Source organism: Melospiza melodia, chromosome Z (assembly GCF_035770615.1).
Source record: "Melospiza melodia melodia isolate bMelMel2 chromosome Z, bMelMel2.pri, whole genome shotgun sequence".
Lineage (NCBI taxonomy): Eukaryota > Metazoa > Chordata > Aves > Passeriformes > Passerellidae > Melospiza > Melospiza melodia.
Genome location: NC_086226.1, coordinates 71,043,628 through 71,104,575, shown reverse-complemented (window position 1 = coordinate 71,104,575; position 60,948 = coordinate 71,043,628). Strand labels below are relative to the sequence as shown.

Genomic DNA, 60,948 nt, shown 5'->3' with positions numbered 1-60,948 from the left:
AGGCAAGCTGCCTGCAGCAGTTCAGGGTCACTGCAAGCAGGGTGGGTCTGGAGCCCTGCTCTTCTCTGCTCTTTGCTCCTCTCTGCTCCCTTTGCCACAGTGAGGTGGCCAGAGCCACCTAAGCTCCTTGAGGAGAGCCACAAGCACTATGAGCAAGGGCGAAGAGTTTCAGCTGTGGGAGGCTTTTGGCATTCCTCTGCCAGTGCTGATTCATTGAAATTCTGTCTACAGTATTTATAACCTTTTTTAATTTTTTCCCCGCAGTGTAAATGTACTTTTTTTCCTGTGATATTTAAAATGGTGGATAAAAGAAAACATGTCTGTAGCATACAGTCTATAAATTACACTAATAGGAGGATTATGCAAAGAAAACAAGGAAAAGAAAATGGAATATGTCTAAGAGAAATAGGGGTAGATGAGGCCCGTCCTGAAATCTCATGCAGACAAACGTTTAGAAAAGGAAAAAACAGGCTTGGACCAAACCTCAGCAACCCAGAGACCCCTGTTCTTGGGCTCCTGACCTGTTGCACTGTTGTTGCTAGTGATTTCTTCCATGTCTACAAAATCATTCCTTCTGTGTGATTCCAGAAGGTACCAGTTGCTTTTCTGGTGAGAGGTCCATACTTGCAGGTAGTATCCTACTGTGTAGTCCTCAGCCAATCTTTTACAGTTGAAGTCCTCTGGTCATTTACACTTCAATGTTATTCTTTTTCAATAGCTAGTTCAGAAAAAAGTGTCCCCACAAGTGTTACTGTCTGCTCATATTGCTGCATAGATCCTTCAAGAATGACACAGACAGCTATCTTGAATACTAAGAGCCTGCAAATAAAAATTACTGTCTCAGTTCAATGCTGAGGTGTGATTCTGGTCATTATTCACCACTGCCCATCTGCTTGCCACACTTACCAGGACGCTTAGTGTGCTGACCTGCTGGCTGACTACTGCTGCAACTCCAGCCAAATGAAGCTGCTGTTACTTGTCTGAGGCTGTACTCACTGCAGACTGCAGCTCTGCTCTACCTCTCCCAGGCAGCTGCCTTCATGCTACGTGCAGAGGTTCCTGAGCACTGCAGCAGAATGCAGCACTCAAAAGGGTATGCAGGGATACTCTGGCAAAGGGTGGAAATTTGTATCCTTCTAAGAGAGAAGTCTAAGAAACGAGCATTTCATTCAGCTGTGACCTGATCCTGCTCTTGCAGTCATTGATGCTAGAGCTGGAAAAGCAAGCTAAGCAATCCCTGCGTTTGGAATGGTAAAAGAAAAGGAGTTTCAGGGTTTGACTACAAATCAAATATATGCAATTATGTCTAAAGCTGAATAACTGCTCTGCAGAAAAAGCTGAAGAAAACCGTTGCCATGACTATTGCATTTGCAAAGGAGACTCTTTCCCACATCTCAGAGTACTCTACAACCAGCAGCCCCTGTATTGTCTCCTCTCTCCGGAGGCTCCAAATTCTACCTTGATAACGCCTGTGCCCTTTGTGTCTTGTTGGGAGTGAACAAGGGTCAGAGATGGGGAGAGACCTTGGGGATGCTGAGTGGACTTGAGTGAAAGGATACTGGCCTGGGTGGCACAGGCAAGGCATGGGGCCCACCTGGTTTAACACCAGTGTTTGAAGCAGGTGCTTTATTAATGGCTGTAAATCCAAAGTGCCCAAACAGATGAGGAAAGGTAGTGGTGAGGCCAAAAAGGCTGGGCAAGCAACATCACACACTGGAAAAATGCCCTCTGGCATCAGCCTCAGCCCCCTCTCCCCAGCAGCTTAGGTGTTCAGAAATGTCTCCCTGCTTTGCCATGCTCAGCTTTTAAATTAAGACAATGATCTTTGTGTCATAGAAGGCTACACATATTTTGTTTAAAAGTCTTGTAGGCATTCTACAACGTAAAGCAGAGCTAACACACTCCATATGCATAAAGGTTTATTTGGCTTTCTTTGCAGATGAACATTTGTGATTTTAAATTTTTCTTTGTTCTGCCTGAAGGCCTATACAGATTTCTGCAAAAGCGCTGAGACATATCAATAGAATAAACCATTTTCTGGGATTTTTTTTCTCTTAAAAAAAGTACAATCCTATCGCAAAATTTCTGGCATTCATTTTACATGTTTCTCTATCAACCTGATGTGTGGAAAATGGGAAGCCTTGCAGCTGTCACCTTGCCCCACGTTGTATTTATTCCTTAGAGAAAGGGCAAGGTAAAAGCAGCCACTCTTCCATCTCAGAAAACCATCAATCTAATTTGGTGTAACCAATAAATGGGAGCAAAAAAAGCAAAACCCAAAGGAGAGATAAGGCAGCTTCTCTTCAGATTTCAGTGCTGGGGATGGTCTGCCTGCACTCCCTGGCTGACAGCCAGAGTTCAGAGGTACCCAAGGTACCAAGGACAATATCTGGGTACCCAAGGCACTAGTGGCATATATTCCAGAGTTTTACTATTCTTAAATAAGCTAAGGCAATCTGTGGAGAACAACTTTAATGAGGTCAGCACAGTTAGCATTAAAAGCTAAGCAAACTTCCCTACTCTGCTCTGACTGAATCTTGTGAAGCATGCTTGCAAGAAGCTCCAGTAAAATGCACCCAGCTTGCAGAAGAAAATGGAACAGATGCTTATACCCTGCAACAGTGGAACTGGCAGCCTAGATAAGGAAGGAATTGGTTACGTGAGTGTCTCTTGTAGGCTAACGCAGAAATGTGAAACCCATTGTCAAAGGCAAGTGCTAAGAGTTTGTGGACTTTCCTGAAGCAGGCTGGTTGTCTGGACAGGAGGATGTGGGACAAGGCCAAGGGGATAGCTGGGATCAACAGCAGCTCCACAAAGAGAAGAGCTACTGCTGAAATGAGACTAGTCTTATTAGAAAATCACCAGACAGGCAGAGAGACACCTCTGCACAAGGGAACTGAGAAACTCAGTAGCTGAAACCTATGTCATTAAAAAAAAACACCAACCTCCTGCCTCCTAATGTAGACTTAAGCCAGATTTGGAAATAGTTTTTCTGTTGGTCCATGCCCTGTCTTTCTTCAGGGTCAAGCTAGAGCCATCAACCAGAGACAGACAAACGAAAGAGTCCCTAGTCATGATTTAGTAGGAAGCTGCCTCCAGAGAACTCTTCACTAAAAGGCCACACGCTCGACTCTGACCAGCTGCTTATGGAAATGGTTAGAAGGCAGAAAATGAGAGCAGAACTTTCCAAAGCATGTAAGCATGTGACAGTGTGCATGCATGCTCACAGACATACCCATGTGCCCAGAAACCACTGGGAATGGGATTCTTTCTGAAAGACAGAATGGTTTCAGGATATATATGGCAGTGTAAAAGGTCATGGCTAGCCTGAACAGCTCGATGCCTCTGCAGAGTTCCAGTGACAGTTACAGCTGCAGCTGAGTGGAATGTAGGGATGCTTACAGCACTTGCATCTGAAGCCAAGGACTGAAATACTACCCGCCTGCTCCCAGCCACTCAGCAGCTTCTGTGAGAGCTGCAGCATGCGGCGCGCTGCAGTCCAGACCGTTGCCTAGCACTCATACTCTGTTTTGTTTGCCCTCTCTGATTGTGCTAGCTGGAGCTTAAGATAAATGGAGTATTCATCCAATTACCCCTGGGCACCCCTTTCTACTGCCATCTATTTGAGGAAAAGTAGCTTTACCACATGGATGTTTACTTCCAACTTTTTTGAACTCCCTGGAGCCTTTAGAACATTCTGTTCACCCAGAGTGCTCACTAGCTGATCAGCTCTGTTGTTTTTCTCTGCAATTAATTAGCAGATTAATGTGCAAATGCCTGGGAGTTGAATATGCATACTCCCAAGTATCATGATTAGCCTAGTAGGTTTCATTGTAGGTGAAATATCTGTTCTATACTTAGAAAGCAGAGGATGTAATGTATTTTTTATTCCACCCACTGTGGAAATCTTATGAATTCAATAGCTAAAATTCTGTTTATCAACACTGTTGGGCCCATCTTTTCCTTGGTCTGGGAAACAAAACTAACAGTGGAATAATTTGTGTGGTTTTAAAAAAGGCCAGCAAGGGAGATTGTGAGCAGCCTGTTCTGAAAGCTTCATATCTATAATACACCAGAATGGGTGTAGACTGAGGGATGCCGGAGGCTTCTGGTGTCAGAAGGGCATTACCTGAAGTTTAACAGAGCATAAGTATTAGTCAAACCAATCAACTGCAATCTAAATCACAGTACATTCCCAACAGGTCTCTGATAGATCACACCATGGCAGAGAATTGTTCAATCCCAGCATGACTAGCAAAATGAACATACCTGGCTTTACCAAATAATGGCACAGTTAAAGCACCATGAGCTAAACCAGCTAATTTGTAAAGCTAAGCTATTGTTTTGTGCCTTTTTAAAAATCTCTATCTTAGACAATTGTCAGCTTTAAACCACTGTTCTTGTGAATCTGAGACTATCTTGTATGTTGCAAATGTTGCTTTGGTAGTGAAATTTACTCTGGTAGTTGATTTTGCTACATTTAAATCCTACCTTGAAAATTTACAAGTCTTACTGCTCCAGATCTGCTACGGAGGCTAGGACAGTTTCTACCAGAATGCCATACTGAAGTGGCAATGTATGGTTATACACTGGCTAGCAGGAATGTCTTCGGGTATCTGAATTCAGATGTGCTGGGAATGCATGCCAGGGATTGCCAGGAGAGGGAGAATATTTTGTTTTCTGGAAGAGAAATTCAGCTTCACAAGCTTGGCAAATACTGTCTTAAAAGCTAGGTGCACCACTGCTGCTGATTTTAAAAATATAAATGTTGAACATCTGAAAATTGCGACCTCTGTCAATGTACGTTCAACCTCTTGAAATAACACCAGGGCAACGGAGAGAGGAAAGGAAATTTGCAACTTGTACATCAAATACCAAAATAATGTGGAAAGCTGCAGGTTAATTAGAATGTATGAAACCTCTGAATTCCTTTAAAATTGACTTATTTATGCCTATTAGAATCCTTGTATCATGTAGAATAGCATCTGTGTCCTGTAGCATATTTCCATTACTAAACTACTGCATGTATTTGAGGGAAATTAATCTATAAATTGTTTCTATTATATGAAAAAATATGCATACAGCTACACAAATGTATAATTTAATAGCTATAAAATTAATATTATCTGTAAAACTTTAATAATCATTAATATTATCTGTAAACAAACTTAGATCATTATCTTCTTATTTCCCTGTTTTCATAATACAGAAAAAATTAGCCAAATATTAGTATGGAGAGTTGGGACAAAACCCTGGAAACAGAATGTCATCCTTGCACCCCAGGTTGAATAGGCAGAAATGCTTATTTCCTCATAAGAAAAGAAGAACCTCCTGAGACCAGATTTGTCTGTCTCAGCCTGTGTGCACAGGCAGACTGCAGACAGTTTCTGCTGTGAGTTAAACACCAAGGGACAAGGAAAGCTCACAGCTTGCAGGGGTCAGCAAACAAGCCAAAACTTTTCAGATCCTGCTGACTCACATCTCCAGCCATCTCATAATTTCTCATGATTTTAACACAATGTGCACAAGTCTGTTTGCTTATATAACAACTAATGATTCAGCTCCCAGAATATTATTGTGAGGATGATAGAAAGAAGAATTTCCAGTTAAAGGAAGAAACTTTGTCATCTGGCTTGTCCAGAGCGCACTTCCATATGAAGGGCTGGGGTTTTAGACCAGAAGCTGAACATCAAGGTCATTGATGTCACCTGATGTGAGCAAACACAGTTTAGGAGACTAAGCCTATATATGCAACTACCTCATGTGTACAATCTCCCCAACCTCAGGGTGTGTCTAAGGCACATGGTGCTTGCTCTCCTGAGGGAGGGAGGGGTATTTTCTGATGCAGCATACACAGACTCTGCTCAGGCTTAGCCAAGGTGAGAAGGTTCCTTAAGCCTTCATCCTGGCCCAGGGGGGCAGGTTTGCATCCCCATCCAGCCAATGCAGGAGTCTCCTCCCAGTGTCTGAGCCCCTGGCAACAGACATTTCCAGCACAGGTGTCTCTGCCCTTGCAAAGCTCTTCTGCTTCATATGAAAATACATAAATATTCATGGTCAAGAGTAAGTTTAAGTGATTGCATGTAGCATCAGTGGTGGTATCTGTGATACCACTGGGGCTGCCAGAGATGTGGGCAAGTACTGGCAACCAGGAAGGAGCTTTTCTAAGGTAAGCTTGGCAGCAGTTGACAGCAGTTTGCCATACCTCCCTTGTTGCCCAGTAGTCAATGTACCTCAGGGAAAACCTAGGATTCAGGCTATGCTTGAACAGGTGTTTCAATTTATTGCATAATTTAGCCTTAGCTCACATGCAGGCAGTTGCATAAATGCTTTACTCATCTGTCTGCTCAGCTTGCCATTTTCTCTACCTCCCCTTTTTGGAAGCCTACTTGATATAATATCCTATACTGCCTTCCTGACCTGACACTCAGCCAGGTCTGTGTAGGCAATGGTGCCAGTTTAGGGAAGACACAGATTGCAGACGTAACACAGAGCAGCTGGAGTGCTTGTCCACCTTGCAAAATGTAACACAGATTTTTCTGAGTTAGCTTGGGTCTTGACAGAAGTATCGTTATGCCAGGGATACCAAATCTTGTATGAACAAAAGTGAGATAAAGAATTTGAAGAGATCACTGTATTAATGCATACATATGTCTTCTAGTGCCAAAGCTAACAACTGAGATGTGGATTAGATTAGATTTCTCTTTGCTGTGTTGCTGAGCATAGTCTGCCTTGAAGATGAAGAAACCTCTGCACCTTGTGTCACAGGGATAAGGAAGTGAAGGGCTGAAACTGAATACAGCACTTTACAAGCGCATCTCTTGCTGAAGTCAGAATCTGACTTCCAAAATATTATCAATGGCAATCTTGAAAACCCATCAGCTAGTTCATACCAAGCACTGTCAAGAACTATCTAGTGACCTCTGAGCTTTTCCTTATGGTATTACCATTTGTACACAAAATTAATATAAATTCTTCAATCTAGAATGAGTGATGTGAATGCAACAGTAAAGCACGGGTGTATGAGACAGTGCTACAGAGCTGTGACCCAGACACTGAGGGGACAACTGCTCCACACAAAACCAGAGGTGTCTGCAAGGTGGGTAGCACCTTAGTCCCTTGTGTATGTGACAAATCCCTGCTGCTGTCTACTGTGAACAGCTGTGAGGACAAGAACACCCTGAGGTGAGAACTAAGTAATTGCAACACTATTATTTCACTTAACACCATTCTCCACTCACAGCTTTCAAAACCAGAGTGTTTTGAGGAGGGAAACTGCAAAACTGAACAAGCATCAAGACTGACTTACTCTTTTCAGTGATTATCATTGTGTTTGTGGCACCATCAAAGATCCCAGCCTGAGATTGTGACCCCTCTTCCCCATGGGCATGGGGCCACTTTTCCTACAACTGGCATGGGGCCAAAGAGAGGAGGAGGTAAGACAAATTAAATGGTTGCTGGCAGTGTGCCCATGACAGATTGACTAGGTATGAATGATTGAAGCTGAAACCTTAAAGTATGGATAAAGTATTTTAAGATACTTAAAATAAGTATCTTATTTTTCATAGTGCTTCTGGTGCACTGGTTCAAAATATTTGCTTTTTACCTCTGGGAAGTTTGGCTTAGGTTCATTCTGGGAGCCAGACAATAACTGCAGTAGGGAAGAGCAGGCTGGGGCCATGCCATGCTGGCTGTCAGTGCCCCCAGAGCCAGTACTGCCCAGCAAGTGCTTTCTCCACAAGGCAGTATGAAAGTGTGATGTTCATACAACAGCAGTCAGCAGGCAGCCACATAGTCAGACCTCCTTAAGTCCATTACATCATGAGAATGGCCTTCTTAAAATAGAAATAATTCTTGAAGATATATGTATAATGAGATAGGAAAGAGAAAAGTGGCATCAGGGCACTTAGAGAAGTATAATTCCTGTAAAACTTTCTTCAATAATTAATTTCTCTGCTTAATTCACAGATGACTACCCCTAGTTACTCTAAGGTAGATTTTGGAAATATCAAGGCAGACTTATTATTTGCCACAGGAGTAAGATATTTTTATATAAAGAAGCCTGGTGGTCTGACAGGCAGTGTCTAAAATCTCCATCAATGTGCCTTGTGGTTGCATGCAAGGGTTTATCTTCTGCCATGGTCCAGGCATTACATCTCTGCAGAAGCCACTCCTGTTCCCTTCTGGCGTACTTGACCAATATTCCCCCCCTGGACCCTGTCCCAGGACCTTGGCCTAATACAGAGCTGGGAGGGGGGTGAGAACAGGCTGTGTTTGACACCCACAGAGGTATTAGTGCACCCCCTGCCCTGTAGTTTGCCATCCCGTCAGTGCTGAGTGCCATGCCTGCCCTGGAACTCCAGCGACTGAAGGGGGAAGGTCAGTCTGGTTATCATCTCCGTGTGCCCTCCAGCACAGAACTGTTCCCTATAACACCTTATTTACATGTGCTGTGATTTACACAGCCCACCATGATTATCAATTAGCTCCCACAACTTTCAAATTATTTTTCTGGCTTGGCAGAGCCTCCCCCACCAGCATATTACTTTTGATGCTAAGGACGCCCTTTCATCTGTTAATTTTGTTTTCAATTGCTGTTGACTACACCTGGCAACTCTCTTCAAATAAATCCTCCATTCCACTGAAATTTCTTGAAAATGTTCTCTTTTCTTCTTTCCCCCACTTCCTTTTAATTGAGCATTTTCACACAGTTAGGTCTTTTAATGCATCTCCACAAATTAATACCACCACTTTCTCTAAAATGTTGATGTCTTTATTCTAATTTCCCATCAGTTTCTTATGGTCTTTCTTCTTCTGATTCTTGCGGACCAAACATGGAGCAGCCTGTGCATCATATTGCCCGCACTAGGTACAAAGGGACAAAGGCCCACCCAGACTCTGTTACATTCCAATTACAAATTGAACTGTTATCTCTCTCCCTCTCTCCCTCCTTTTCTTTTCCTTTTTTTTTTTTTTTTTTTTGAAGTGCTTACAAGCCTTCTCTGATTTTTTTTTTCTGCATGTGGCTCCTGTCTGAGGCTTCCAGGTAACATACTCAGGTGTGACAGAATTTAGGAGTTTTTTAGGAGTTTTCTCTCTATTATCATAGGAACACAATAAATGCCACATTCTAAGCCTGTAGCAATCTCAATCGAGAAAGGCAAATTTTGCACCAGACAGCAACATCGTCCAGAACTAGATCCTCGTCTGTGCTGCAAAAATTGGACTTTTAATCCAATTTTTTTAAATTCATGAAGCACATATGCACAGAATCACAGAATCATAAAATAGGTACGGAAGTGATCTCTGGAGACCACAGACTTCAATCCCTCCACCAAAGCAGGGTCAGCTCCAGCAGGTTACACAGGGATGCATCCAGGTGGGTTTGGAATGCCTCCAGAGCAGGAGACTCCACAATCCCCCTGAGCAGCCTGTTCCAGTGCCCTGCCACCCTCAGTGCAAAGTTCTTCCTCAGGCTGAGGTGGAATTTCTTGTGTTGTAGTTTAAGTCTATTACTCCTCGTACTACTGCTAGGCACTACTGAAAAGAATCTGGCAGCATCCTTTTGGCACCCGACTTTGAGATATTTGTACGCATTAATGAGACCCCCTCTCAGCCTCCTCCGAACTACACTAGCCCAGGTCCCGCAGTGCCTCCTCGTACGGGAGATGCTCCTGATCCCAGAGGATCCATGTGCGCTCTGCCCCCCGCTCCCGCAACTCCTGGTCTTCCTTGCGCTGCGGAGCACAGGACGGGACCCAGCAGTGCCGGTACAGCACAGATGTGTCCGTACAAAGCCCACGGCGTGTCTCTGAAGAGCATTCCCGAAGTACCTCTGTGGGATCCTGTGGGATCCTGTGGGATCCTGTGGGACCCTCGCGCCCCCCGCACACCCGGGCCCCGCGCTTCTCCTCCCGGCGCCCCCTAGCGGCCGCCTGTGCCCGCACCGCGCCCTCCAGCGGCGGCGTAGTCCCGCCCCCGGGCGCGCGGGGCGTGGCTCTGATTGGCCGCGGCGGGGCCGCCCCGCCCCCTGCGCAGGGCCGGCCCTGGCGGCGGGGCCCGGCTGTCATGGAGGCGCCGGACGGAGCGCGGGCAGCGGCGGCGGGCGCGTCCCTCTGAGGGCGGCGGCGGCGGCGGGAGACGGCCCGGACCGCCCCGGGAAGGTAGCGCGCGGCCTGGCGGGCCTTGTCGGCCGGCTCCGAGCACGGCGGCCACGGGGGTTGGGTGCCGTGCGGGAAAGGAGGGAGGGGGATGGGGCTGCGGGGCTCTGGGCGCAGCGGGTCCCGCGGTGAGGCGAGCGGAGGGCTTGGGCTCTCCCCGGCGTCCGGGGCTTGGCCGGAATGCGGCCGTCGCCTTCCCCGCCCGGCTGCCTTGGAGGTGCGTGTCTGCGGGTGTTCCGGCGGGAACCGGGGGCTCTGTACTCGGGATACGCCCCGAAAGGAGTCGGGGGTGCAGCTGACGGAGGCGCTCGGGAGAAGAGGATCGTTCTGTGTCCGGCGTGGATAACGCGCTGGTGGGATCAGCCCCCTCCTCCCCGTAGCTTTCCTCAGGGGCCACCGCGCGGCCCGGGAGAGCCCCAAGGAATGCAGCTGGACACCGGCGCGCCACAGCAGCGACTTGTTTGGGTGTAGCTGTGGGAAAATACAATGCGGTTGCTTGTTTGCGAAGTAGGAGGTGAAAACATCGAGAATTCTCCTTTTTCAGATTTGTGATAAGCACAGCCTGCGCTTCGTCAGGACCCTGTTTGGAGTCTCCATGTTGTCCTATCTGGATGAAACTGATCTGAGAAGAAGGTGGGGACATTCTGTTTGGGCTAAGCACTTCCAGTAAACTCTTGGCTGAAAAATTCAGGTGTGTATCCATCGGGAAGCAAGAGAGGTAAAGGCTAAATGGATCTAAAGACAGCAGTCTTCAACGCTGCTCGTGATGGCAAGCTGCGGCTCCTTTCCAAGCTACTGGCAAGCAAAACAAGGGAAGAGGTGGCCCAACTGATGTCAGAAAAAACCAATGGTGCCACGCCGCTTCTCATGGCAGCCCGCTACGGTCACCTCGACATGGTGGAATACTTGTTGGACCATTGCTCTGCCTCGATAGAGGTTGGTGGCTCGGTGAATTTTGATGGTGAGACCATCGAGGGAGCTCCGCCGCTGTGGGCAGCATCGGCCGCCGGCCACCTGAAGGTTGTCCAGTGTCTGTTGGATCATGGTGCGTCTGTCAACAACACAACGCTGACAAATTCAACGCCTCTTAGAGCTGCCTGTTTTGATGGTCACCTGGAAATAGTCAAGTACCTTGTGGAGCACAAAGCAGACCTGGAAGTATCAAACCGTCACGGGCATACGTGCTTGATGATCTCATGTTACAAAGGCCACAAAGAAATAGCTCAGTATTTACTTGAAAAAGGAGCGGATGTGAACAGAAAAAGTGTTAAAGGTAAGTTAGTTTTTTCACTTTCATTGTGGTAAATAGAGGTAAAGTTACTAATTTACTTCATAAAGAGCCTGACATAAAAAAAAATTCTTCTGTTCTCATAAAGCATAATATATTAAGCGTTTATAACTATGTTTTTACTTTTTAATTCACTGGTTTTTAATCTTAAATCCCTAATTCTTAAAAGACTTAGTCGTATGAAGTGTCACATTTATGCATGTGTTAAAAGCTAATAAAGTTGCTGAAAACCACTCTTTGTAGTAGGTTGGTCTAGCAGCATACTCAAAAACTTGAGCATGTGTTCTTGGTTTTCGTAGTAATTCTTAAGAAACCAAGTGTGCTGCATATAAAACTGATCCATGCCAGTAAGGCTGATCTAAGGAAATACGCATAAAGGAGAAGAATTACTTTCTGCATTCAAAAATTAATAACCACTTTCCTCTTCACTCACTCTCTCCAAATTACTGAGTAATTTTATACCTTTTTCAGTGTTAGTAAGCAAAAATATACATTAGGATTGAAGAAATGAAGATGCAGGTGACTGTGATCTCAGCAGAAGGGCTTCCAGTGGCTCACAGATCTCAAACCCTTTTGCCCCTGTTTACAATTGCTCTGGTGTTACCACACAAATTAAAGATTTCTGGCCTTTTTTCCTGTGATCATCATTAGTTGAACATACAAATTTTCTGTCACATATCAGACTTGTATTTAGTTGTGATATTAGCCTGGAAAGCACACCAGTTGCCTCAATTTACAGCTGATTTTTTATCTCACTGAGCCAGGATTATGTTTCATCAGATTTTGGTTTTTTTAATATATATAAATACATATAAAAAACTAATCTGCTAGCAGTTGTTTTGTAGCATAATACTTCTGCTGCCTTTTTCAGGTTAATTACATTTGTAACTGTATACTGTACCTTTCAGTTATTGGTGTTAAAATATCCTTTGTGTTTAAATTGTTGTATGATACTGGTAAATACCAAATGTGAGAGTAATCTTTAGAAAAGCTGCTAATATGCCTTAAATATGGTTAAATATGCCTTTTCTCAGCAAATCATGCAAATATGTGGGTTTAGCGTAAAGAAAGCTAAACTACAGATTTGTCATGGAGGTGGGCAGAGCAAAATAAATCTTCCTTTGTAAGGGTTTGAGGTTGCTCATGAATCATCATGGACTTGTGGTAGGATAAAAATGTCATTTTTCTAAATAACGTTCTGGGAATAGCAAGCTAAATATAAAGTGTGTAAGCAACGGAAAACTTGGGGTTTAGTTTTAAAGCTATCCATTTATATGATAGGTGTGAACCAAGCAATGCTCTTAAATACTTGATTTAATTGGGAAAAAGATGTAATTCTGCAGCTCTTTTTCTCCCTCATTTTGTGTTGGTGGAGTAGGCTTTACCTTACTCATCCTTTTTATTCACTTTATTAGTGAATTAGCATTATTTGTGTTTGTTTAAATGACTGGGGATTTTCTCAGTGGTGTCAATTATCTTAATTCCTTTCTATTTCCTTTAGTTTCTGTGTGACTTGCATCTAGGCAGACAAGCAAAGGTTCTTAAAGTAGATAAATTATCCTTAATTTAAAAAGTTGGATTGGATATGGTTCAGTTCATTAAAACTCATTTTACACTTGAAACTGTCATGTGTACAACTGGATGTGTGTACGTAATAGCTGTCTGTTGGTAATGTGTGGAAGTCCCCTCTGGTAAGACAGGAGCATATTTTTGGTATCTTTAAGAAGTTTTATCTCTGAAGTTACTGAATAAGCAGTGGTGAGGTAAAGCAAGCAAGCAGGAAAGTACTGTAAACCCTGAACGTCATTTGCAGAAAGGCAGAAGAACTGAGGACGATTGGTAGCTGTAAGTATTGTAACAGTGGCTGAGATTCAGCAGGTAACCTCCTCAGTTTTGTTTTGCAAAAATGCTGTTGATTTTAAAATTAGTCAGACAGTCTTCATTCTGCATTGTCACCCTCCCCCTCAAAGAATCTTGTGTATTACTTTCAGTTTCTACTCCTCCCTGCTGTGTCCTAAATAGCTGACAGATTGTCCTGTGCTTGTAGCAGGAAGATAACAGAGCGTCTGAGTGTTCTGCTCCCCAGTAGTGTAAGAGTTGCTGCCCTTTTATGTGAGCTCTGTTTAGACAGGCGCCTTCCTGGGCCTTGTATAGTGAAGCCTGTTCTTTCCTGAAAAATGTAAAAAAAATAAAATTGTTGCATTTAAAATTGCATACTCCTTAAAAGAGCAGAACTATTCAGTTGAGTTGCTGTTGTGGGAGATTTCTGTAGATCCTTTTTCACATCCTTAGAGCTTGTGTGAGCGTGAGGGGCAGAATGACTTGACCTATGTCTTGTGGTTTTCCACTGGATTTTCATATTGCAAAATATCACGTAATACGTATATTAAACTTCCTGAATATATAGATATGAAAATGTTTCAGAGTGTTGACAGTTCCAGGGAGAAATCTGAATACTTTGATAGGAAAAAATAGGTACATTCACATGCATCTAAATGTATGAAAGAGTAGGTGAAAACATGTGGTGAAATCTTGCTTCTAAAATGCAGAATCCCACAGCTGTGTTTTGGACTATGGAAATTCAGAGGTCAGAGGTTCTTGAGAAAGTTGTGAAAGTATGGAAGTACAGCCAGGAAATTAAGATGTTCATAAAGGTTTCAGAGTGTGTCAGGTAAGGTGCTGCACTGAGGTGAATGAGGTGAAGTGTAAGTCTGGAAGTGTCACCTGGTGGGTGGTGCTGAAGAGGGATGTTTGGGTAAATGAATCCTCAACTGTGAAAGATGGCCAGTGGTTCTGAATTTAAAGTACGAGCCTTTGATGGTATTTGTTTCCACTGTTTTGCAGATCTGAACTTTCTCACAGTTTCCCTGAGCTTCTATGTAGGATTTAGGCAGCAGAACTGTAAACAAAGGATATTTTAAAAAGTATTTTAGTTTACATGAACAGTGTAAGTGATGGGGACAAACTGGTGGGTGGGTTTTATTATTTTGTAATGGTGGAAAACAGCAAAGATATCTACAGATAGGAAGCAGCCTAAGCAATACTTCACAAAGTGAATTAATTTACCACTGTCTCTGATTCATAGCTTTCACCAGTGTTCTGCTGTCATGGTTTAATGCCAGCCAGCAGCCAAGCCCCAGACAGCTGCTTGCTCACTTCCCCACCAGTGAGACCAGGAACAGAGCACTCGTGGCTTGAGATAAGGACAGCTTAATAAGGAAAACAAAAGCAGAGCACACAAGCAAAGCAAAATGAGGAATTCACCACTTCCCATGGGTAGTCCTGCTCCACAAGAGCAGGTCTCCATCGTGTGTAACACTTAGCTCAGAAGACAAACACCATCACTCCAAATGGTCCACCTTTTCTCTTTCTTCCCCTCAGCTTTATGTCCCGAGCATGATGTCACAGGGTCTGCAAATCCCTTTGGTCAGTTTGGGTCACCTGTCCCAGCTGTGTCTCCTCCCAGCCTCTCATGAACCCCCAACTTCTCACCAGTGGCAGCACAAACAGCAGAAAAGGCCTTGGCTCTGTGTAAGCCCTGCTGAGCAACAACAAAAACATCTCTGTGTTATCAACCCTGTGCTCAGCACAAATCCAAAACACAGCCCCATGCCAGCCACTGTGAAGAAAATGAATTCTACCCCAGCTGAAACCAGCGGAACAACTCCTCATTTAAGAAGCTGCAAATTAAAAATAAAGTTTAACGAGTTTCACTTGTAGTTAATGATCTCTCAGATGGCAAGTTTTTATGCTGTTCCTAAAAGTAGGAAGAGTGTGGGTAATGTTAGAGTAGCAGAAACACAACTTTTTTCAGAAGGTGGAATCCTAGAAGTAAAACCTCAAATGCAGCACAGTTTTGTCTCTGTGCCAGATGAGGAGCGTGTTCTGTGTCAGCTGCATGCCGTTTTCTGTTTGCTGCACTATGAAGCCTGCCGGTGATTTGTTGTCAGGGTGGTGCCACCTCACTATTACCTTCAGAACAGACCACTGCATTCTCAAAGACAGTGTTTCAGACCACTGCATTCTCAAAGACAGTGTTTCAGACCACTGCATTCTCAAAGACAGTGTTTCAGACCACTGCATTCTCAAAGACAGTGTTTCGCTGGTGTGCACGGTGTTCATTTGGTGATGTGTAGGCAGGGAAATGTTTACTCTCTTAGTACAAGTGTCAGTCATTTTAAGGATTCCAGATTCCAGATTTGGGCTCTTTGAGGCTATCTTTTTGATTTTTTTTTTTTTTTATTAAAGGTACAATATTTCATGTAAGTTCCCCATTGAAATATTTTTCATTCAGACTGATTGTAAAGAAATCTTATACTTCTGCTTCAGTTCCAGACAGGACAGTTAAGATCTTGCATTTTGAAAATTTGCAGTTTAATAGAATACTTTATTCTCCTCTGCCAAATTTGCAGAAAGGAAGGGAAAAAAAATCCATTATTGCAGCAATTAGTGAGTTAGATCATGGATAAAATATGCATGTGCTGGTAGCCAGGATGGGTCAAATGCAAGGGAATTGTTACCTTTTTTCAAAATACATGCTTAAGAGGCAGCTGTTTTACCTGAAGACAGCTGGTAAGTCTTTCCATTGCTCAGTGGCCTGGTCTGCGCTCTCTCTCTTCAAAGTGCTTTCTGTGGTTTTGTTAGTGGTTTTCACCAACTCTGCCTGCCTTTTGTAGTTAAAAGACTCATCAGCTAGCCTTAAGACTGGTTTTTCTCGTCCAGAGTATTAGAAGATCAGAATTTTGTTTCTAAGAACTGCTGGCCAAGGCATTCTCTTACTTTTCTCTTGAGATATGCACAGGAGTGTTTATTTGCATTAAAAAAAAAAAGAATACTGTGATTCTTCAAATCTACTGTCTCAGTATTTAATATTTTTGTAAAATAATATGGTAAACAAGGTTTGTTGACTTTACACTTTGTTTCCTCATTTTGGGAAGTATAGAAGAATGCAAACTTCTGTCTCTGTGGGTATTGTATCAAGGGCTAGATCAAGGGCTAGTGCTAGTTCAGTATTGTTGTTAGTAAGGGGTACTGAAAGATGTGACCTCAAACCTGCTCGTAAGGGAAAAAATATTTTACAGACATAGCAGACCCAGAAGTAGGGGAATTATGGAGAATCATGCTATTTCCTTTATGACAAGTGTGGTCTAGTATGTGTTAAAAATAATTAATTTTATTGTGCTATAAACATTAAGGAGTCTTGACAGGTTTGTTTTCTTCTGAAGGTGTTTGTCTTCTCTGCTTGGCAAGGTTCATAGTATCACTGAGGGAGCAGAGAAGGGATAAAAAAATCCCCAAGCAAAGGTCTTTGGGTATTTTTTCTGCTTGTTGTTGTTGCTTTTTTGCTTATTTTTTAAAATTCTCCCAATGAATAAACACTTGCTCTAAAAGTGTGCTGTGTCTTTTTTTTTGGGGGGGGGTGGGGGGGTGGTTTGCTTTTTTCCCTTTTTTGGTAGGTATTACATGGTACCAGGGCTCTGAAACTCATAGATGTTTTGTTTGTGACTGTGTGTGGAAACTGAGCTTCAGGAGGAATGTCGAAGTTAAATAAGGAAGATAAAGATACAATTTAAGTTTAATTCTAACTTAAAAGTTTTTGTTTAAATTGCATCATAATGTAATGTTCATAATACAAGTTCTCTTGAAGTATTTCAGTGAGCAAGACAGCAATTACTCCCTTACATCGTATGGAAATTCCATTAAAATAAATTGTTGAGATTAGCAGTTCTTTGCATTTGTTACTTAGTTTCTTGAAGGAAAGACATTTCGTTTTTATTCACTATGCACACTGAGAGTTAGGATGTGTAACAGTTTTCTTATGCATTTGGATCTATCTGGCAATACTTTTAAATCAGTAAAGAGTCTTGGAAGACTGAATTACTTCAAGTGTTGTGGTAGAAAAAGAAATGAATGTTACATGAAAAATTTCACTTTATAAGTGATCACTTCATTTGTAAGGCTGCAAAAGTGTATACAGGTGGTTAATGTACACACTAGTCAGTCATTTAAATTAAATACTTTTATTTCTTTTGTTTTTAATGATCTTGGATAGAAATTCAGATTGGTGATAAGTTTTAATGTAAGTTTTACAATGTGTAAATTTGATAAAGCATTTTGGAAGTATTAGGAAGTGGATGCACTTAATTGGTTGCAAATCAAGTCAAATCACTTTCTGTGTCATGGCTTCATTTTCTTCCATTCCCTTGTCACAAGCTATCAGTCTATTTTGGGAATTACTTGCTTTTGACATAGAAAAGCCTGCCCTCCTTATGAATTTGAATACCCACCCCCACTCCAGTAAGCTTTTGGAAGCACTGGGTAGTTAGTTTTGTGATACATGAAATGTTTCTGAAATGTTCATAACTCCTTTTAAAGGAATCCTGTTAACAAAAGAGTAAAGTGTGAAGATACAATGCCAACTAGCCATACTTTTCTGTACTTTGTATCTGCAAGATTTAGAAGGACTGGAGTTGGGGTTATGGAGAAGTTACTAGGTAATATGAATGGTTAAATTTTATCCCGATAAAAGCTATTTGTAAGCACTATTGTAGCAATACAATAGAGTGGCACTTAATATTTAGCAGAGAAGTATTGAACTACCGGAATCATCTGCAGTCCAGTCTTTTCTCCATGCAAGGAGGAGCCTTTTATGTTATGGTGACAAGAGCTATCTGTGATGTGTGATTGAATTCCTGCTGATCATTTTACAATTGACTTTTAAAAATAGATTAAACCTACTTTACAATAATCATTCCCATCTTAAAAAAATTAATTTGACCAAACCCATCATATATGTCTCTTTGAAAATTACTTGTCAAAGGAAATGACTTTCAAATTACTTTTGCTTTTTTTTGGCATTTTTCCTTCTTAATACAGCAATGGATATAACATTGTCTTCTAGTTTGTTACTGAATAGATAATGTTACAAAAATTGAATTAATTTCTGAATTGTTTTCAGCCACTGTTTATCACTATAGATGATATGGTCACTATAGACACTATAGACAGTGTAATGTTTTGAAATGGATGAGTTAATTCACAGAATAGTGGTTGATCTGCTGTGTTTATTTGAACTGTTCAGTTCCTGGTCAGTTTGTGGTGAATGTATAGCCTTTGATTTGCGCACTAAGGCCCCTCTCATGTTTTGTTTCAAATTCTTAAGGCTGGGATTTATGTTTGGGTTTTTTTTAAAGTTGACAACTCTCAACTCTCTTTTTACTCCTAGGCACTTTTCAATGGAAACTTGTGTTTCTTACAAAGTATTCTTCCCACTGCTGTATCTGTACCATCCAATCAAACTTCAGTGAGGTGCAGCCGCTGCATAAAAATTAGTAGTGATGGCCTCACATTATTAGTTGATACATGACATAATTTAAGCTGTGGTTATTTTCACTCTGAGGGCTACTGCAGTATAAACAACTGGAAAATTACACTACTTCTGATAAGCTGTTAAACTGAAATCAGTATTTGTAATACCAATAAAAAAACCTAAATTGTTTTAAATTTAAATCATCCAGTTGGAAAGAGCAGTGAAATTCCATGGAGTCTTAAGCATATTTCCACGTGTTCTACATAGCTGCATTGTAAATTAATGGCATACAGACTGCTGGATTTAGTTTACATGGACAATGGCCAAGCTGATTTTGTGTGGATTTTTATTAGTCACAGTGTGTATGCCTGCTGATTGATAAAATAGTGTCAAAAGCAGCATTACGTGGTGATGGATCTGCAGTATGTAATATGCATAGCTGGCACTGTTGTGGTTGTCAGAAGTAGCAAAATATATATTAATAGCTGTGAAACAATAGTAAGAATTTGGATGTTACTGATATCTTTTGGCTTATTTGTCTTTAATATGCTTTTGTGTTACTATTTTTTAAATATATTAAAAATGTTCATTTGAAGATAGAGACAGCTGCCAGTTGCAGAGCTCTGCCATGAAGGATAGTGTATGGAGTTGAGTACACCCTGAAACATTAACTGTGTTAACTGCTGGCTCAGCCAAAGCCCATGTGCATCTGGTTTTGCCTTTATCAATAGATACAGAACTGAAGATGGTCTGAGGGACCAGCCATTCTTTAGTTTTGAATTAACTGCTGTAGTTTCATTTTAACTAGACTTCCAGCAGCATAGCAAGAAGAATAAGTGTGTGTGTATTGGTAAGTTTGTGTATAGGTCTGCGTTTGACATCTTCCACTCTTAGGAATATCAGGGTCTTGTCCTTTCTCAGATGGCACATTGACATTTTTCTAAAGACGGAGAGAATTTTAGCTGGTAAGCTATGTATGCCAAATTCACCAACTTTCAATCCACCTCTGCTCCTGCAACTGAAAATTTGTTAGTCTAGGTAGAGATTGTAGTGTGGCCAAACCTGTAACTTACTTAGTGCTATTAATGTTAAAAATTGCATGAGGTATTAGAAAGGTGGAAAATCACTTCCCTTTTTATGAACTGGGTTTAACTTTATGAATCTTGATCTAGCAGGTAGTTTCATGTGCCACTTTGTGTTGAGATGTCGTCCTCAGTTTACTTGTTAGTAAATGATTGTAAAATCACTGGCCATTATTCAGAAATGTTTCAGGAAAAGACAATTTTGAAAGTTAAGTTCACTGTCAATAAATGAAGCAATCTGGTATTTTTAATGGTTTTTTTCCTGAAAATGTTTGAATTTTGCTCTTAAAATATGATTCAGGGGACAAACTATTTTCGTACCTCTGGTATAATTGCAAAAACCTGAGTCATAAGCTTTAGAAAGTAACTTTTTACTCATGTTTTATATGAATTTGATTAGCGTGTCAGCTAAATTTGATAGCCCCATTCCCTGCAATCCTTTGAGCTGTGTCCTTCAGACAGTTCTGCACCCAGTGCACAATGACCCTACTCATCCCACACTTGGATAACTTGTCCAGAAGGATGTTGTGGGGACAATATAAAAGCCAAAAAAGGCAAAACTCACTAAAAGGCAAAAATCCCACAGCCACTATCTTTCCTTCATCTGATGGATGGGTGACCTTATTCTAGAAGCATATCAAATTAGTTAAAACAGGACTTTTTCCTTGTCAACCCAAGTTGATAGTACCTAATGATTGCATTGTTCTTTAAATGCCTTACAGTAGCATTCAGTACAATCTTCTCCATAATTTTTCTGAGTGTTGAGGTGAGAATAACAGGTCTTTAGGTTCCTGGGCAATCCCTCTTTCCCTTCTTATAAAATGAGATAACATTGGTTAGCTTCTATTCAGTAGGGACCTCCCCATACTCCCAAGACATTTGGTAGCTGGTGGGGAGAAGTGGTGCCCTCACAAACATCAACTTCTTCAGTACTCAGGTAAATCCCATCAGATCTCATGGACTTGTGAACTGCTACATCTAGTCCCTGAGAAGAGTCTAAACAAATGGGAAGTCACTATTCCTGAAGTCATCCTCTAAATCCAGGGCAGAAGGCAGTTTATCTCTATTATTAAAGACTGAGGCAAAGGGAAGCATTCAGTGTCTCTACACTTCTTCACCCTTAATAGTCAGATGACCATCTTCACTAAGTATCAGAATTGTATTTTCTTTAGATCTCCTCTTGCTACTAGTGTACTTTGAAAACCCTTCTTGTTGTCTGACACAATACCAGTCAGTTTCAACTCCAATTGAGCTTTGGCCTTTTGCATCTTGTCCCCTTCATACATGAACCACAGCTCTGTCAAATTCCTGCAAAGCCTAACCTTGTTTCCAGACAGCATACCATTTATTTTTCCTCCTGAGCCCCAAGAGGAGTTCTCTGTCCAGTCAAACTGGTCTCCTGTCCTATTTGCTTGACTTTGGATACAATGGAATAGCCAATTACTGTGCTTTTATGTAGCGAATAATTCCCTTTTAATTCTGGTGTGGTTTTTTTTCTTAAACCTGTTTAATTTTTTCAGATAAAAATATCAAATATTTTGATTTTTATAACTGTGTGGCAGCCTTGTTTTCATGGTACACAAATGGAGAAAAAAATAGCTCTTTTAAAACCATTAATATTTGGGGGTTTTAAACTTTTTTTTTTTAACTATTAGCATGGTGGGATTTGGACTGTAATTTGATATGATTTGTGTAATTGTGTTTCTTCTCTTTCAGGAAATACAGCACTACATGACTGTGCAGAATCTGGAAGTTTGGAGATCATGAAGATGCTTCTCAAATATTGTGCCAAAATGGAAAAGGATGGTTATGGAATGACTCCCCTTCTGTCTGCCAGTGTGACAGGCCACACAAATATAGTGGACTTTCTGACCCAGCATGTACAGACCAGTAAGGCTGAGCGCATAAATGCTCTGGAACTTCTAGGAGCAACATTTGTGGACAAAAAGAGAGATCTGCTTGGTGCTTTGAAATACTGGAAAAGAGCTATGGAAATGAGATACAGTGATAGGACTAATATCCTCAGCAAACCTGTGCCACAAACACTAATTATGGCTTATGATTATGCTAAAGAGGTAAACAGCTCAGAAGAGCTAGAAAATCTTATTGCAGACCCAGATGAAATGAGAATGCAAGCATTATTAATTAGAGAACGTATTCTTGGCCCTTCACACCCAGACACATCCTACTATATTAGATACAGAGGTGCTGTGTATGCAGACTCTGGAAACTTCAAGCGTTGCATTAATTTATGGAAGTATGCTTTGGACATGCAGCAGAGCAATCTTGATCCTCTCAGCCCTATGACAGCCAGCAGTTTGCTATCATTTGCTGAACTTTTCTCCTTCATGCTTCAGGATAGGGCAAAAGGCCTGCTAGGCACTACTGTCACTTTTGATGATCTGATGGGTATACTGTGCAAAAGCGTTCTTGAAATAGAACGGGCCATGAAACAAACCCAGTGTCTTCCTGATCCAGTACAGCTGAACAAAGCTCTTTCCATCATTTTGCATTTAATTTGCTTGTTGGAGAAAGTACCTTGCAGCTCAGAACAGGAACATTTTAAGAAACAAACTATTTACAAGTTTCTTAAGCTTCAGCCTAGAGGAAAGAATAACTTCAGTCCACTTCACCTTGCTGTTGACAATAATACTACATGTGTCGGTCGCTACCCAGTTTGTAAATTCCCCTCTCTACAAGTTACTGCTATCCTGGTGGAATGTGGTGCTGATGTAAATGTCAGAGACTCTGATAACAACAGTCCATTACACATTGCTGCACTGAACAACCATCCAGACATCATGAATCTTCTTATCAAGTCAGGTTCACATTTTGATGCCACAAACTCATGTAAACAAACAGCTAGTGATTTGCTGGATGAGAAGGAAATAGCAAAGAATTTAATCCAGCCCATAAATCATACTACTTTGCAGTGTCTTGCTGCTCGTGTTATAGTGAATCATAACATATCCTATGCAGGGCATATCCCTGAAAAACTAGAGAACTTTGTTTTGCTCCATAGATGATAGTGTGGCGTTCCAGAGTACGGTTCTCGAAGCACGACATGGTGATATTTTCCTTGAGCACCGTTGTGATACACCAGCGTTCCTTTAGCTTGCTCCATTTTGCTCTCGTTGCCTAGTGTTGTTAGCATCAGATTTGCAGAGTTGGTTACCCAGTATTTAATATGAATATGCCATATAATATATTTTGTGGATTATTTAGAAATGTAATGCCATATTTAGACTTTAAATTGTCTGCCAAAGGCTTGTCTTTTCTGGTCTTATTTGCCTGTTGGGTATTTGGGACTGAGTTGAGTATTTTCCACTGATGTCTTTTTACTATAACTGTTATGTGGATTTTATACAGTTGGAAGGTCATCTTTTTTTGGTTTTGCTTGAGCGTTTCTACTCCTACTCTCTTCTTTTTCTATGGACTCATTGCTAAACTGTGCAAGTTGTATGGACTTGTTAACATTTGCAACTACCATAAGTGCTTTTATCTTCTCTATGCACTGGCTTAAACATGACTGTTGTGTGTGAGCATATTTCTATGCATCACTTGGCCAATTTCAACTTAAATGCCAATCTTGTTTTGCAGTTTGTTTAAAGCTCTCTTGAGAATGCTGTCTTCATAGCATGATGAATTTTGGAGTTATTTATCAGCTCTCCAAACTTGGGTTTGACTTTTTTGACTGCTTTAACTGAGGTTGCTTTCATTTTGATCCTCTGGGATTTTTTCGTAAACTGGGGAGAAGAAAATCTTGCTTTTTCTGATTGTAGTCCACTTGAACTTTAAATCTGAAAATTGCTCTGTTGCATCGTGCAGCTGGGGGAAGAGTCCTCATGGTGTACAACTGACGCCTTCCCCTCTGCACTGTCTTGCTTGTGCCAGTTATGTGACTAGATGTGAAGTTTGCTCAAAGTTTAACCTCAAACCTTAATGATACACTTCTATGAGACATAGATCAAATATATGCTCTGCTTTAAAATCTGCAAATCAGCTTTAGCTTACAAAAGAAAACTAAAGCATGTTGATGGCATGATGTTTATCAGTCCAGATGTAGACATCATATAGTATAGTAAGTGGCTGTCTGCCAGGGTATTGAAAGTTCTATAGCAATGTCCTTTTTTTTTCTTCATTTTAAGTATCTTTATAAATACTTGCATGGATTTTTCATCTCTGCTATGTCAGTTGTACTTAACAAAAGCAGAAGTTCTGTTGTGTATATAGCTCCTATTAAAGTACCTATTTTTTATAATATTTGCACAACAGCTTAGCTTTTGCAACAGAAAGGGCTCTTTTGACTTGATAAGAAGTCTATAAATGAAGATCATAAATGCGAGTGCGATTCAGGTAATTAATATAATTCAGCACTTTACTGTTGATTAATAGTAGGATTTATTATGGCACATTAGCCCTGAAATGTCTTAAAGTGAAATTAATTTCTGTTGGTAGGATACAGTTTACTTGCAAATTTAGTCGTCTAGCATTTTGGGTATTTTTGGCTTAATGTTTCATCTCAGTTGTGGGCAGTAAGTGTACCTATGGGGTTCTTGCTCCAGAAATCTAACAACTGGTTTTATGCCTTTGTCAGAAATAAGAGATGTTTAGAATCCAAATTGGTTAGGTTAGGAGGGTTTTTGTAATACTTTAATTTTTAAGTTGATATTAGAACACTTTTGTTATTTGTGGTTGAACTTGAGGAAGAACATGTCTTGGGAGCACATAAGAACAGCCCTTCCTTGTTCTTGTTCTGTTTTGGCATTCCTGCCAGTGTATGGCAGTGTACAGGTGCCTACTAGCTTAGCCATTTTTGCAAAAATTATGGGGATGTTTTTAAGCAAAGATGTGTTGAAAGCATTGCTGTTTGTGTGTTGTCACTACCAGACTTGCTGTTTTGAAGCGATTTTCTCTGGTTTGTCCCTTGCTGTGTCTATGTTGTATACTATTACAAGAATCATAGAATCATTTAGGTTGGAAAAGATCCTTAAGATCATTGAGTCCAACCCTTAACCCAGCACTGCCAAGTCCAGCACTAAACCATGTCCTTAAGTGCCACATCTACACGTGTTTCAAATACCTCCAGCCATGGTGACTCAGCTGCTTCCTTTGGACAGCCTGTTACATTGGTTAACCACTCTTTCCACTAAGGAGTTTTTCCTAGTATCCAATCTGTATCTCCCCTAATTCAGCTTGAGGCCATTTCTCCTTGTATTGCTTGTTACTTGGGAGAAGAGGCCAACCCCTGCCTTGTGAAGTAATTGTAGAGAGTTGTAAGTTCTCCACTGAACCTCCTTCTCTCCAGGCTGAGCAACCCCAGCTCCATTGGCTACTCCTCATCGGACTTGTGATCCAAACCCTTCCCCAGCTCCACTGCCCTTCCCTGGACATGCTCTGGCACCTTGGTATCTTTGATGTAATGAGGGACCCAAAACTGAACACAGCACTTGAGGCATGGCTTCACTGTACAGGGGGACAATCACTGCCCTGTTCCTGCTGGCCACGTTATTGCTGATACTGGCCAGATGCAGGTTTTTCTGGCATCACACAAGACTAAACTCTGGTCAATTGACTGAATTGCTGTGATTTGCAATGCTTAGGACACGTGCCACTCAGCTTTTTATTTGTGAGGACGTGTAGTTTGGTTTTTGAATTTATACATTTTAATGCTTTTCTGCTGCTCTTTAGATGGGGATAATCAGCAAATGATACCATACTAGAATTATACATCAAGTCATAAAAATAATTATTTTTGTATAGGTCTCAGAGAAAAGGATTTTTAGAGTTTTTTACTTTGGAATCTGTCCTGCTCTTTGGTGGTTTTAGTTTTAATTCCTGTCTTTATAACTGAAATTTAGCCTGTTTAAGATTCGTTGGTTGGTTGTTCAGCCTGAGGAAGAGAAGGCTGCATGGAGACCTTGTATAGGACCTTCCAGTACCTAAAGGAGGCTACAGAAGAGCTGGAGAGAGACTTTTTACAAAGTCCTGGGGTGGAAGGGCAAGGGAGAATGGCTTTAAACAGAGAAGGGTGAGATTTAGCTTTGATATAAGGAAGAAATTGTTTACTCTGAACATGGTGAGGCACTGGCAAAGGTTGTCCAGAGGAGTTGTGGATGCCCCGTTACTGGAAGTGTTCAAGGCAAGACTTCGTGGGGCTCTGGTCCAGTGGAAGGCGTCTCTGCACATGACAGAGAGGTTGGAACTAGGTGGTCTTTAAAGTCCCTTCCAACCCAAATCATTCTATGATTTATGATTATTAGTTCAGAAATATAATGTAAAATTTTTTAATGTTAGCAATTTTTTAAATGGAAAGCATTCCCAAAAGTGAAAGCATATCACTATTAGTTCTATGTAAATCTAGTGAATATTGCTACAAGAAAGGCTTACTGTGTTAGCTGCTCTTTAGAAACAAACCAGGCTATTATAAATGCTGATTTATTGCACGAATTTCTGTGTAAATATCTACTGATGTGCATCAGTCCGAAGGATTTATCACCTCCATGCTGAATTTAATTTTTCATGGTGATGAAGCTCTCTGCTGAAGAGAGCTTATCTTGCCAGATTACTTAGATTTAGGTGACCTGGCAGATGAATTCATGCATTTTTGGCCACTTTGCATTTAGACCTATGTGTTTACACTACTTTGTTTTATTTATCTTAATTTTAATTTTGTAATATTTTTAACTCATTCTTTTACCATTTATCTCCCTATTTGGCCTTTTTTTCTGATGAACACACTGCTTCTGAGCTACTGACACAGAAAAATGCTGAGAACACTGCAGAAATAATTATATGCCCTGCAGAGATGAAGCAAGTTTTAAATTGATTCAACAGCTTACAGGTATTCCCCCTAGAGACAAAGGAACTGATCCCTCCTTGCTTGGTATCAGTTGAGACCTCTAAGCTGCATTTTTTGGGGAAGGGGATAAATGCACAAAGCAGCTTTTCTTCTGATAGTTGTGGGTTTCAACTGAAGTAATTCAACCAGGAAGATGAAAAATATTCTCATTAAAAAAAATTAAAATTATGTTCCTATTTTTGTATCACTTAGGCTGGTGACAAGATTCCAGCTGTCTGCAGTGTCTCTGCTCTCTTTGTTAGGTGCAGTGTAAAGACATTTTCTGAAATGCAAGGCAACATTGTGGTTATTTTTCCATACATACTTCACAACACTCCCTGGATAGGAAGTAGTCTTGTGTTGTTCCTAAGTTCACAAAGAGCTGTCTTTTAACAACTGTTTTGCAACTGGTTAAAATTAACCTCTTTCTATTTTTACAAACACTACTTTAAAGAAAGTAATGCAGTGCTATAGCAAAATCCTTAAAGGAGGATTTGTAATTAGATAAAAACCTTTTGAAGAAAAGTGTGCCTTGCGTCAGTTTTGTATCAGCTGCAAGGTGACAGTGGAGGGATATGGCTGCTCTTGAAATAGCTTTGAAATGCTTTGAAATATAGAGTGGAATGACTGTTATACTCTAAAATGTTGAGAAGCATGAAAAAGTTGACTAAACACTAATTTTACCTTCTGTGAATAAAATGACGCCAACTGGTATTTAACGCTTCAAAGTAATTTTGGTAATTTTGATGAGAGACATACTAGACTGCTCATATTTCTTGCTTTTGAGTGTAAAAGTAACTGTTGAGCCCTCAGTGAGGGCAGAGTGAAAAGCTGTTGTTGGTTTGGTTTTAAATAATGTTGTATTTGTGTTCCATTCTATTGCAAAGACTTCCTATGCAGGGCTAGCTCCATGTATGGAAATATTGCAGTTTCTTTTTTACGTGAAGTAATTTAGCTTTAACAGTAATGTAAAAAAGGAATAACAAGCATATTTCTCTGCTCCTACTCTCTTTAGGCTCCAAATGCAGATTACATTAAAAATATGTTTTGGAAAACACCTGTCCGAGTGTATATATGTGTTTTCTCTAGGGTATTGCAGTACTGGTTGGTAAACTACTTTTCTTGTTGAGTAGCTAAATGTAAATGCTGCAGCTCCAACCTTCCTGTCACTAAGAATTGTGCCTTAAGCTAAAAAGTCATATCTCATGCTCTTTCTTTCTGTGAAATTATGATCTGGCAAAGCCTTTAAATTTCACTGGTGGGTAGTAGTAAAGAAAAGGCTTAAACTGAATGATACCGGAGAAACTATTTTCCCACTTTCTAGAAAAAGCATTTAGTCATACTGTTAACCAGGGGAAACAGTATCTCCAGTTTGTAACCTAAAAGTAGATAGCAATGCTTTGTACAAAGTAAGCAGCAGATAGTTTTCAAGAAAGCTGTACAAATTAAATTTTCTTCTTCATCCTTTTGAAGGATCTTCCATATTGCATTAACAATGTAAAAAATAGAGGAATAGAACATCTCAAGGGTGAGAGAAGCAGAAGATCCTTATTAGAGGCAGCTGGAGATTTGAAGAATATTGCCATTGTAATTTCAAAATACCTTTATAGTTAGGCACAGTAGTCCCAATCCTATCCTGTAAGGAAGGGTATATTTCAGAGAGCTGGAACTTTACATTAAGGCTGATCAGTAACAATAGGATCAAGAAAGATGAGACTCTGGATGAGGAAATCTGCTCCAGAGCTTTGCAGTAGAATAATTGTCACACGGATGGCTTTAGTGAACCGAATGTAGATTCTCTTAATTAAGAAAGGGAAAAACTGGAAAGGATCATTTACATCATTATTCATCCTTCTGCAGCTGAAAGATGTCTGCTGTTACCTAAGGTGTGTAACCATCCAAAAATGGCTTCTTGGCAGTAGCAAGTGCTGGCTGAGACCAAAACTCATCATACAAAATAGTGCAGGATTAGGGAAAAGAGACCAAGTGTGAGGTGTGTTGCTCTGGCATGGGCAATGCTTTTGTTTGTTTTGCCCATAATATCCAGAGGGCCAAATGCCATCCACAGTGAACAGCAGAAGGCCCTTCTCCCCTCTCCAAAGGCTTACCTTGCAGTTGATCTCCAGTATTCAGAAAAATTGAGAAGACGTTATACTCAGAAGTTACGGACAACAGTGTTGAACTATGCACACAGGGGAAAAAAAGAATTGCATTCTGATTTATCTGACTGTCAAAAGCCAGTGAGTGTGAGGCAATGTAAATTATGAAAATGGCAACCACATATCTCATCAGATCATAAAACATGATCATGACACATGATCCGGGTTCCTCTCTGAAGTTCAAAGGGTTGCTTCTATCATATCTCCTGAAGATTTATCAAGTCATAAGTTCCTTACCAAAAATTCTCCTTAGAAGATTATTTGGAATTCCCATCTATCAGTAATTAGAAACCTAATTCCCATTTGAAATACATGTTTTCCTAGCTTTGTATATGTGATGTTCTCATAGTTTCAGTTCTTGTCCGTCCTTCAGAGAGAGTTGTTCTCTCTCAGCCTTTATGTGGTTAGGCTAAATCAACCAACCAAAAGAACACACAAGCTGTAAGAATGAGCAAAAACCAGAATAATCTAGAGTTTAGTAAGCTGACACGATGGTTCAGTTTTCCCTTTTCCCCTCTCTTGATTGCACGCTCCCCAAAAACCCCAGAATCCACTGGTTCACTAAACACATTTTGCTGCTGAACCTGCAATTTAAATTGCAAATTTGTTCCTTTTTACAATGGTAGGGATTTTTTTTTACAGTAAACAGCTGATTGCTTTCGTTTCAGATTCTGCAGCTTGTATTGTCCTCTTCTAATATTTTAGGTGCCTGGATGTTGCTTTGTTCCATTCACACACGCCATTATCCTAAATGGAATGTGAGGCAAAATGTTCAGTGAATGAGCCAGACTTGGATTAGTTTTTGTTTTCATCCCGTAGTTTCAAAATAGTGAACTTGCCTTTTTCTCCTTTCTTTTTGCATGTGTGGCAAAAAGGCATTTTATTGGCCAGCCTATACTTTTTATTGGTTAGTCTGTAAGGTGGGGGTCCTCCTGAGATGACTGTGCTCTTTCTGGTTTTCTGGCTTAGGGGAGCACATCATCTCCCGCTTTATCGTGCTTTGTTTTCCCATAATGCATGAAATGGAAACTTCAGGGAGTTAAAAACCAAAAGAAATGAGCAAAAAAACCCTAAAAGAAAACCCAGCAAAAACCCAACCAAAAAAAAAAAAAAAAGCCCAAACAACTAAAAAACAACAAATAAAAAATTGCCAACAAAACCCTCAAAACCAAACCAGAAAACAGAACCTACTGTAAATTAGCAAAATATGCAGTGTGAGGCACATGCCCTGTGGGCTGCTACGAGGAGTGTGGATTGCTTACTTCCAGTCCCACCTGGTGGTAACCTTGGGGCCAGATAGTTCTGTGGGAAGGCTGCTCCCACCGCAGCACTGCTGATCAAGGTGTGCTTTTCACGTGAGTCTCCCCATTGACCATCCTTTGCTTGTTTGGGTTTGTGTCCCTGAATTGCCTTAATGCACAACTTGTGTTAATTTTGAATGCACCTGATCTTTAAAAAGTATTCTGAAAACTCACTGAGCAGGCTTTGACCACTAATGGCTGTCCAGTTCATGGGAGCACATTTTAAGTTTTTCTGAAATAACCCTTATATTTTCTCCCATTCCTCTTCTACTCCCACGGAGTGTCACAGACTTTTGATCCTTGGCATCAACTCCTCCATTCTACAGATCTCTTTTCAAATACAAGTGTAACTGTAGTTTTCAGTTTCTCTCCTGATGTTAAACATAAGTTGACACATACACTGGCTTGTTTTTCCTCTTGCTTGTAGGTGGTTACTGCCTATTGTGCGTAGCATTGTGTAACCCATGTTCTGCGTTGAGCTGGGCCATGAAAATGAGATAATGTACTTGATTGCTAAAGGTGGATCTACCACATCATTAACTGTTGAGAAATGAGTCAGCTGTGCCACATGCAGTGCTAATTCTTCCTCCTGATAGCATGACTGACCTTAGTACAAAGTGCTGTTGATGTATTGTAAAAAAATATTTGCTCCATTTTACAAGGGCAGAAACTAAGGCACAGACTCCGTGACCTCTTAAAATGACCACAGGAAGTATGGACTGTAGCAAGAAACAGAGTTCAAATCATCTGGCTCCAGGGACTTTAATTTTGAGATTATTTGCTCCAGGTAGGTTTGACATTGGTAATTTCGTAAATGAAGACTCTATATAAAAAAAAAAAAAAAACAAAAAAACAAAAAAAAAAACCAAAAAAACAAAACAAAACAAAAAACAAAACCAAAAACAAACAAACAAAAACACACACACACAAAAAAAAAAAAAACACCAAGAATTTCTTAGGGAAATCAGGCTAATCTTATTACACAGTTTTAATGTATGTGTCTATCATTCCTCTCCCTAGTTTTTCAACATACTAGGCCAGTTTAATAAAATCAGCAGAAACAGAGCAGCCTATGTGTGTCTGTAACTTGCTTGAGAACACCAGAGTGAGCAGATGGCAGAGTCCATACTAACAGTTCCTACTGAAGGAGAGGATTTGGCAGGAGCTTGACTCTTATTAGGCACGAGAGAAACCACACAGGAATTAAAATACTTAGGACCATGAAAAGGTCTTTGATCACAGCCCAGGCTTTACTAGAAAGCAGCAGATCTGGTCACTGTTCAGAATGTGCCATACTTGCATTACATCATACGCAGTCAGTGCATCTGTTCATCAAGGTCATAGCATCTGAGCATCAGATTATCCTGGTTTGTTTAGTCAAATCTCCCTCATTAGGCACTCAGTGTCCTGAGTTTGCTGTGATGGCAGAGAATGTAAATGAAAATTGGCCAAGCTACACAAAAATTAAAAACTCTAGGACTGTCTATGGCTGTGTACTGACTATATTACTGTACATGCCAAAATGGTTTGAAGTTAATTCTGTTGAGTAGTTATTATTGCCTTTCAGCAGGTTGGGGGAAACCATGACTCCCAGTTAATCTATAAGAATTCTGACCTTGTTAGCATCATGATTTTTATTGATCTTGGTACAAGTAATGAGTAAGACCAGACTATGATCTTCCTTTTTCAATAGCCTTCATTTCAGTTCTCAAGTCTGGAAACTGTTGTATTAGAAAGCCCAAAGTGACATGAAATCTGTAAGAAACATGTATCTGGTGAAGAACTGTTCTGTGGAAAAACAGATCTGGGACTTTTGTCTGATGATGTCCACTCTCTGCTGAGCCTCCAGTGGAATTTTTCCTGATATCCCTGCTTCTGTGCATGCCTTGTCCTAATTTTTTGGCTCTCATGAATTCTTTGTGCAGCAGTGTTTCTCCAGCTGTGGTGCCTTGCCCTCCTGCCCCTCTGAAAGCTGCAGTGCCCGGTGACTGCCCTTGCCCTGGGCTGCCACTGAGAGCCAGCTGCTGAACTCGTCATCCCTTCTCTGACAGTGATGTCTGGGAAAGGCCAGTGCAGGTGATATGCCATGGCAGCTATTTAAAAATAAAAAGTAAAACTAAATGCTCAGATTTCCCTCCATCCTTTGTGACCCTTTCTAAATGTGCCCATTGGTTCTTACCATCATCACATCTTGTTGTTCCCAGTTGCTCCACTGAGCTTTTTACCTCCCGTTGGTCCCCTGCTGCCGGTGTCGCTGAGTCAAGCCTGCACTAAATGGGAAATGTTTGGGGAGCTTTTGGCGCTGCTGTGCCTTAGGCAGCTTGTGCTGTTTCTAAGCTGTGTCAGTTGGGAAGAGGAAAGGCTGGAGGAAATGCAGGATTCGGCTAGCTTGTCCTTTCTTCATATTTCTGGCAAGGGTGCTTAGCCTCCTGTCATGGTTTTGCCCCAGCCAGCAGCCAGAACGCAGGCAGCTGTTCACCCACTCCCCACCAGTGGGATCAGGGAGAAAATTGAAGGGTAAAAGCCAGAAAGCGCATGGGTTGAAATAAAGACAGGTTAATAGGGAAAGCAAAAGCCACACACGCAAGCAAAACAAAACAGGGAATTAATTCACTTCTTCCCATGGGCAGGCCCGTGTTTAGCCATCCCCAGGAGAGCAGGGCCTCATCACATGCCGTGGTGACTTGGGAGGACAGACACCGTTACACCTAATGTCCACCCTCTTCCTCCTTCTGCCCAGCTTTATGTACTAGTCATTTGGAATATCCCTTTTGTCAGTTTGGGTCCCCTGTCCCACCTGTCACTTCCCAGCCTCTCATGCACCACCAGCTCCCTCACCAGAGTGGCAGTACAAACAGCAGAAAAGGCCTTGGCTCTATGTAAGCCCTGCTCAGCAATACTAAACACAACTTTGTATTTTATCAACCGTGTGTTCAGCATAAATTCAAAACACATACCTGTACTAGCCACTGAAGAAAACTGTACCCCAGCTGAAACCATCATATCTCCTCATTAATGTGAAATGTGGGCTCTGTTAATCACACTGCGCAGTGGGTTTTGTTTCACATGATGTTAGAGATATACTCTGCAGGTACTGCTGGTGTAAAGTGCTGAAGATTCCATAAGTAGATCTCATCCTGGAATCAGTAGTAACTGGATTTCCTCACATGCAGAAGGTACTTGAAAAGCTTTGCACCTGTTTAACCCCTGTTCTATTTCCTAACTTGCTGACTTTTTGCTCTTGAAAATCTGCCTTTAAAAAGTGCCATTCTCTCAGTGTCTTTTCCCACTATTTTGCCCACCCGGTTTCTGCACTGACTCTTTTGCCCTTCTCTGCCATAGAAATATGTGGTAGTATTAGGAATGTGACATTTCATGTGTTTTTTCTGAAGGTGCTTATTGACTGCATAAGGGGAAAGCACATTAAAATTGCCTCTTACAGGGTGCTCTGTCTGGTTCTGTCTTGCCATTACAAGGCATTTACTTGAGAGGATAAATTCTAGAAGACTAAAAAAAATTTTAATAGGTGATAATGAAAATTTGTAAATTCCTACTGTAGAAATATGTTTTACCATGTTTTTTCATGTTTTTGAATTGAATATGGAACTTTTTTCTTAAATCCAAAAAGGAGAAAATAAAAGAAAGCTAGACATACTTCTAGTAAATGAAAAACCAAGGTGGAACTGGAGAAGCAAGCGAATTCACTTCTTGCCCTGTTTGCAACAAGGATACTGATAACGACACCTTCCTGTACTTAGAGGAAATAATGTTAAATGCACAGACCTGGCTGAAGGCTTCTTGGCAAAGTAGGCAAAAGAAAATTTAATCTTGCACTGCCAGGGGATTGTGTTTTGCAGCAGAAGAGGAAGAAAGGCCAGGAAGGGTCTTACAGAAGGAGGAAGATGTAGTGGCCAGTTGGACTTTACCAGGCTTTATGTAACTTAATGGTACTGCAGAGGGATGTCTGTCAACCCCTGCATTACCAGTTCCTCATTGCTGTGTCTTTGCTCTCCATCGTGCATGATGGTCGAAGGTCTGAGCTTGTTCCTGTTGCAGCAAGTGTGATGGATGAGGCTGAAGAATGCACATCCTTCTCTTCTCTGGCAGCCAGCAGTGGTGCAACGGGGATGGCAATGGCCGCTGCTAGAAGTCCCTTTCACTGACAAGTTCACTAAACACAGCAGCTGTCCCTCTGTTCTCCAGAATAGGGAGAAGTGAAGGAGTTGATCCAGGCAGCCCCCTTCTTTGAATTGTGCTGTGATCTGAAGCTGGATAACTTTGCCAGTCAAGGTGTCTGAACACACTGCTCTAAAAGCAGTATGAAGAAAAGCTGGGGCAGTACCACTCTTTCCTAATAAATCTTCAGACCCTTCTTCAGTCTTTGGCCATGTGACATCGATCTGATACTGGCAGAGAACTGCCAAGAAGAAAAGGGAAAGAGGGATGTGCAACTACTGCAAAGCCAGCCTGATTTAGCAGGCAATAGTAAATTTTATTTGGGGGATAAGAAGGTGCTGGAACACTCAGTGAGAAATTGAAGTACGGTTACTGTACTAATAGTGCAAGGCACTAGACATAGAGCACTACAGAGAGAACAGGGTCTGTGCTCACATATTGTAAACTGTCAGTCTTGAAATCTGAAATACCAGCTCAGTAATTTTAGTAAGGGTTGATCCCAGAAAAAGAAGCATAAGTAGAAATGTAGCTTTATGTCTTTTCTAAGCAGTTCAGATTTTGTGTGTAGTCATAGAACCATTCTCTGACATGATTCTAAAAATTCCTTAAGTTTGCACTGTGAATGATGCAAAGTGACTGCAGCATCATACAGTGTCTTCTGTAAAGGATTTCTCAGCAATGAGCGCTTTACCTTCTAGGCAAAGTTGTCTACATAGTCAACTCTTCAGCAATCTGCTCAGCTGAAAACACACTTTTTAAATGGTGGAAATACTCTTTGAGATACAGAGACACAAATGTTCTAAGCATTGTTAAAAGCATTCAAAACCTAAGTCCCTCAGTCCTAAATAAATTCTTGTTCAAAAGAGAAATTTCAGAAGGTAGGTAGAAATATAAGAAATTTTCTTTCATCTAGGACATCTGTCTATTCACAGCTAAAACTTTGTTTTATCTTTAAAAGTTGGATAAAGACCTCTAAAAGAAAAAGGTTAAGTAATGTTGTATAGATATTATTATATGTTCTCTGGAAGATGGCTGATGATGCTTCTTTCAAGAAGAATTTGCTTTTTTTCAAATCAGTGAAATAATTTGCCTTTATACAGAAGATGGATTTTTAATCAAGAGTATCAGAAAGACTTACAAATCAAACAATTCCCCACAATTTTTAGTCCCTGTTTCTGCAGAGTACTTGACCCACGCGCACTGCTGAAAGGTGTCTTGAAACTGCCAGATGACTTAGCACCTGAGATTGAGCACCTGTGAGGTGAACAACAGTGTGAGAGAGGGTCAGACATTCCATTCTTGTTAACCAGGCAAGGCCCAGCAAGCATGCCTGCATTGTGTCAGCGTGTCTGTGTGTAGGTCATGGCATAAATATGCAGGTGCATGTTATGAACTCCAAACACTGAGTTCTCAGGCATGCACATAATTACAGACAGAGACCTGTGGACCTTCTTTAACCATTAATTGTGCTTTTAACATGTGCCTTCATTTGACCAAAGGGGCAAAGACAAAGCAGTGAGACTTGGTCTTGAGGCCAGTGCAGAGGTAATGAATAGCAACACTGAGGCATTAAGAAAACCAGAAGTGTTAACAAGCATTGGTTTATGGCTTGTGTGGTTTGATGTTCATCACTTTGGGATGAACATGCACTTGTTGGAAGCACTGAGCACTACTACATTTTTGTAGATGTTACGATATTTTGTGTACTTAATGGCATATGACTCAACTGCTTATATGGATAAGGAGACACTTTTTTTTTTTCTGGTTTGGCATGGTTAGAAAAATGTGTGACAACCTGGTGTAGAAGGGAAAAGAAATCCAAAACTGCCTCGATTTCCTTTTGTGCTGTGAGCATTTTACAATCAATTGCAAGCCTCCACATAAACTTCTGCACTGATACCTGAGCAGGTGTCTCTTGGATTAAATCTGGCAGGTATTCACAGAGCATCTCCATTGTGGCAGTTTATTGAATGGAAGAAGGAAGAGTGGTGTTTTCCCTAAGATGTTTTTAAGAGTCTTACAGACTAAAGTTCTGTAGGATTTTTTTTTCTTACAATCTTTCACTGGTTGTTGTTGTTTTCCTCCAAATGGAATTACTGCATGTAAAAGAGACCTGCAATAAAACAACTATGTTTTACTTCAAAATGGTCATACTATCTGCAAAGGGGAAACCTATGCTGTTTGCTTAAGTATCTCACTTGGAAAACTGCTTAATTAGGAACTTGTCTGGTTCTGTGTCTGGTCTACACAGAAATGAAGATTAGAAATATTTTTGTCTTGCCTGCAGTGTCTGAGAGAGGTTGAAGTACAGAAATTCTTCATCATACCCCTAGAGATGCTGCAATAGAGAGACCATCATTCAGTTGGCATTTATCTCAGTATGTAATTGCTATTGCCAAAATATGTCCCTGCTGTTTTGTGCTGCAGAACGTGTACTGGGAAGAGGCACCTCTGAAACAGTGCAAATTGCAAGTGTGAATTATCAACAGCAGGAAAGAACAGAGGCAGCAGTTTGCAGAAGTAACAGCTCTACCTTTTGCTCCCTAACTCCTGACCTGTGTGTTTTAAAATTGAAAGACGTGTTTTGTTTGTGGCTGTGATGCTAACAATAAGGAGTGAACCAATGGTAGAGTTCTCATGTTTGCAGACAGCCTGAAGCTTTGGCATTTGGAAGCAAGTTGTTTCCAGCCTTCTCTCCAAGATGATGATGGTGAAAACTCACAATGATACACAGCATTATTAGCTATGCAAATACCAGCTAAAGCTTTTGCGATAGACAAAGAAATGTCAAGATTATTAATAGTGTTACACTGACTCCCAAGACTTAGTGACACTTAAGAGGTTGCCATCACATTCCTAGTTTTTCCTGTCTCCTGCTGCCTCCGTCCTGGTGCTGTGTGCATGCCCTATGCAGCTGCCACAGCAGTCTGCACTTGGCTCACATGCAATCCCTCTACAGTATTTCTTCAGACTTCCTTCACCTTGCAGAGTTAAAGATGAGCTGTGAGGGTAACATCTCCCTTGGAGGGGTAACACCTCCTGTGGAAGGATACCTGGGCTGCCTTCTTCCCTTCTGGTACAGAAGTCACTGGTTTGCTAGTGTCAATGTGTTTATCCAGCTAAAATAGGCATATTGCTGCCCTTTGAGGCTAAGGGACTTCTCTGGGAAGAAGTCTAAGTTTTGTCAAGGGCTTGCCAGCACAGGAAGTTTCTGCCATCAAAACACTCAGGCCAGCAAAGCACTACAATGGCAGGCTGCTGGGTCTCTCCTTGTCCTTCAGGAATTAATGTAAGTGTGCCTTAATGTCACAGGGCACTCTGGAATCAAATTCAATAGGTTTTGCCCCAAATGGAATAGGGACAGCATTCAAAACTGTAATGACATAGCCTAAGTGCTGAAGGGCAGAGGATGGAAGAGATGCAGTGCCTTAGCTGAAGGAAATGTCTCTGTCTTCCATCAATGGGATTTAGGTTTCATAAATCAGAGAGGGACCTTTGGGGCAGCTGTTTGGCACAGGTCCCCTGGAAAGTTAAAAATTTCCCAAGTCAAAATGGGTGGAAAGCAGCTGAATTGGTTTTTTTTCTGATTATATTACACCTTCTGTATGAAGTGTATAATGGAGACAGTAATAGCATCACCATGGACATGGGAAGAGGGGGAAATATTTCTACAGGAGTCTTCCTCTTCTCAGCCCCAAAGGTGTTTTTGTAAAGTGCACAGGGGTGAGGCCATGTGAATACTTTGCTCCTTTCTTATTCCTGGGAAGAATAAGTCTACTAGGGTCTGATCTTATCAAGCTACAATATGTTGAAATAGGATTAAACTGTTTATACAGATACAGGAGTTCACTGTGTACACAGCTGTGCAAACTGAAATTTTGCCAGATATGTTAAGCCATTTAATATTACAAAAAAATTTCAAGGGGTGCACAGGACTTCCGATTAAGCTAACAGTAGTTGTGTTTTCAAACATATATGTTATGTTTCAAAATCTTTCAAAAATGTATTTGCAATGTGCTTTGGCAAATACCTGGTTTGATAGTCTCATGCTTTTCAGCCAACTTTCATTATTGGTAAACTGTTGGAAGCTCACAAATCAGAGTGGTTTTGGAACAGTGTATTTTAGAGAATCACAGCCCATCAAACCAGACAGATATCTAAGCATGAGTTCCTGCTCAACTTTTTCCTGTGAGTAGCTTCACTACTGTCAAGGAGATTTGTGATGTGCTTCATCTGTGACTGTCAGCCAAATGCTAAGCATGCATAAGACACTGCATTTTTTTAGGTGCTGGTGCTGTTAATCTTTCACAGCTCAGGATGTCTCTTATCCAACCTCCTCTGAAGGCATGGCCAATTATGAATCCAAGTCAAGTTGCCAAAGTACTTTATCCAGTCAGGTTTTGAAAATCTTAATGGTGTTTCTCGTAGAATCATCTAGCTTCTCTGTTGCTTATTTGGAGAAAAAGAATTCTGTTTACAAGTCAGACCAGTGTATGGGGTATTTCTTCTTTTTGTCTTGGCTAGCTCACTGCAGCCTCTGGAAAGTAAGCTCCATGAACATATAATTTCTGAATTGTATGCATTGTTTGAGAGAATAGGATCATGGAACAGAATGGGTTGGACTGGAAGGGACATTAAAGATCATCTAGTTCCAGACTCCCTGCCGTGGGCAGGGATGCTACCCCTAGATCATGTTGTCCAGGCCACATCATCTGTTTGGATTTGTGCCTTTTGTTCTCCTAATATTAATTTAATAGATCACCAAACTGCAGGTTTCCTTCCTCCACATTTTCAAATTGTCCATAGTGGTCTCATTTCTTTTTTATGCTTCCCTGTTGATTATTATTCTTCTGCCAGTGACTGTATTCCAGGTACCCTTGTCCTCACCTCTCCGATTCTACACTTCTCCCAGCATCTTCTAGTCCCTGTTTCTAAACTTCTGTGTAATTTTTCCATGTGGATAGACAAGGGTGTATATAATTATGCAGAAGAGCAAAGTTAACAGAAAAATACGGTGACAAAGTCAAATAATTAAAAATACAGTAAGGACTGGCAGCAGTCTCATTCTCTATGCCCACATGCACATGGCTGATCAAACTGCTGGCAATTATATGATCAAGTTATTTTATTCCCAAAACCCTTCCTTGTTCTTTGGACAGGATGTGTTTCTGGGTGTGAGTCAGGGCTGTGCATTGAAGGAAGCTGTTTTCTGTTGCAGCAGCTGAGACATTTGTACCAAAAGGGCCCAACAATTTCCTGCAATTTTCCCAATTGTAGGAAAAGCAAATGGATAGCTGTGTGTTTAAGGAGACCGACCCCTGCCCTGGCCACTTGGATGACTCTGGTCCAGGATTTTGGTGATGCAAAGCAAGTGACTTCTACCTGAATTTTCAAAGGCAGTGACAGCAGACATTTCACACTTTCCAGGTGCTTACCTGCTTGATACCTGGTGTTGAAAACTCTCTCTCTTCACAGATATAATAGAAGTAAATAGGAAAGATTTCCTTTTAAGGTATAAAGAAATATGTTTTCTGTTAAAAATTTTCTGTATTCTCAAAAAATCATCTTCCTCACATTTCAGATACAAAATTAAAAGCTTAAAAGAAAGTGCTTCACAGCTAGTTTAGGACAGCATTAGAAACGTTTCTCAAGCTCTAAATTAAAAGACCACAATCAGATATGATAGGCATGCTAATGCAAATGATAAGTTCTCTATTAATTTTCATTTTGTTAGGCTTGGGGCTTTTTACATTTGTGAGTGACAAGCTGAGGTGAGGACCAGATATGACCATGGATATCGTTGACTCTTGAGTTCCCATCTTTATGGTGTCACTCACTCTGTTACTACATAGACTTGAAGCCTTATTACATAAATCTATTACTCATTTAGTATTTACTAACACTTCAGCTAATTTTGGAGTTGAGTGTGAGGAGAAATAAGCCAATATACTTGGACCCTTTGTCTAGCCCACTGTCTGCCACAGACCCCCATCCTCACACAGAGCCCTTGAGTGCCCCACGTAAGCTGCAGCCTCAGAGTGGGAAGCACGACCTTTCCAGGCCAGAGCCAGCCTCAGAGTGGGAAGCACCACCTTTCCAGGCCAGAGCCAGCCTCAGAGTGGGAAGCACCACCTTTCCAGGCCAGAGCCAGCCTCAGAGTGGGAAGCACCACCTTTCCAGGCCAGAGCCCTTCCTCTGTGCGAGCAGGGCTCCGTGCCCAGCCCTGCTGTGGCTCTCTGGGCTGGTCTGACAGTGCAGGGCAGCTTGCTGTGGGGAGCATCCTCACTCAGACACTGCCCCGTGTCCTGGTGCACATGCAGCTGGGCGGTGTATTTTGATAGGAAGCCTGCGATATACATTCAGCTTTCGGCAGGGATGGATGAATAAGAAACAAATGTATCAGCTGCCGCGTGTCTGGGAAAGGCAGCGCTTTTTTATTGACTCCTGCTTCTGCAGTCAGTCTGACGGCTTGTACGCTGAAGCGTGATTTAACCAGTGTGAGATGAGTCAGAGAGGATTACACATATGTTGCACGACTTCCTTACAAAAAAGCGTTAACCAGCTGGAGTACAACATCAAGCCTGTCATTTCAGGACAGAAATCTCAAGCATGCAAGAAACAGGTGTCCCCACAAAATGCTGGACCCTTCAGGAAAGGCTGCTCTTTAAATACACAAGGGAATGCGTTTGTTTTGGTGGCAGGTCACTAAGCAACGTGCACTGCGCCAAGAAAACACAATCTCAGCAGTGCTTCTCAGCACAGCTGGCATCTTTGGCGTTGGATCACCATACCATGAATTAGCACTGACAGTAGCTGCAGGGCCTTGTCCACAGCAAAATACTGGGGGCAGACACCCAGCTACGCCAGTGATTTCAAGTACAAATTAAAAAGCAGGTATGCTGCTTAGAGTAAAGTAGTGGTTGGTGTTTAAATATTATACAGCATTGCCAGTTCTTCTAGGTGGTATAAAAGTGGATTAATAGTTACAAATTCCATAATCAAATGTGATGCTTTGAGCATAAAGATTACTCTTATCTGAACACTGTCAAAGCACAAATTTTTGTTGGAAAAATTGGTGGCAACTAAATAGGCTGAAAGACTGTTGGAGAGGGAAAAAGGGACAAAATCTTTTAGAGGCTGGGTGTATGTGAAATACAGTAGTGCATACCTCTGTGACTGAAACCCAGACAAATTAGATGGCCCCACCCAGTTGTTCCCCAGAAGACTCGTCATCCTCACCTGTCATACCTAACCATGGCAGTCAGTCACATGAAATTTCGTTTAGAGAAGCAAACAAGTGGGTTATTGTCATTGAAAATGGACATCTTTTTTCAATTTCTTGTGTGGCCTGTCCCCTAAAATAAAAATCTCCAAAGCCACTGCCCTAGACATTAGAGAGGGCTGTCTGTAAATTGGGACAGAGGATATAGTTACAGCTTGCCTATATCTCACCAACACCTTTATGATCAGTGAAACTTGTCGCTAGCTAATCTGTAGCATGGCTTAGTGCCAGACCACAGGAGGAGACACAGGAGCTCTTTGCTGTCCATAGAGGAGCCACCTTTGTGGGAAACCAGCAGCTACAGAGCGCCCTGGCAGCTGTAATGCAGACTGGGGCATGCCCTTACTTTTGTTGATACAAAACCAGTCAAAGCAAAGTAGTGAGAAGTGTGAGGTGTGTGTAATACAAATGCCTAGCTCTCCTTTGCTCATGAGAGTGAGCTGCCTCAGGGTCCGATCTTGTTCAAAGCTACATGAGAGATGGAGGGAGGGAGTGAACCATAACACTGAAAATTATCCTGGGAAGCCAGGTGACAAAGCATTACACAGCGAGTAAATAGCACTTACACAGGAAAATGAACTGGCATGAGTGGGAAACCTGTGTGTTGGGACTGATGGTATGCCCGGTCATGGCCTCATGGTTATCTTTTGTAACAGGAGGAGTGGCCTGTATGTAATCACTCATGCTGAATTTACTATTTTACTTCCTCTGTGTCACCATTTCAGTGTTGCTGTCTGCATGTACTAAAATGGAATTTGCACAAGCATTGAGACATTTAATGGGGAAAGATTTACTTGATGCTCTCTGGTCCCTTTGGACAATGGCAAGACATGAGCCCCCTGTGAAGTGTTTAAACTGATGTGAAATGAGTGTGATGCTAATCCTGTCCAAAGGCTTGTGAGGAAGCAATACCAGTTTCATTTCCAAAGAAATGTTTCATTTTAAAAGGAGGTTAAAATCAATTATTAACTGGAATGACTCTGCAGTTTTATAAGAAGACTCCTATAAGAAGGATGAATTTGTTAGACAGCTGTTTATCTTGCATTCACTGCATTTCAATATTGTTTTAAGACCAGTTCCTAAAATGTATTTCTTACTGCTCACATTGTCTCCTAGCATCACTGTGACAACTTCATGAGAAAGACTAACATTTTTGGGATGATACAAGGGATCAAAGATTATTAGATCAAATAACTTCTTATGACAGTGCAGCTCCTTGATTATGTCACCTGCCTCTCCCTTCTACCATGATTAGATTTATATGAGCTCTCTGGTTTATTTGTTAATACCAAATATCTTAAAATTGCCAACAGCCCACTTGATTCTAATCCCATGGGTTGTGCTGCTGATCATTTGTCTGGTCATGACTGAATTGGTACTCATCCTCAGGAGAAGAGAAATGCAACTAACTGCAACAAATACAGAACACAAGAGGTTTTCTCTTTGTCCCCTTCTCTTTTCCCTGTATCTCTCCCCTTTCTGAATTTCCTTTAAAAGGGTTTGGGAATGAGGATTCACCATGGGTAGGGAGGAAGCAGAGCCCCCCCTTTTGCTCTGGGACAGGAACACGCTGCTTATAACATGACATGTAAAGGGAACTTATGTCCCAGGCTCTCTAGCACTACAGACTGCTGGCTGAGCAGCAGCAGTGACTGAAGTGACTTGATGAGAGTTCTGGATGCCTCTTGCCTGCCACCTGCTCAGCAGACAGGTCTGGTGGACCAGGCTGCTCAGCTGGGGCTATTTTGAGGGAGATTGTTTACTTTGGGGAGATGTTGGTGGAAAAAACTGCTGGTGTGCTCCTCTGGCAAGTGAGCTGTAGAGGGACATGCCAAGTGGCAGCAGGATCACCACATGTGTGTCCCCTCTGGTGCCTGCTGAAGTGGCTGGGGAGATGTCAGGGCTCCTTCACCACCTGATAATAAAGAGGGATGAAGAGGGATGCTCCACAGTAGCAGCAGCAGCTCACCTGTGAGGATTTGGCTGAGCAATGTGCAAATGGATGCTGGCAGCACTCGTGCAATTCATGGTCTCTCGCCTCTAGAGGCAAAGGTGGTCCCAGCTGCCCTCCTGGACGCTTCTCAGCGGGCTGCAGTCTGAGCTGATTTATATGACCTGGAGTCTGAGCCCCGGGAGGGGACCCCCCACCTTCTGAAAGTATGTTTATCTTTACTGCAATACCTGAGAGGCAAAGTGGCTCTCTTGCTAGCACCACGATCCATCAGCTTCTAAGAAGTTACTCAAGTCTATTAGTTTCAAATTCATCGAGTTATTTTTAATGTTTCAGTTTCTGCATCCCCAGGTTAGAAAAGTGAAGCTCTCAGAGGCGGCAGTGGGATCTCAGGTTGTTCATCAGCTGTGGAAGGAGGGTCTCAGACATTGCAGGCTGAGCAAAGGAAAAAAAGAAATCCTTGAGAATGATAAACTGAGTTGATGCCTTGAAAAAACTCAAAGATATTATTGGTTAAAAAAATTCTAATGTTCGCTTTTCTTACTCTTGATGCTATTCTTTGATTAATAGTGCTAAGGGTCAATAATCCTTGGTGTCATCGTTCTTCACAAACAGAAATAAAATTGCTGACTTTTAAAATAAATGTGAGTCAAGGTTCATTTGCTGAAGGAATCAAAACAGTATTTTTTAAATTTGACATCATCTTTTCTTCACAGTTCCTTGCACACCTGTTTGCATTTCTTTAATAGAAGTGTTCATTAGATTTTCTTGCAAGAAATAATGCTTACAACCAAATGAGAAAACATTTTATTACCTTCAACATATATAAGTTTCCCTTTAAAGGAAAAATCCCACCATTAAAGCACATTTGGTTTTCTTCTAAGCGCAGCAAAGGAGCAAAGATTAGTGAGTGAAATATTACAAGGGCTTAGGAGCACACCTATAGCTGTGTGGCTTTAATAGTTTATGTAGAACCGCTATTACCTATTTGTAGCAGGTGCTGAACTGTGTGGATTGCTGCACCCAGGCAAAATACAGCAAAATACTCAACTGCTGCAGATCCCCAGAGTTTTCAAGCCTGTGCCTCCTCCTCCTCCTAGTGCGAGGTGGGTGCTGCTGTGGGAGGGTTGGTGGCCTTGCCCCATCCCTCACTCCCCTGTGTGCTCTGCTCTGCTCTGCCAGGGGCAGCAGCAGCCAGACCTCACCTGGCCCTGGCCCTGGGGGATGTGAGTGAGGCCCCACCGCACCCCAGGCGTCGCTTTAGGGACCAGCTGCAGCCCCTGAGATCCCCAGGAGGCCGCTCCTGGGTTGTTGGGTGTCTCAAATCAGCTCCGGAGTCTCAAATGAAGAAGCACCTGCTCTGTGTAAGGTGTGCCAGGGAGGGCAAGGAGTGGGATGGCAGCACCTGGCAGGGCAGAACAGGAGCAGCTGTTAGAATGTGGGGATCCATGGCAGCCCCCCAAAGCAGGGGCTGAGCTTTTGACAGAGGGAAATACTAATATAATTCTGACTGTTGGGTTCCAGTTGCCTTGAGCGTGGTGTCTTGACAGAAAGAAAATCTAGTTACTGCTCTTGTGTACTGTGTGTTCAAGGTTGCTACAGAAAAAAATTCTGAAAGTAAACCAGAAGGAACTGTGCGTAGTGCATATCTGGGGGTCAGGCCTGTTTTCTCTGTACTACTATTACTTTGCAATGTAGAGGGTTTTGCCCCTGCAAATTCATTCCTGAGGAGCTCAATTACTTTTCCTAAAGAAGTATACCAGGGAGTTATCTAATTTCTTGTTTAAGTGGATAAAATACAGCATTGTAAAAACCTTTCCTAACTCATTTCTTGAACTTTAAGCCAGAAAGGATCTTACAGCAAGGTGTAATCTTATAGAAACTAAAGGTTTTGTTTTTCAGGTTGAAATTTCTCACTCTCTTTGAAGGTGGAAACAAGTGGTTTTAACCCAAAGGAAGGTGGCTTTGGTAGCAGACTCTTGATTTTAGGCCAGGCACAGAAGTTAACTGATATATAAAAACAGAGAAAATATTGCTAAGAGTTGTTGTTACATTTCTACCAATGAAGCTTTAGAGTACAGCTACTGGATAGTGAAATAACAGCAGCTCACCACACAGTACTACCAAGTATGGCACTGCTTAGTCAGCTTTTAGAAATTAATTTAACATCTTGCTGAAAAAGAAAACAAACCAACAATCTAAACAATCTAACCAAGAACTTTCAAAGAAACTGTTAGTTGGAATATTCTTTGCTTTACTATTTAACATCAATTTACAGTAACCCAAAAGAATTACCTCAACTAAATTAAGCAATTAATGTGTTTAGGGGCCTCAGAATAAACAAATTGAGTTGAGACTGAGGGCTACATTATTGAAAGATGTTTGTTTATGTACACTGGTTCGGTGTGAAAAAAGTACCCATTTCAGAAGAGCTGAGTGTTGGAAACCTGCCAGGAAAGTGCATGCTTCTGCTGTATTGAAGAGCAGAATGCACTTGCTGAAAGTCAGATCAAACTGGAGCACTGTCAGGGAAGGGGGATGTGAAGCTGTGGCTGGAGCTGCACCATCGCTAGGAGGAGACCAGTGAGGTCTCACTGCACCAGTACCAGCGCTGGCTGCTGCCTAGCTGGGCTATTTTGCCTGCAGTTTGCACTTTTCCCTGCAACTTTGCCACAGGACAGAAGTGACTAAAAGTACCAGTAGGTGTAGAAAGGGATTAGATTGTTAAACTGGCATTTCAAAGAAACACATGCCTGCATGCACCTGAACTCCTCAACTAGGTGGGGGAAATCTGTTGATTTTCCAGATTGCTTGGTAGGGGAAGGACTGCTTTATATTTTTCTATTGTGCTCCTGCTGTAAGCAATCAATGCTGGTTGATGTCTGACTGAAATGTGGGACCAGACTGATCTCATGCTAGTGAGCTGTTCCTGTTTTGCTTCATCTTGTCTTGTACTGCTGAGTGCAGGCTGCCATTCTGCAGCTCTGCCTTTTGCACCCAGGATCCAGACTCTGCCCGTTCTACCTGCCAGCGGAGAGCTGGAGGGTCTGACCTGTGTCACTCTACATACTGCTTGCTTAAGGGCCTAAGAATGGCCTTTTCCACCCTGTGTTCCTTTTTGCAAAACCAGGACCAGCAAAATCCCTGCCTGGGCTTGTGCGTTTTGTTCCTGCTGTACCTCTTGCAGCGCAGTTTGCAGCTCTGGGCTGGCACTGAAAAGCGATGATAACATCTGTGGATAATGAGCCTGAGAAGAGCAGTTAATGAAGATCTTGTTTCAGAAACTGTGCTTTTCTCAGCCCTAGAATAGCCAGAGACATGCAGTACATGAGCACGATGTTCATTGCACAGTGCTATTTTTGTCCCTCTCCCTTTCAGCCTGCCACCTTTTGCTGTGTGGAACCCCCACCCCATCCTGGTGGGGCAGTGGTCTCTAAAGAGGAGGGGCACGAACCCTAGGTGGTGTGTGAGACAGCAGTGTTTACTGCTTTAAAATTCTTTTTAAATTTCTATTTTTATTTAGGTTTTATAATTTATGTACTATTTAGCTCAAAGATTTTTTTACTAAGAGGGGGGAGCAACCAAAAAAATTTGAAGGCCACAGGCTTTTCAAGGCATCTCAGAAAGCTGACATCTGCAGACTCTTCTGTTCCACGAAGATCTAGTCTGGTTTTCCTCTCCAAATCATTCAGCCCCACCAGGGCTGTCATTTTCCTGATCGTCATCTACACAGGTATTTCAAGACTTCGGGCCATATAATTTTCAGTCCCACCTGGAGTCTGTACAAATGGTGGTGTAATCACCAGTTTGGCTGGGATGAATTTGTTGCATGTCACCAGCAGAGCAGGAGGTCAAACCAACTAATCTATCAAACTTATGACGGCCTGCAAAAGCCCAGATAGAGATCTGCAATAATTCTGCACAGTGGGAGCAACTAAATTTCAAGTACCAATTTTCCAGCTGGAGATTTGCTGGGAAATCAAAATCTTTGTTAGAAAATGATACTTGTGGATAAATGGTAAAGCAATACAGTGCCAGAGCAGACCTGGTGTACTGTTTGTCCTCAGCCACAGGCTTGGGAAGGATGCATTCTCTCCTTCTCATTTGGTGCAATGCAGACCACCTTTCTTTTACATGCTGTTTGTGGCTGCCTTGAGGCCTTTGTGACAGTGGCTGTAGCTTGCTGAGAGGTCAGTGAGATTGATCTCACCCTCCTTAGGCTGACAGTGATCTTGGGGGGAAGGCTTAGACCCTACAGCAGTTCTCCCTTGGTGAGTGCACTCATTGTAGCCACTGACACTTAACAAGGTTGGGCTTGTACAGAAGGAGGTCAGTAACTAAATTCAGAATGACCTACTTAGATTATGTGTATTGACTTAGTCGGTACTGATAAAATTCAGTGTAAGAGCTACTAGGCAGTAAGAAAAGAAAATTATGGTGACCTGTGTGGGGTCACCTTCAGCTGTACTTTTTCAGAGCAAGCAAGTTAATGGGTAAACGTTTGGAAATTGACGTATCTGAACCACGTGTGTGAAATTTCAAGTTGATACATGCAGGGACTATGCCTGCCTTTAAAAATCTGACTGTAAAAGTACAGGAGAAAGTCATCCTCTACTGGTAACAATTAAGAAGTTCTCCCCTGCCCCCCACTTCAAAATGTTTGTCTCTGCCAACTCATGTACCACTGGTAACCATGAAGGAGGTATCTGTGAGGAAATAGAGGTGGTTTAATGTGCTCCCCTTAGTAATGCATGCGTGGGTTTTTCTTTGCATCACTTGGCATTTGATGCATTTTGACATGATGGCAGTCACACTGGGACATAAGCACATCTCCTTGAAAGGAAATGCAAAATTTGAGTTCTGTTCTCAGGTGTTTCTTCTCCAGCCTTTGAGAACAGAAACATAGATGTGGATGTTTAGTGTGAATTGTGGCTGGCAAGGGCGGCTATGAAGAGATGAGCTGTGGCCCAAGCACTATACCATGTCTTAATCCCTTAGGAGCTTTGCAGTTGAAGACCTTGATTGATTTTGTGAAGTGAATTAGTAGGTTATAGGACTCTGCAGACCAGAAGTGATTTAGAGTGATGGGACTGTCTCCACATGTGAAACCTGAATGATGTAGAGTCCTGCTAGAAGGTTAGTTGCTGTAAAAGATATGCATGTACGAAAACTGAAAAATAACAGGGTGATGTGTGTGAATATGGAAGGGTTTTATGTAGCATGTAACAATGTGATGAACACATTGACACCAGTTGATTTCAAGAGGAAAGAAACTCTACTACTGTCTGTGTTTCTAAGCTTGAAATCAACAGCTTCTGGTGTGGGTAGAGCCTTGTTCTCACATTGCACACATCCTTGGACCAGCAGTTTATGCACTTCAGAGCACTTCAGAGGCCTGCTGTAAATATTCAGAACAACCCAAACAAAAACCAATAGCCTCATCAAAATTAATTAAACTACAATTAGCAGGCAGAAAATTATTTGTAATCAAAGATTTGTGTGCTCCCTAGTCTATTCCCAGCCTCTTGGTTCTTATCTATAACATCTAAGTTAACTAGAAAGACCTCTCAAAGTGAAGCATGGCTGTCTCTGCACTATGTGCCTTTGCTACTCTTGAAGAAAAACATTCTTTCCTGAGGAAAGAACCAGCCATTCTTTTTATGTAACCCAGCATTTAATGGGGCTGTCTTTGAAGGGAGGTCACTGTGGGGAATGTTGGCCATTCCTTCCTAATCTCAGACATGATCATCTCCCAGGAGCAGCAGGCAGGCAGAGCACAGCCGCTGTTCTTGGCGATCCAGGCTGCGTGGCCTGCTTGTTGGTCTGGGGGTACAACTGCTGAACTCAACCCTTTTTTTTCTCATTTTTCATCAAGTCAGATGTGAAGCCAATAAATGCCAGATGAGTCGCTGTGGCATGGATTTGCCATGAGCCAAAAGCCACTCCTTGTCCCCGCACTAGTAGTGCCAGTGCAATGTGTAAAAGGTGCATCACAGGATGTGTGGACGCAGCTTTGCCCTGAACTGAGACCAGTGCTGCACCTTATCACAGTCTTCTCAGTTATAATTCTAGAGAAAGTCGCACAGAAAAACATATTTAGGACCATATATATAATACTGAGCACAGAACTATATTCAAGGCAGTTATTTTAATCTTTACAACTTGGGTGTAATATCTTCTTAAATCAAAAGCAGTGTGGCCAGCATGCTGAGTGAGGCTTTTGTTCCCCTCTGCTCTGGTGAGGGGCACAACAGTTCTGCATCCAGTTCTGTGGTCTCCATCACAAGAAACACATGGATTTGTTGGAGCAAGCTGGGAGGAGGACCATAGAGGATGGAGCATCTCCCCTAGGAAAACAAGCTGAAAGAGTTGGGAATTGTTTAGCCTGAAGAGGAGAAGGCTCCAGGGAGACATGATTCCATCAGTACTTAAAGTGGACCTACAAGAGAGCTGGAGAAGGCCTTTTTATCAGGGCATGTAGTGATAGGACAAGGGATGATGGCTTTAAACTGAAAGAGGAAATATTTAGATTGGATACTAGAATTCTTTGCTGCGAGTGGAGCACTGGAGCAGGTTGCCCGGAGGTGCTATAGATGCTCCACCACTGGAAGTGTCCAAGGCCAGGATGGAGGGAGATCTGAGCAGCCTGGTCTAGTGGAAGGTGTCCCTGCCCACGGCAGGAGGACTGCAACGAGGTGAGCTCTAAGGTGCCTTCCAACCCAAACCATTCTGTGATTCTGTGTTTCTCCCTTCTGTCCCTATGACACACCCTCTTCTCCATGCCTAGATTGTATTTCAAAGGAGGTGGTTAAAATGCATCTTTCCATATGCTGAATAACAAATGAATGGTGATATATATTCCAGAGTAAACATCAGTAGTTTGGTGGCTTTTTTGGTTTGTGTCAATATCTTTTTTATAAAGCCACAGGTCCGAAGAAAATGATTCACACAGCTGTTAAATACAGCTATTATGGATTTCTTTCCACAAGGGGATGTAAGAGGAGATTGAGAGCTGAAAAAACATCTCAGTAGCACAAAATCTTGATAATTTATTAACAGAGAAATTTCAAAAAGACTGCAAAGAACATCTGGAAGTTTCTGCTTTATATTTTTTCTTCCCTAAATAATTGGAGGACTTGAATTAAATTGGAATCTTGATTGTATTTATAACTGATCTTTTATGGAACCTGTCATCCTAGGGCCTAGGGCAAATAAATTAAGCCACAAAACACTCCCAAGAGATGCACTTTCATGTTATTACTAGGCAAAGAAACAGTCCACAAGACAGATGCACTTTCATGTTATTACTAGGCAAAGAAACAGTCCACAAGACAAGACAACACAGGAAAATTGTAGCAGAGGGAGAAAGGAGGCTTGGGGTCTCTTGGGGTCTTAGGCAGTGTGCTGTAAACCAAGCTTGACCAAAAGATAATATTTCTGCTTTTTATTTCTTCAAAGCCCTTTTACAGGAAAAGATGATTTATAATATAGGAACTAATGGCTAAAATATGCATGTACATTACCAGGGGCGAAAATAATTCTCTAACCTTCTGCAAATGTGGTGCCTTTGTGAGGCAAGGTCACTGCACAGTTTCTTCTGCTGTGCTTAAAAATATCTCACAGTTATCAAGTAAACATATTGCCAGATCCCAGAATGAGCCTCTTGAGTGCTCTTGACATCACAAATACAGTTGCCTCTAAATAAATAAACAAGTAAGTAATGTCATGTTGACTCTCCTGAATATTAAAAGCTTGCATTTTCCCCATCTCTCTCATTGAAATTACCATAATTTTAATTCAGCAGTTTTCAGAGAGATGTGCTCAGTGTAAGATCTACTCTAACAAGGCCCCTAGTGAAGCTACCTCCATGAGAAACCCTGCAAATCACCCTAGCCTTCTTGTGAGCCTCCCACAGTGCTCTGTGCCACCCTTCTCAGCTCCACTGAACTAATTGCTCACCTTTGTGACTAGCATTTTTCTGCCCTAGAGTTACTTCATGCACTTCAAGTGGCATGCCTGTACTATTCCTTTGCAAACAGTACATCTGTGTTTAAGTTCAGAGTGAAATTTGATGTTGGTAGTGCTTAAAGCAGGCTAGTTCTTATCCAAATTGAAACTTTCTCGAAGTGGAAGGTCAACAGCTTCATCAGGGCCATCTCCCAAGTGCTGTTCCTACCTAAGGGAGAATTTTTCCTACCTAAACGTCAATTACACTTTGGATAAAAAGAAAAGGAAAAATGTCATTCCTCACCTGCCTGTCCATGAGATGTTAATAATCTGTGTAGTATTCAAAATACTCCTGAGCATAGAATTGCATCTGTTATTGAGCCTCATGTATAATTTCATAACTAGCATGATTATACTTGCAGGGAAGGGATCAAGTACAGTTGATACACACACATGCAAGAGCTATTCCAGCAGTACTGCTGGGATTTGTTATGTTTTGATTAACTTAACTCTCCCCTATCCACTGTTCCTCTCTTAGAGACTGTTGAAACTCAAAAGAGAATCTCTTTAAACTAACCAGAGATAAAACGCCAGCTTGAGGGTGTCATTCCTTCAAAGTGCCATACTTTTGTGTATTTGTTGTGGTGCAACAGGCACTAGCAAGAGTGGTCCCAAGGGATATTGCCCCTGGGCTACAGCTGGAGTGGTGGTGTGTTGCTGTGACAGCACTGTCACCTTCAGAGCGCTGCTGATGGTTGTTCCCTGCCACTGAGGACAGTCTGGGCCTTGTGTGAGGATCTAAACTTCCTCCAGCCATAGTCAGTGATGTTACCACACCATCCTCTGCCCAAGAAAGCCATTTACAAATCCTCTTTTCCCTTTTAAACTCTAACTTCTAAAGCAAGGGATGCAAGTCTGGAAGTGTCTTGTTTCCTCCCTGTTCTCCCACAAGGGACTAGCTAGGGACATTTTTATACCTGTTGTTGCCTTATAGTTGATTTTTCCTCAGGTTCCTCATCACCTGAAGCCAATTTATGTTGTATGCATTTCAGCAGTTTTTGCGGGGAGAGGAGACTGATTTTCCCCTCTGTTTTGCTGCCCAGGGGACAGACAAGGTGTGGAATCCATAGGGTGGCTTTGGTCTGTGTCACCCGTGGGGTGCAGCGTCCTGGGTGCATGCAGTGTCTCTTTTCTGATCGTGGTCTGAACGAGCCTCTCATCTCAGAGGTATGGAATGGGAAATCTGAGCTGTCGTGCAGTCACATTGAGGGCATGTGGGTATAGCACAGAACATATCTAGACAGACAGATGTGCGTGCACACGTACGAGGCAGCACTTCATCACTGTGGAAGAAAATGACTTTTAGCATCAGGAAAGTCACTGAACATGAAAAAGGTGAATTTAGCTTTGTGTGTAACAGCAGTTGTGCTGGGAACTGCAGCTCAGGAAGGTTGGTTGTGCTGCTGGAAGCTGCCATAGAGAGTGACTTACCACAAGAAGGAGACTTTATTTTTTACAAAGGGGCTTGTAAGCAAGGAGACAAAAAAAAAGTAAAAAGTTTAGAAAGGAGCATGTTTCACTCTATCATTTCACAAAATAGCATGGAAGCAGGTTCTTCCTGGCAAGCAATGGTAAAAGACCATTAATAAAAAATAAAAAAACCCTTCAGGCCACGATTGAAATGTAACATTTTGTTCGTAAATTAATCCCAAATGATAAAACTATGCATGCTTTAGAGAGGAAAAAGAAATGTAATAATAGGTGGATGGAGGAAAGAGACTGGTATTGTTAAGCTAGAATCAAACATGTTTTTTTCCTACTCCTTTTGATTGTCCAAGCCAGTGTCAAAAACTTAAATAATCAAAACTGAGAAGAAGTTCAGTAATAGGGTCCAGAATTGAATAAGTATAACTTGCACCGTGACTATCCCAGCATTATTTAAAATAACTTGATGAACAGATGTTAAGGAGCACCAGTGAAGAGCATGAATGTTAAATGGCTCTGTCTCCTATGCTGGATGTGGGGGCAGTGGCAGTGCCAGACCACACCTTCCACCTCCACACCACTACTTGAGTTCTACTACAACAAACAATAATCCCTGCTTTATCTCTTCCAAAGTATAGCTGGGACATGTGTGAAATCATTTAGTTCCTAATGAGGGGTAGTTTAATGACTGGTCAATTTACGCCCCAGTGGAGCACTTGCATTTCCTGTCACATGCTGTCACCTGTGGCTGGTGGCCTCAGCAGAAAGGCTTGGGCTCTGGGCACCTCTCCACCACTCCTGGTCAGCTCAGAGCAAGAAGGAGCAGAGGTTGCCCCTGCTGTGTTATTGTTCCTGTCAGCCCTTCCTATAATGGGGCAGGATCTCACAGTCCCCTCCAGCCATCTGCTGGCGTCACTTCTCCCAGCCCCTTGTCACCTCTCCGCAGTGCCTGGCTGGGCAGCCCAGCTCATCCCCATGTGGAGGTCACGCAGCCACTCCTGCAAGGCTGGCATCCAGAGGAGCCCACTGCTGATGGGTGAGGAGACAAAGCTGTCTCTGTTCCCCCCGGGAGCCTGCCATGCTCTGTGCAGAGCTGCTGCTGGCGGCTGGGTGCCAGAGAGTGACTGTGACACTGGGGAGGGGACAATGTGGCCAAGGACAGCATGGAGTGCCAGGCTTGCAGAGCTGGCTCTGAGGAGCATCTCTTCTCTCACTTAAGCTGATGGATTCTAAAACCTCACTGGAGCAGAAACAAATGCAGAACCAGCCCTTTGTTCACACCCATGTTATCAAGAAAGTGTTCATCCAAAGTGACCTTCACAGGCTTGAGGAGCAGCCCCCTGTGACAGTAGAGCCTGGGGGATGAAGGGGTTTGGAGCAGAGAAGGATTTGTGGGTACTGGTGCTTAGAAAGCCGAGCATGTCTCAGAAATGTGCACTGGCAGCCCAAAAGGCCAGCCATATCCTGGGCAAGCAGCATGAGCAGCAGGTTGGGGGAGGTAATTTTGTCCCTCTGCTCGTCTCTGGTGAGACCCCACCTGGAGTGCTGTGTCCAGCCCTGGGGTCCCCAGCACAGCAAGGATGTGGTCATTCTGCAGTGAGTTCAGAGGAGGGACACAAAGATGATCTGGGGACTGGAACACCTCTCCTAAGGGGAAAGGCTGGCAGAGGTGGGGTTGTTTGGAGGAGAGGAGAGGAGAGGAGAGGAGAGGAGAGGAGAGGAGAGGAGAGGAGAGGAGAGGAGAGGAGAGGAGAGGAGAGGAGAGGAGAGGAGAGGAGAGGAGAGGAGAGGAGAGGAGAGGAGAGGAGAGGAGAGGAGAGGAGAGGAGAGGAGAGGAGAGGAGAGGAGAGGAGAGGAGAGGAGAGGAGAGGAGAGGAGAGGAGAGGAGAGGAGAGGAGAGGAGAGGAGAGGAGAGGAGAGGAGAGGAGAGGAGAGGAGAGGAGAGGAGAGGAGAGGAGAGGAGAGGAGAGGAGAGGAGAGGAGAGGAGAGGAGAGGAGAGGAGAGGAGACAGAAGGCTGTTGGGAGACAGCCTTTACAGCTTACAGCACTTTCCAGTACATAAAAGAGGCCTTTTCTTATGAAGCTGGAGAGGTGTGTTTTACAAGGGCATGTAGTGATAGGACAAGGGGAGCTGGCTTTAAACTGAAAGAGGGTAAATTTAGATTAGCTATTAGGAAATTATTTACTCTGAGAGTGGTGAGGGGAACAGGTTGCCCAGAGAAGCTGTGGATGCCCTAACCCTGGAAATGTTCCAGACCAGGTGGGACAGGGCTTGGAGCAACCTGGTCTAGTGGGAGGTGTCCCTGACCATGACAGATGAGTTGCAACTAGATGATCTTTATGATCCCTTCCTGCCCAAACCATTCTGTCATTCAGGTTGAAGCTTTAAGTGCTAATTCTTTCTTGGTGCTATTCAGTTCATGATGTTGAAGTGCATAGATGGACTTGTTTGTCCCACTGGTGCCTACACAGCAGCTTCCTTGTGCTGGTGCATGTAGCACCCTGAAGTGGACACTACAGCCAGATCACACAAATCATCCCATCAGCTTGCACTGGGTTTGTGTCTGGTCAAAGCTTGTTTTTCCATGGCTGGCAGTGCCTGTGCCTATCCCATGAGCAAACTGACAGGCTGGGGAAGTTTGGCCTGACACAGCCTGTGAAAAAGCCCAGCCAGCAGTGGAACTCTGCCTGAGCTGCTGATAATCCCTTTCCTTTAGCTCTCCTTAGTCAATTCAAAGCACTAGAAACAACTTTATGAATTGCAAAAAGGCAGTGGCTCATAAGATACTCGAGTACTATGCTGAAACAGCAAGAACAGGCTGTAATAGTTATTTCAGCAAGCAGTGGAAGCACCAGTGACAGTGGTTTGGCCATTAAGAGCTCAGCTGAATTTTGGTCAGTGCAGGACAGTGTGTTCTTCCTGGGATAATGGCTGATTGATGCAGTTGATTCCAGCTTTGCCAGACTGCTAAGCTGCCAGTGTAGACCACAAGATGTTACAACGCTTCTCAGCACCTGTGATGGCAGAGGTGAAGCTCTGCATGGAAATGCAGCAGTGGCGCAGCAAAGAGGCAGCTGGTGCTTGGTGGGAAGCTGAGTGCCCGTGGCTGCTGTGGGGGTGGGTGTCAGGGCCTGAGATGCCCCTTGCACCAGGCAGGTAGTGCTGGCAGGGGGACAGGGGGCAGCTGATGCTGCGCTTGTTTACTGCGTGCGTGCTGCTATTTCCAACGCTGTGACTCCGGCTCTGTTCCTCGGGGAGATTAAGGCTGCCCTTATTTCTGCGAATCCCCAGCTGAGATCATCCACAGCTTTAGTATCTGTGCTTTAGTAGGGATGAATCCCATCCTGCAAACAGGTTTATAATCAGTGCTGCCATGAAGGTGATGATCTATGGCAAGGGCACCCGAGGATAACTAACATTGACAAAACCGTGTTCCTTCCCCACCCCCTTTGCAGAGCAGAAGCATGCACTAGACAGTTGTTTCTTCTCAAGGCAGTCAGCAATGGGACCTCTGCCTGTGCATCCCAGAGGACAAATTCCAGGAGGACTCACAAGGGATAATAGCTGTGCTCTCTGCTAGCAGCCCTGGCTTGGTTGGAGCTCCCAGCCAAGGGTCCCCAGTGTGGTGGGATCAATCTCCCATGCAAAAGGCTTGGTGGCCTCCTTGGTGGTGCTGTCATGGGGTGACACATGACGCAGAAGCAGATGGTGCTAATCCAGCTGGAAAGTCAAACATAAATATAAAAACTTCTATTTACTTTTGTAAGCAGAAAGGATGGCCTTCAGGAGGCTGCAGTAAATGGGGCTGCAATACCTGAGGTCATGTGTGAGCATCTCTTCAGTGTGTGATGGCCGTGTCAGCCCATGGAGCCCCTGGATCTGGCTCTTGGTGCTTCTCATGGTGCTCAGCATCTGCCTGGGGTGCCAGGGGCCTCTCTGCCAGGCACGTGTGGAAAGGGATGCTGTGCAAAGTGCTGCAGGTGTTCCTTGGTTAACACTGCTGTGGAGCAAAACAATAAAGGCAGCATAGCGTTTTCATTGCTCTTTTCCATTTTCAATGCTCTTTTCCATTTCCACTTGAAAATGCCTTCAATGGGGCATTTTCCTTGTACTTCAACACCATAATATGCAGTAGTCTGATAGTACTGTCCCCTGTACTTTCAAATAAATGTGTTTATAGAATATGAAATCATTATAGTCTATGCATTTTTTTTCTCATTATACTCCACTTCTTTTTCCTCTTGTAGAAACCTTTCAAAACTTGCATTTAGGTCTATCATTAGGTGTTGAGTATTCAAGGGTAAAAGTAGCGTCAGCTTGACCCAGGATGATAACTGTCCTGCTGCTGAGTTGTGCATTATGGTGGAAGGACAGGCTGAAACTGAATTGAAACACATCTGTGTTTTTCCATAAGTGAGACTTTTTTGGTCTTCCTAGAACCAAAAATTCCAGACTTTAAATTTTGACTCGAAATGTCATTTTTGGCAAACAGTTTTAGTACTACACTTTGGCAGACCTCCTGTGCTTTTTGCAAAAGAGCAAAACTAACATAATCCTGTGTGTTTGGAGAAGTACACTTGCTAACACAGATTGCTTTTGACCTAGATGGCAAGCTCCTGCCTGCCTGTCTGGCTTGGTTTCTAACAAGTCAGCTCCCACAGTTTGGGCAGCTGCTATAACCTCCTTTCTCCAGAAAGACATTAGGAACTTAGGTGAAATCTAGGTCAGCCAAATCGGGGGGTGGGGGGAGAGAAAAAAATCAAAACTTTTGTTTGAATAAAAATGTAGAAACACTATATTTGAAAATGAAATTTCTCTGTTTAAGAAGTCTCTCTTGTGACAATTCTGTTAAAGCAGGACTGGCATTATTTCCCAAATTTTCAAGTTGTTAAAATTTCTTTATATGTTTGTTGATAATTGACTAAGCAATTTGCCAAATGTTATGCCATCCAGGGCTGGTAAGTGTTGCTTGTGTCTGTAAAACTTTATTTTTCCATCTCAAGTGGATCACATTTTGAGATTTCAAGAAGAGAAGTTGTTTGTGGAGAGTCACAAAGGAACTTTCTTTGATTACTTCTGGGATTTTTTTAATTGCCCTACACAGACTACACAAAAATAATTTTCCATTAGTATTTTATTTATTTGCCCTGGTATAGAAAAGTAGTGCCATCAGATCTTCACGTAGGCCATGTTTGCTGTTTGCCCTGAGTGTTGTTCTGTAAATAATAATGCTACTTTTATAAAACCACAGGACAAGTCTTCTGTCCATCAAGTATGTTTCAGTGATGCTAAAACAGAAAACAATGAAGATTTCAATGGACTCACTGTCTCAGCATCTTAACATAATTTAACCAACAGGATATGACAAGAAGATGCAGCTGACTTCTTTCAGTGTGTAACATCTTTAGGCCTGCAGCTGATTTGTATAAACAGTTGTTTTTTCAACAATCTCTTATACGAGGAGACTTCCTGTGAACTGCGTCATTTGAGGCAGAAAAAACACAGTGAGCAGAAATATCACTGGAAGAGCCTGGAGCATGAAAGGAAAACAATAGGTGCTTTTCTCTCCTCTGATCTACACCAGCAATGTGTGTTGGGAATATTCATCCCACGAGTTTGGTCTCCCGAGGCTATGGCTGCAAGCTCAGCTGCTTCCCCCCTGCTGCCCTCCAGCTTAGCAGCTCCCCAGGCAGGAATTCAGCGTGAGGTGTACACAGAAACTGGGCAGGAGTCGGGAAAAGCAGCAGTGACAAGTGACGGGGGATGGAGCTGTAAATTCTGCACATTCCTGAGCAGTGGAGAAAGAGCTTGGAAGCAAAGGAGGGAGGAAAAGGGAAAGAGGAAACAAGAAAGTACCAGAAAAAGAAAACTGGCTGGGGAGTCAATAGCAAAGATTGACAAAACTGGGAGTGTGGCACTCCCATGAGGGGCAAAGTAGCTGGTTACAGGGAAATGAGGTGTGTTGTCTCTGTGATCTGGAGGAAACCTTTATTTTTCCCTTTAAGTGCATACATTCATTTGATATCTGGTAATAAAGATGTTTCTCTGTCTCATTATGACCCAAGTGCTGTAATTTTTGTAGAGGGAATAAATCAGAATATATATATATTAATAATTGGTAGCATCATCACTACATTTCCTGCAAATTGAGCTTTAGGTTTCACAGAACCATAATCATTCACAAAAATTATCTTTAATCTAGAGTAAAGCTACCGGATGAGAAACAAAAAGCTCACAGATAAACCCACCAAATGAAAGGGTGCAGGAGGGGCTCTCCACCTCTCCACTGGAACGTCCCTGTAAGAAGGGCTGGTGCTGGGGGTGCCTTTTCCCACCTCCCACCCCACCACAGCATCATGAACAGGCACATTCCCAAGTGACACAGCAAGCCTTGTGTCTTGTAGAAAGACAGCGCAATGACTTAAAAATATGTTAGTGAGAATGGCTGCAGGTTTAACATCGGTCTGTAATTTGGATTTGCCAGCTTGTTCAGGCGATGCTGCCTGTCTCCACTCTGACACCTTGCAGCACCAAGCAGCACACTGCACTCTGCTGATGCTCAGCTCAGCTCAGCTCAGCCCAAGGCAGGCTCTGCTGCAGTCAGTGTAACAGCAGCTGAAGTGGTTTTACAGGTTCCTGGCCCTGTCTCACACGGAGCTGAGGCAATGATTTTTCTTCAAGGATTTGTGCGCTTGCTCCCAGTGACTCCTCTCTGCCTGCAGTGCTCTGTCCTACAAGTGTGTGCTCTGCAGAAGCCTGTGGTTTCAGCCCAGATACAACACCTTTGGGGAAGTGACCTGACTGGTTCTATTTTGGCTTATTTGTTTTTTAGTTTTCTACTCCTACCCATATCCTATGTGCTTGCTCCCAGCTTGCTAAGCCTTCATACTGGTTGCAAAGGACTTAATATGCTCAGAGGATCCGTTTCTTCTCACTCCTACACAACTTTAAAGATGAACTTTTTATGGGGCATTCCAGATAATAAGAAATCCCCACAATGGCTGTATGTGCTGACTTCTATTTTAGAGCTTGCTACCAAAATAATCCTAACTGCATGTCAGCACAAACGGAGTTGTGCATTTCTTGGGATGTGTTTGAGAGGAAAACATGTTGTGTGTTTTGCCAGTAGCATATTATGGGGGGGTTTGCCCATAACATTTTCTGGTTTTCTCCTAAGGGCCTCTTTCAGTACGCTGGCAACTGTTCTCTTGAATAAGACAAGCATTAAGACACAAAAACTTAAGTTCGTTCCATATCCCACTTTGACTTCCCTTACATGCCCTGGGAGGAAATCCTTTTGGCATAAGTGGCTGGCACTGCAGCCAGCTTAAATCAACCTCTAAAATGATGATATTTAATTGAATAAAAGGTGAGCTAGTATAGAAATATGTGGGTAGACAGAAAGAGGTGCACCATACAGATGTTCATGGAGCAATTATTTACAGTCAGCAAATGTCTTTATGTGAACATCACAGTCACAAAATAAAAAATGTTTTGTCATGCTAATACTGTGGCCAGGTCATGTGTTGCTCAAACACATTAGAAAAGAACACTAAGGGGATATTAGTGCACTGGTGTTTTGAGAACAGCCTACAGATTTTCTGTCAGTATTAGGCCCCTGGCCATTGTATTTGTTCTATAGATCCTAGTTTTGAAATTATGATCTTCTGATGGCAGTGGTAAATAAGCAATTAGCACAGAGCAAGCTACTTGTTCTGCATTAGTGCTCAGGGACACAGAGGGTATCACCATTTTTTCTATAGGGTCTCTGTGTTTAATTAATAATCCCTAAAGGTGACAGACTCTAGTGCTTGCCTTTTTCTTCTTGCTCACCCTTTTATTTAATTCTTTGATTTTTCCACTGTAATCCCCCCAAACTGCTAAAGAGGAGGAAGTATTCTCTGCCCATAGCTTGCCTGTTTCTGCCATAAGTCTCTTGGGTTTAATCAATTGTGTGATTGATGT

The 60,948-nt window shown here is 42.3% G+C and overlaps 1 protein-coding gene across 1 annotated transcript; it reads left to right on the top strand.

Moving 5' to 3' along the window:
* Positions 1-10,076: 10,076 nt before the first annotated feature.
* On the top strand, positions 10,077-27,737 carry FEM1C (fem-1 homolog C). Its single transcript, XM_063180258.1, has 3 exons — positions 10,077-10,163; positions 10,705-11,433; positions 21,556-27,737. The coding sequence occupies exons 2-3, from the start codon at positions 10,890-10,892 to the stop codon at positions 22,863-22,865; spliced, it is 1,854 nt and encodes a 617-aa protein (XP_063036328.1). The 5' UTR covers positions 10,077-10,163; positions 10,705-10,889; the 3' UTR covers positions 22,866-27,737.
* The last annotated feature ends 33,211 nt before the right edge of the window (positions 27,738-60,948 follow it).

Bases quoted from the DNA above. Each gene is read 5' to 3' on its own strand.
- FEM1C (XM_063180258.1), top strand. From the start codon at position 10,890: ATGGATCTAAAGACAGCAGTCTTCAACGCTGCTCGTGATGGCAAGCTG. The intron at 11,434-21,555 runs GTAAGTTAGTTT...CTTCTCTTTCAG, and splicing joins GAACAGAAAAAGTGTTAAAG to GAAATACAGCACTACATGAC.